Source organism: Gasterosteus aculeatus, chromosome 2 (genome assembly GCF_964276395.1).
Source record: "Gasterosteus aculeatus chromosome 2, fGasAcu3.hap1.1, whole genome shotgun sequence".
In the NCBI taxonomy this organism is placed as follows: domain Eukaryota; kingdom Metazoa; phylum Chordata; class Actinopteri; order Perciformes; family Gasterosteidae; genus Gasterosteus; species Gasterosteus aculeatus.
Window position 1 is genome coordinate 1,682,044 of NC_135689.1, and position 54,045 is coordinate 1,736,088.

At 47.3% G+C, this 54,045-nt stretch overlaps 2 protein-coding genes and 1 long non-coding RNA gene across 5 annotated transcripts; 1 reads left to right on the forward strand and 2 right to left on the reverse strand.

Annotated features, from left to right (window-relative positions):
* Window positions 1-406: 406 nt before the first annotated feature.
* Window positions 407-6,763, forward strand: spata2 (spermatogenesis associated 2). 2 transcript variants are annotated; one of them, XM_078081933.1, is made up of 3 exons: window positions 407-683; window positions 1,480-2,355; window positions 2,764-6,763. In XM_078081933.1, exons 2-3 carry the CDS (start codon window positions 2,002-2,004, stop codon window positions 4,111-4,113), a joined length of 1,704 nt encoding a protein of 567 aa, XP_077938059.1. In that variant the 5' UTR covers window positions 407-683; window positions 1,480-2,001; the 3' UTR covers window positions 4,114-6,763. The 2 variants fall into 2 exon arrangements, with proteins under 2 accessions (XP_077938059.1, XP_077938052.1); XM_078081926.1 differs by having other exon boundaries at window positions 544-683; window positions 1,526-2,355.
* Window positions 6,764-8,766: 2,003 nt separating this feature from the next.
* On the reverse strand, window positions 8,767-12,457 carry LOC120828683 (uncharacterized). 2 transcript variants are annotated; one of them, XR_013452473.1, is made up of 5 exons: window positions 12,227-12,457; window positions 10,941-11,306; window positions 10,785-10,836; window positions 10,161-10,248; window positions 8,767-9,555 (listed from the first exon to the last, which is right to left on the reverse strand). It is a non-coding gene; the product is annotated as an uncharacterized LOC120828683 (long non-coding RNA). The 2 variants fall into 2 exon arrangements; XR_013452472.1 differs by lacking the exon at window positions 8,767-9,555 and adding an exon at window positions 9,653-9,879.
* A 1,498-nt stretch (window positions 12,458-13,955) lies between these two features.
* Window positions 13,956-50,387, reverse strand: opn7b (opsin 7, group member b). The gene is made up of 6 exons (XM_040193995.2): window positions 50,205-50,387; window positions 25,270-25,358; window positions 25,029-25,191; window positions 24,788-24,915; window positions 18,706-19,040; window positions 13,956-18,247 (listed from the first exon to the last, which is right to left on the reverse strand). The coding sequence occupies exons 2-6, from the start codon at window positions 25,355-25,357 to the stop codon at window positions 17,750-17,752; spliced, it is 1,212 nt and encodes a 403-aa protein (XP_040049929.2). The 5' UTR covers window position 25,358; window positions 50,205-50,387; the 3' UTR covers window positions 13,956-17,749.
* Window positions 50,388-54,045: the final 3,658 nt, after the last annotated feature.

Sequence of the window (54,045 nt, forward strand, 5' to 3'; positions counted from 1 at the left end):
TTAGCGTCTCCGGCGGCACGACGCGTTCAGCAAAACGAGCCCCCCCCCTTTCTCTCCCCCCACACCCGGTGGGTTAATTGTCCCACGGAACCATCACATCGCTGCTAGTGAGATGTGGGTCAAAGGAGGCTGGACGGTCGACGTATCAATCCGCGCAAATACTCACGTATGGCTGCATTGCGTCGTCACGGGACTGTCGAAGATTTCGAGACAAACCGGACAAACGAATTCCGACATGTCGCCGGTCCCGTCGGAGACGTTTTTCTTGTGCTGTGCTGCACTAAACCCTCCGAGCGTCGCCATTTCTTTTCTTCACTGAGACGGTGCCCCGCGCCTCCCCTCCTCCTCCTCCTCCCCAATCGTTCCTGCCGTGACGTCATCGGGTCCTGTGCACTTTTTTAAAATTAGTTTATTAAAGGGAATACAGACGACTCACAATCGTATAACTACATACGAGTTCGATAAACCCAATATCGAAATTTTAAATGGATAATTCTCCGTCTCCGGATATTCTGGGACGTAGTCGGTAGTTGGCCTCTGTGGCTCCTCCCCCTCCGACCCAAACAGCACGTGGGCCCGCCGCTGGTGACGAGCTGTCAGAGCGCAGGCGCATGCGCGTTGAAACGATGGGAATTTCCAACAGCTGAGGAGGCGTAGCTAGCCACGGCTAGCACCTGATAAAGGTAAGATGTGCTCGTGATGGCTCAAGTAAACATCGCGGTATCTTAGGCAATAAATACATTTGGTGTCACAAGAGTGGCGCTACAATGACGGTGCATTTTTAAATAAATTACTTTAAAATTGCCAAAGATTTGGATCCAACCGCCCTGCTAGCTACTGCAAATGTTTAGCTAGCCAGCTGCGCTGAAATGGGCGTTCACTGCTTAGCCGATACTCTGTTGTGGGGGGGGGGCAGAAACGGAACCGGGATGCGTGGGTTTGAGATCCGTGAAGAATCAACGTCCTCGGTAGCCCGGGTCGTCGTCTTCATGAGCGGTGCTGGTCGTGACGGAGCGTTTCCGTTGCGGTCGATGCGCAACGGTAATGCATGGTGATGTGTTAGCTCAGGCGCGTAGCCTGCTAGCTCGCTAACTCTTTAACCTGTGTGTGTGTGTGTGTGTGTGTGTGTGTGCGCGCGCGCGCGCCACCATGGTTCACACGCATGTTGTACCGCTGGCTCACACAACAGTGATCCCTGCTGTACAGCGTAGTTCTAGTCGTTTTGTATATTGTGTACATCAGGGTGATAATCCACCAGTGCAACATATTCGATGTACAGACACACAACAACCTCACATCAGTGCACATGCTAGAGTGATGTCTGCACACACACACACACACACACACACACACAGACACACTCCTGTGTGAGCCATCAGAGAACAGATAATGCTCTGGTTGATTGTGCATTTTCATTTTTTTACAAATTCAAGTCAATAAATAGAATATGTGTTGTTTCCTTCTTCACGTGTGTATCAGAAACGAGAGATTTCCCATTTCACGCCGTCCTCCTGTGTTTTTGCAGCTTGGGGGACGGCTCAAGAGGAATCCCGCGGTCACGGCCCAGGGTCGTGATGAACGACCTTGAACTCTGCACACGCTGAAGCCGAGCGGCGGGGGGTGGACGCCGCCCCGCATTAACAGAGCGCTGGGCAAAAGCGCCTCCTCGTCCCGCGCGACGGACGCCTGCGCTTCCAGAAACGAGCCGGCGCCAGAGATGACCGCAGGAAGGCGCCCCGACGGGCTGCAGCCCAGCGCCGCCAACTGAGAGCACCACTCCCGCGGCGTCTCTTGCTCAGAGGATGTGCGGCTGATTGGATGCCAGCGCTCAGTCCTCGTCCCCCTCTCCAAACGTTACTAACGTTGAGCGCGTGCCAAGCGTCCCAGTGAATCATGGCGACCAGGAATGGTGTTTGAATGTGGCGCCCTGGTGCAGTATGCTAAACGGGGGGAGGCTCTCTCAGAAAAGTAGAACGGCCGACTGACGGTCCGCAGCCGACGATGGATGCTAAGCTAAAGGAGGACCTGTTTCGGAGGTATGTGACGCTGCTGGAGAGGCGCCTGGAGGTCGGCGGCGAGTACGCGCCGATTGGATCGGCGCCGGCGGGGGGGGACCGAGGGAGGCAGAAGGACAGCGAGGCCCTGCTCTCCACAGCCACCGCTCTGCTGGGGGCCTACCAGCCGGACCCGGGGCAGCGCTTCAGGATGGTGCGCTTCTACGAAGTGGTGGAGAGTTCCCTCCGCTGTCAGCGGGGGGGCAACATCAAGAGCCTGGAGAGGGCCTTCCACACGCTGGAAACCATATGCACCAACCTCTTGCTCTTCCCCTGGAAGAAGGAGTTCCGATGCATCAAGGTGAGTTGAGTTTATTCTGAGGGTCGTCGCATTATTCTCACGTGAAGCCGGAAAAAACCAAAAGTACCTGCACAGCCGCTGGCAAACGGAACGCGATGTGTTTTGTTGTTGTGGTCTGATTTCATTTAGCAGTTTGGGCTCTTTTACTTCTGAAAAGAACAACTTCACTTCAGACTCCACGCTAGTTTGCAGACAAACATTCTTAAGGAGATCTCCGCTGTAGAAGTTTACTTTGGTATTTAATTGTACACGTAAATATTGATTGAAGTAAATCTTGGACTGGAACCTTCATTCCGTTCCTGTTCAGTTTTTTTTATCCGTGAGGTAATTGTTTGCTGAAGCTTTTAGCGTTAGCGAATGATATCAAAGGAATAGCGCGTTGAGCTAATGGACCCTCTTCTCCTGCAGACCTTCACTGGCCCGTACGTGTACCACCTGCAGTCGGCCATCTCCGACGGAGAACTCCGCACTCTGATGCGCACCATCGGCTACGCCTGCGACCACGACGCGCAGTTCCACTTGCAGGAGCACCCGGGGGGGTCCAATCACCTCCGGCAGCTGGCCTTCGAGCTCTTCCTGGCCCAGGCGGAGTGCCGTCTCCTGGGGGAGGTGGTGGCTCTGGCCCGCGGCTCCGCCTCCGAGCTGGAGGCCCTGGAGCTCCGCAGGGGTTGCAGGGACGACGCTGCCGGCTGCGCCGAGGCGCTGCGCCGCCGCGACAGCCTCGGGGCGGACATGTCCCGGCTGTCCGTGCGGCCGCCGGACATCGAGAGGCCCCACGGCCACCACCTGCGGCGAGGCAGCCGGCCGTCCAAGTCCGTGGACGTGACGGACGGGGCCGGCCACTGGCACGCCGCCATGAGCAAGCCCGTCCTGAAGGCCTCGCTGAGCCTGCGGAAGGAGCCCCTGTTCGTGGACGCGGAGGAGGACGTGAAGGACGAGATCATCCGGCCGTGCACCTCGGCGTCCCTCTTCTCCGTGGTCGCCCCGCCCTCCTACAGCCCCGTCGCCGACTTCTTCCCCATCCAGTCGCCTCCCCCGGCGGACGCGTACACGTCCTACCACCTGTCCTCGTTGGACGAGATAGACCTGTACACGGAGCGGGGCGTGGGGACGGGGGGGAGGCAGACCCCCTCCCGCCCTCCGTCCAGGGAGCCCCGGGACGCCAGGGACGCGTGGCTGCTGAAGGCTCACGGCGGCGTGAAGTGTCAGGGCTGCGGGGTGGGCTGCCCCTCCATGGCCGCCTGCCCGCGGTGCGACACCACCCTCTGCCCCGCCTGTCACGACGTGGACCCCTCCCCCTGCTGCGGCCTGCAGGACTACCACGCCAAGCCCCCGCGGCCCCTCGACGGCTACATCCCCGTCAAGGAGAAGCTCTCCGTCTACTCCAACGCTCACTCCCACCTCCACCCGCACCCCCTCACGCTGACCCACTCCCACTCCCACCCGCACCCCCACCCGCAGATGGCGGAGAAGCCCCTCATGTCCGCCAAGCTGTTCGCCAGCAAGTCCGTCGCCCTGACGACGCCGAAGGGCGGCGGCGGCGGCGAGCGGCTGAGCCTGGGCGGGTCGCGGTGCGGCTTCTGCAACAAGCCGGCGGCGTCGCACACCTGCGTCAACTGCTCCAAGGTGTCATGTGACTCGTGCATGGGCCTCTACGGGAAGGACGTCTGCACGCGGAAGAACCCGCAGCACAGCTTCGTGCCCAACCATCAGCTCAACTTCAAGTCCGGCACCGTGTCCCACATGGTGTACCGATGAGCCCCCACCCCCACCCCGGTGGAGCGATGAGTCCCGCCCCCCCACCCCCCGACCCGCTACACCGTGTCCCACGTGGTGTAGCGATGAGTCCCGCCCCGCTACGTAGACTCGCTTCAGCTCTCGTGCCAATCAAAGCAGCTCATTTGCTCTCCTCCCCCTTTTATCCGAGGGGGAGGGGGGGGGGGGGGTTCTGCTCTCGAACTTTGTACATTTCCTCTCTCTGGGGGCCGCAGAGAGCCCCCCCCCCCCCCCCCCCCGCTGCCTTGTACAAGTCCAGGCCTTTTTACGATCTATTTCTTCTCCCTACCTGCTCTTCAGTAGTCACGTGATGTTGTAGTGCTTCCCCCACTTCCTCCTCCGAAAGGGAAACTGGAGAAAAGAGTTTGATTTCCGTCTCGTTCTGAATGAATTCCGTCTGAATGAATATATCAGTGTGTGTGTGTGTGCGTGTGTGTGTGTGTGTGTAAAGGACCTCCAGCTTACATTGTGACACTGGAGGTCTTTTAAACTTAAACCAATAGGGAAAAAAAAGGAAAACATACACTGGAAGTCAATAGTATATATTTTTAATCTCTATTCTCTCGAACAATGTGAGACTGTTAAATGGGCATGAGGTCTGGCATTGGGCCTTCTTTTTGGGGGGTGGGGGGGGGTTGTAACCTTGTGTCTGTGGGGTGGGGACATATTGCCATATATTCTATTTAAAAATGATTATGCCTTGTAAAATAACCCTGGATGTGTCCTGGTCATGTGACGGAGGTTGTGATGCTGCTGGTGACTTGGGTCTGGTAAACCGCCTGCTGTAGTCGTGTCGGTCCATGCCCCCCCGCCCCCCCCCCACCCACCCATTCATCACTCTCCTTCCATGACGCCGACGTTCTCGGGTGGAGTCACAGGATCAGCTGACTAGGATTCTTTGACTCGGTTGGTTGGTTTCTACCTCAAACGGCTTCAGCTTCTCGGTGAGGCCGCCCCCCCCCACCCTCCCACCCCTAAACGGATTTATTCACCCAGAGGTTCTTCATCTCAGAGACTGTTTGTATCTGAAGTTATTTATTGTGACACACAAACGTGACATCTGTGTGTAATAATGCAAATGTGATAAGAGGCCTTTGGTTAAGGAACCCGCTTCCTCCTTATTGACCCTGGGACAGGAAGTGGAACAAAACCCGTATTGAGCAGTTACCCTGTTGCTGAGGAAACTCAGCAAACCATCGATCACGACTCAGGAAGTGTGAGGAGTTCCTGTTGCTTTATTCCTCTTAGAAAACCAACCAACTTTCCTCTAGTTCCGAAAGTCTCTCCTGTCGACTGATCGATGAGCGGATTGAATCAAACGCACCCCTTTGATCCCGTGTTCACCGACGTGCGCTCATACGCTTCACCAGAAAAGGGCTGTAAAGGAGCTGTAATGTTAAAGGGAAGCTCGCAGATGAGTGGATTGAGAATGGGGGGGGGGGCTTAACAGCTAAAGGTAAAATATGGGAATGACGTTGGATTAGAAACACACTTTGTTGTACAACTTCCAGCCCAAATCTCATCGTCAGAGCTCCACATCCAGCTCCTTCACGGCGGAGACGTCATGTGACGCCATCGGGGATGTGACCCGGAGTACTTGACCCCCCCCCCCCCCCCCACACCCGCTGATCCGCCTTCTCCTCCACCCGCTCGGCTGCACCTTCATGAACCAGAGGAAGAAGGACCTTTTTTTTTTTTCTTCTATGTTTTAATTTTGCTGCCTGCTGCTCGCGGAGAACCGGCCGCCCTGGAGACGTCACGGCTGTAGAGCGACACGACACGTGGTGTTTGTTATTATCAACCCGTCGCCACCGACTCCCCCAGCATTTACCATCGTCATTCGTTCCTCTGGATGATTTAAGGCCTCCCTCGCCGTCGCTCCTTCCGTCGCTCAACATCAATAACGGGATGTGTAGATCAACTGGCACACGAGACGAGGGGGGCGGGGTGGTGGGGGGGGGGCACATTGACGGTGATGTGGTTAAAGTCTCTGGTTTACAGGTACGAGTGGGAAGAAGAGCGTTGATGAGACCTTCGTGTCACGACGCGAAGAGAAGAAACTACCAGCAGCAGAGACGACCCGGCGAGCGCGAGGAGCCGCTGTTTTGCCAAATGAAGAACAAAACCCGTATTGAGCAGTTACCCTGTAGATGGGGGGGGGGGGGGGGGGGTAGAGATGCTGGGAGCGAAGGTCGATACCATAAGGGCTAAACTGTCGTCTGTCGCCTCTGTGTGGGAACTACTGACATGGGGGGGGGGGGCATGAACGCTGTCATCGAACGCATCGAGCCATTTGAACACCCCCCCCCCCCCCCCCCCATCCCTCTCTGTGTGTGGTTTGTTACTTGTGGATAGTGGTGGTGTAGTTAGGGAGCCTGTTTCATGCTTTCCTCGGCATGCCCCCCCCCCCCCCCCCCCCCATTGGCTCATTGCACAATATGAAGGGGTGTGGACCTTAACAAAAAATGTGGGTATATAGGGGGGTGGGAAGGGAAAATAGCCAAACTTATTAATTGGTTAAAAAAAATAATTATATATAGATATATATATAAATCCATATATATATATATTGAAACATAAATGAGATTTTATAAAATAATTTAAAGAATAAAATTCTGGGAAAAAAAAAAAATTGCTTTTGGCGTTTCTGTCTTTTTGAATCACTACAGACCTCTGAACGTCGTATCCGAGCGCTGAGGTGCTTTGTCCCCGGGGACGTCTTCTCACTGCGTCCTGCTGTGCGTCTGTCCTGTGCGCCCAGCAGATGGGGACAAACACCTATGAATAGAGACACGGCAGCAGTTCGCCAAAGGGAAAACACCTCTTCACTACACAACAATCCCAATAGATTTATACAAGCGGATGTATTGGTTTTGCTCGAATTGTTACACACTGATTGACAGGCCTCTAAAAGAGCCACATGTATGGAGTGTAAATTAACACGGTAAGACGTATGACGATGTGATGCATTATGTTTAGTTGTCTAATTTAGACACTTGTTAACAACCACTTTGTGTAAAGTTTTATATCAAACCCAAACTAATCTGTTCAGCGTGTCAATCACAATCAAGACAGAAACACGCTGAGGGAAAACCTCTTGACTGCTCTTTGAGACTTTTGTTTTGTGCTGCTCTTGCCTTTTTGAAGTGGTGACGAAGCGAGTGTGACCGCGTGCTCCACTTGGCCTTGACATCCTTTTGACTGCTTATCCTGCAACGTGATTTCCTCCTTTTTGTTCAAATTGCTAAAATCCCAAGGACGGCATAAGTGCTTTATAGCAGAAACACGACATGCTCAAACGGCCCTGAGCAGAGAACACACACACACACACACACACACACACACACACACTCTCTTATAAAACCCAACTTAACGCATTTATGTGTTTTATTGTATTGTGGACTGTAGTCTTCTCTGCTAACGATATGGGACCAGTTTAGTGTTTTTTCCATGACATTTTTGACATGAAATATTAAAATATATATATAATATATATTTTATATATAATATATTATATATATTTTATATACGTATATATATATTTTATAAATGTGTATATATAATATATATATATATATTTTATATATGTGTATATATATAATATATATATATTATAAATTATATATATATATATATATATATATATATGTGTGTGTTTCGACCTAATACTTTTTCTTTTTACCATGATATTTTTGACCTAACATATTTATACTTTTTTCCAAAACATTTTTCAACCTAATTATTTTTTTTTACTTTGTTTCCCATTGCGTTTTTTGACCTGACCTCAGAGTCGCGAGTCGGTCGCTGGTGGCGAGGGGGTGATGAGCGGCTGAGACGGCGCGTTGGAGGGGAATGGATCCACGTGATGGAAGGCGGGAGGAGGCGACGGCATCGAGGCAGATGGGCTAATGTGAGCCGAGTGATGCACAGAGACGGCGTTGAGCGAGACGAGGGGCGACGGCCACAGGCGGGGGAGGAGGAGGAGGGAGGATGAGGGTCGGGAGGAAATGGAGACGAGCAGAGAGGGACTGTGGATGTCAGTGGAGCATGAAAACACAAGCGTGAGAGCCTGGACGCGTAGAAAGGAGACACATATTGTCCATCCGCCTGTCACTGTGGCACTTTATTAGGTTCAAGGAACTGAACCCGCGTAGTTCCATACAGGAGATGTTTGGAGTTAGTAAGAGAGGTTTAACGTGGACACAAGAGCTGAAAATCACCAACTTCAAAGTGACTCTGCAGCACGTTGAGACATGAGGTCTGCCGAAGGTCCTGTTGGTCTCACCGTCCACCGTCTTCTTTCTTCTGCACGAGACTTTCACCCAGCAAAAGAAACCAAAAGTAATACCCTTTAATACCAAAATACCCTTTAGTACCAAAAGTAATACCCTTTAATAGAGTTATTTAGTTGACCGAGAGTTGCTGAGCTTTTCCATTCATTAAATTCAATATTTTATCCAAAGAACTTACTTATTTACTTACTTTTTCTACCATCTGCAGCAGTTATGCTTTAATTCCAGACTTTTGTGAAACACGAATTATGCAAAAGCCTTTTAAGTAACTGCTGATAAAGCTTCAGATGAATCTCTTACCTCTGATCTGTGCTTTGATGGAAACGCTTTATTTAGTGCAGAAGGGAGCGAGCAGGTGATCACGCTGGTTTGGTTTGGTTTGTAGCAGCTTTACTGATAACACACGTCTCTCCGATGAGAGAGCGTTTGTAGACGTGGACGTCGGCCCGTAGTCTGGGCGGGCGTTTGGAAATCCTTTGACATTTCTTAATTTGTTTTTGTGTTTAGGAAGCATTTGACTTCTTAACTTTTTAAAATGAGCCCTCAAAAACTATTAGTGATTTTTAAACGTTTGTTCTCCTTCTGGGACTTGTTAAAGCCGGTTGTTCACCACACTCCAACACAGCACGCTGAATGCATTTCTTTCCTCATAAGTACACTTAAAAATGAAATTAAACGTCGGCAAGCCTGCAGCTTCGTTCATGATCATCTTCACCTTTTATTCGAGCTTCTTTACGCTTCCTCTAATGTCACAGAAACACGTGAATCAACCTCAATGAAGCTGATTGTGATTATCTGGTCATATTCATGCGTTCATTACGTACAATGAACCATCTAATGTTGAGTTTAGGAGAAACCTGATGGTCGGGCTCCCAATAAGGAGGGAAACTAATGAAATGACGTGGGAATGTCTGGAGGCTTCACAGAAGTCTGCATTAGTTCTATGGAATGTTCTCGCGTGTCCTCCGTGACAAACGGTCCTCACAGGCCGTCTCTGCTCCCATCCAGGTGATGCTGGGGGAGGTGTTGGATCCACCCCGGCACTGAGGAATGAGGACACGTGAAGGTCGCGTGGAGGAATGGAACACGAGGAGCCAATGGGAAGCTTTCCGCCGAAGTATCTTCATCTCCTCTGTGTGATGAATGGAGACAAAGAATGCAACATGTCCACACGAGAGAAATGTGTGTCTCAGCTGGTGGTTGTCAGGCTGAATCCCCCCCCCCCCCAGAAAAACAATTCCATCGCATAAATCCTTCAACAACCTAATCCTCAATTTGAATAAAGAGATCCAGCGCGTTTCATTAAATCAAATCTAACTTCCATCATCGAGGATAACTCCGTGTAGCAGATGAGCGACGACGTCCTGTTGGATTCCTCGTCCTTTGAAAAGCCTTTGAAACATTTCCACACACATCCGATTCTACAGCAAACGCCATGTCAGAGCCGCGTATGACGCTGAAGAACAAGGAGACGAAGCGATAAGCTCTGAACACTCTGACGTGATATATGATGAGACTTATAGTAAGAGTGCGTGATGTGATGTAGTGTAATATGGCATTATGTCACGGTATAGTACAATGCAGCATATCTTTGCTGTGTCTGGTGATCTCTTATAGTGTGATATAGAATCATGTCTCGTAATATCATTGTTTACATAGTCAATACGTTTTTGGATATATTGTTATGACGTTGTGCTTCTATTGATATGCATCCTGTCGTGAGGTGCAAACACTCACACCACCTCATTTGGTTTCATTTGATTCATCTCCAACGTGTTCACTCCGGTTCCCCCGAGATGATCCGTCACCAACTCATCAAAGGCTCCTTGGACACAAATAAACAAGAAACATTTGCAAATCGGTAGCGTATAAATAGTGTAGTTAATTTCAAAATCCTACTGCTCACATATAAATCACTACATGTGATGTCATTTTTATTATTGTCTTTTAATTCCTGCATTTTATTTCACTTGTTATGATGTGAAGCACTTTGAGTCTGCCTTGTGTATAAAAAGCGCTATACAAATAAAATTGCCTTGCCTTTTGTAATCAAACATCAGTCCTGCCACGAGTTTCAAAATGAATAGAAAAGGCCTCGAGGGGCATTTATTACACAGTTCCTCCCCCCCAACACACAACATTAACGGTGTCTCTGCTGTGAATTAATATTTAGTTTGAAATGCAGGTGATGTGAATGTTACGCTTCAGCTGTGTGTAAATCCAACACAATAAAACGCTGCACAAATACACGAAAAGCTCCTGAAGGCAACAGGTGTGTTATTTCATCACTGTAATAACTTCACATCTGGTTCCTTGTTACAGTACAAACACACAGGCACATTGATAATACCACAAACTCACCCTGCTAATTGGGAGGAACTAGACGTCGAATAGGGACACATGACCTAGGGCTCTATTAAACAGACAATGAGCAGGTCAACGGGATCACCAAACAAAAGGGATTCATTGTAATCAGTCATGTGACCGCGGGCTGCTGACCACATTAGGGAATCGAACCTCAAACCCACAGCGAGTGTTACTGCAGGTGACAAACGAAGCAGGGACGTGAGAGCTGGAGGGAGGAGAAGCTTCAGCTTCGGATCCGACTCCCCGAGGCCGGTAGGACGTTCGACCCGAGGAGGAACCTCACAGGAGCCGAGGGGACACCGTTCAGATCAGAGACAAAAGGCGTGAATGAAGGAAACAGAACGTTTTATTGGTCGGACGACGACCGACAGACACCTTCTCAGACACACGCGCACTATAAACATTCAATCCAGTTCAATTTGTACTTTGCAGATGATTGAATCCCACCCGAAGGGGTCACACGGCTGTAACCGGGTCGCTTGCTCTTCTCTGTGTGAGACGTCTGCCACCAGCAGCCTGGAAAACCAGAAGACTTATGAGGCGGTGAATCGGCGCCTGTGCCTCCAGCTTCTCGTTGTGAATGAAAGATCTGTTCACGGAGATTCAGGTCCGTGTTTTCAACGGGTCCAAACCCAAGAGCCCCGAGTCGGGTGAGTAGACACTGCTCTCCACGGGTAGATGTTGTGAGACTAAAAACAACAGTAGGCCACATAAACGTTTGTGGTTTTGTCAAAGATAGACGGAGGCCGTTGGTGAACCATTGAGACACGATATCTGATCGGTTCTGGTCGGGTCGGCGGAGCAGCAAACGTGTTGCTTCACTAAATCTAAATCTTTACTTTGCCCTTTTTAGGACTCCAGAGCAGCTGCACCGAGGCCCAGATGAGGTGCCGCTAATGTTAGCGCGTTAGCATGCTGCTGCTAACGGTTAGCATGCACACGCTAAGCAAACGCGACAGCAGCACAACGCACCGACGTGGTTAATATCTGCCAGCTCATTGCGATAACACAACGCCATGTGAATACCGCACCAGCATGACATCACGGTGCAGTAAAGGAGCTTAAGGAGGTTATTTCTTATAAATCGGAAAAAGTACTCAATTATAAAAAAAAGAAGTATCCTCCTAATTCATGAATCATGAAACTAATGAATCGTCGCTGCGCCCAGAAATGTAATTAGTGGCGCAAATTGACTTTTGTCCCCATTTAAAATAAGAGCATTTCTATGACATTGAGAGGACACATTTTCACTGTATGTGGAATATTATTAGTTTTTAGATACGATGCATGAGCTCAGGGAGAGAAAAACCTGCTGAACCCACCAGGGTATCAACCCAATCATGGTACCCAGAGGATACACCCTCATTACTTTGATAATCCCATAACCTTTACTTAAGATCTGCTCTAAGTCTCAGCGGAGGAATTGATCAACGTACCTTTTCTGTCGACGCGATGAACCTTGACCTGCAGCCCGTTATCACGCCCGTGGCGCTGGATCGCTCGACTTGCACTCTGCACTACGCTGGTGGTTTCTTCGCCAACTTATTACCCAGAAACCCCCACTGACTGCGTGGCCAATGTATGGCATCCTCCTCAGCGGGCCTCGTTAACCCTTGACCTCGTCCCGTCGCTGATAGGCCTCGTGCGTGTCGGTCAGCGGTCCCAATGGACACGTTATCCAATTAGGGAGTGGAATTAGCTTACAGGAGGAAGCACAACGGGGAGATCTCATGAATAGATGCGTGTCGTAGGTCGGCCTCCGTATCAGACAAAGACAGTCTGACCTGCGACACCGAGGACAGTGTCTCCAGCTGTGAAGGACGGTTCGACACTAGAACCAAAAACTTCATTACTTTATTATTTTATCCACGGAAATGCAAAAGCTCCCCTGTGACATCTTATCCGGACGTGAGCTGTTGGCAAAGCTAATTCATTGGTCATTATCTGCATCACTGGAGGACCTTTTTACTCCCCAAACCACATATGTGGACTATTAATGATATCATTAGTGTTCCTCTTCCTACCGACCGACCTTTACCACTTATTAACTCAAGTATATAAAGCAGCAATCATGAATACGTGGTGCTGAATCTGTTATCAGACAGCATTACTTTGATGAATACTGTATTTATGTCATTGCACAAAGCCTCATCTTCCACACAGGAAGTCGCTGAGTTTAGTAACTACACGCCGTTACTCAATGTATCTCAGACATGCAGAGTCCTAATAGCTGGAACAGCAACATTGTTGAATCTATTTATGACTCGTAACAAACTAATAAGTGGAGTCTGAAGGTCGGAGGCTGCAGCGGAATTGGTGGTTGGGGATTAAGATTAAAATGATTCAATGTCATTCAGCGCTAACGCGCATTATGTAATGTTTCATGGTTTATCTTCACATGGGAGAGAATCGATGAAGGGAGCGGCATCACTTCTTCTTTCACGTGCACTGACGTCACCCACCTCAAGCAGCTAGACGCAGTGTGTGTCTGTGTGTGTGTGTGTGCCTGTGTGTGTGTTGGGTGGTTTCCAAATAAGGTTTAAACAAAAGTGATGAATGACAAAATCCTCAGGCTTCATTCTGTGTTATTTTCCAGACTTCATGTGAATCTAATTGGGCCTCAGAAGTCCAGACGAACAGTCCTTAAGTCCCGCTCTCTGTTTTACCATCCCTCCCCACTGGGGGGGTCGGGGGGGTCGGGGGGGGGGGGGGCATTATTCTTGAAAGGCCCGCCTTGCTGCGAACACACTGCTGAAGCCTCATATTTGCTTGAGAATATGTTCTGAATGGCTTTTTGCACATAATGAGGAGTGCTGAGTGGTGGGTTCCATATAAACCACACCGGGGGGGGGGGCGGGGGGGGTCTTCTGATGACTCCATTACAGAAGACCACTGCGCCGAGCTCTGAAGCTTCTCCGCGTGTGTCCCAATGCAAACAGAAGCTGCATCTGCAGTAATACTGTGTACCGCATGTATTCATTCACCTTACTGCAGGTCATTCACCCAGGGGTGGCCTGACCTTTGACCTTGCACCACCATGAGGTCGACGTGTGAGGAGCATTTTAGAATCTCGACAGCTTGAGGAAGGAAGTTATGGGGAGACGCTTGTTGTAGCTTCATGCTCAACACCACAAACACAGTAGAGGAAAGGAAAGAGGAAAGTTGTGGTATTCTCCTGAATTATATTTATTTATCATTCCATCAAACCCCAGAACAAATGACAGGTCCTCGGATGGTTAACACTTTTTATACAATCCTCAATATTGTTATTAAACAAAACAAATGACCAAAGGATGTAAACATTTGTCACAATGATTCTGAAGTTTCACAGACAACAACAGTACAATTTTACTGTTATAATATTTCAAAATCTCTATATATAGATCTCCTTTTATATATATATATATCTATATCAACATAGATCTATGTACAACACTGCCACATTCTGCCTTGTTTGTGTCCCGGGCTGCGTGTGTGTGTGTGTGTGTGTGATAAGTGCAATCTGACATCTCCTGAGGACGGTTCTCTACTCAGACTAAAGAGGAACCGGGATTACTAATCCAGATTCCAGTCGCATCCTCGCCCTGGCGTCGCCGCGTCTACAGCGGGGCTCGCTCAGGCGTATGATCGCAGAGCGCAGACCCGCTGTCGGCCGGGGGGGGAATTCAATAAGTGCATCGTCCCCTTTCTGCTGCTGCAGCCCCGCGTCTCCAAGACCAAGACTCAACACTCTGCTCAACTAAAAATCTGACTACGCGCGGATCATTTCTCCTCACATCTCCCATTCAAGTTTCAGACAACAAAAGGACATTCCATGATCAGCTGGGAGGTAGAAAACGTGACCTTCATAGAAGCTGCATATGCACAACGACACCGTGATTTTCCCCCCAGCGGCGCTTTGGGGACGTTATTTCGTGGCTCTGGGACATGTGGCTGTTGGGAAGTGTCTCGCTGCAGGGACCCTGTTCTGCACTAAAACCCTGTAATAGGAAAACTATCAGGAACCCTCTGAAAGCCACCGAGCTGAAATAACACAGAGAAAAGATCTCACTTTGAAATGAGGAGTCCTAGCTGCTAGATGGATGGATGGACCCCCCCCCCCATCTTAGGAAACCAGGGCTTTCCCCATCCCTATATACACTTTGAGGCTTTTATTCATTCTAATATATGAATCTTATTTGGCATCTTTACATACACATATCATCGACATACATGCAAACCAACGTCTTCGTTAAAATCCCTGAACTCTGACTGAGAAGAGCCAGTGGAGAGGACCCGGGTAGGAATGGCTTGTGACTCAGAATATATGCTCCCAGGTTCCTCCAGTAGAACGGAGTAGAAAAAGAGAGACTTCTGAGTCAGATTTTCACAGTTATGATTTCCTGTTTTGTCTTTTTTGTACGAGAGTTTGGTGCCAAAAAAGCAGAGTGTGTCCAGCTGACGACTGGAGGACGAGTCTTTGATATGTGTGTGTGTGTGTGTTTAATGGCAACCTGCATAGTGGTACAACAAACACCAGGGAACGGAGCGGTTTGTGTGAGACGCTTGGATCCAGCGGGGACATTTGAACGTCACGGACGCTCCAGCTCGTCCTCCCGTCCCGTCCTTCACAGACCAGAGCCGGGGGACAATCACAGGAGCTTCTCCTTGGAGAACCGCGGTACCGTGCAACAGATATATACAGAGATGAAACCGGTTCTGTCTCGACACGTCTTGAAGAGGATCGATGGTCGTGTACGTCAGAAAAAAGGCGCGTCGTTGTTCTCTCTGAATGGGGGACGGCGTCCTGGAGGTCACGTCTCAGTGAGCCTCGGGTCAACCATCCACAGCTCCGCCTCAATGTGGAGAAAAAGGGGCGCCAAATTTGGTCTCCATGGACTTTACATCTCTGTGAGGGATGACCATGTGTGTGTCTGTCCAACGCTAATGTTGCATTCTGCTGCAGCAATCATGCTAATACAAAGGCAGGACAGTTATGTCTTCATGCTGCAGGACCTGTACTGTTTGCAGTGACTCACTTTTGCAAAAATACCTTTCGTCCCCTTAAGGGTGTGTAGAAAACATACGGGACGCGTGAGATGAGTTAACACGAAGCCGCTGTCCTTTTGGGGGCGACTCAGCACCTCGCGACTCATATACAGCGGCATTGCAAGAGGTAGCGTTGATGTTACTAAGACTCCTAAACCACCGTCCTCCCCAAACACCAAGCACTTTTGGCCAGAATGATGTTGAGAGGCGCGGAAACCCGATGTGTCTCACGCAGAAATCCCTCTCCTCTTTCCCAAGAGGGCCGTGTCGATGCATAGGAACAAAGTTCAGTCTTTGTGTTGCTGTTTGTGTGTCACACTGATAAGAGAATGTCCTGGTTGTGGAGATAAAAGCTAAATAAATGGACAATTGAATCTCCACAAACACACTTAAAGTAGTTTAGATAGTCCGGATGGATTGTTCCTCGTCCTCTTGTTGTAAGTGGATGCCAGTCAAGAGGTTTTGTCTTTTTTAAATGGTTAAATAAAGGTTAGAAAAATAAAGAATTTCCTCTTTGTTGAAGTTGACTGTCACAATGTTTCCAGATGCCAGAAAAGATTTTGGTGAGCACATTGTTCACAACAACAAATCTCCACCAAAACTATAAAAATATGTTTTCCATCCATCGTCAAACCTCTTATCCTACACGCAGGGTCTCGGGGGGGCTGGAGTCCATCCCAGCCAACTTTGGGCGATAGACGGGGTTCATCCTGGACTGGTGCAGGACTAACACAAAGACACACAACCATTCACACTCACATACACACACCTACGGGCAATTTAAAGTCCCCAATCAACCTGATCCCCAGAGCAGGTCTCTGGACTGTGGGAGGAAGCCGGAGAACCCGGAGAGAACCCACGCAGACACGGGGAGAACAGAAAGTCGAACCCAGGACCTTCTTGGGGTGAGGCGACAGTGCTGACCACCACGCCACGGTGTCGCCCTAAAAATGTGTTAAATGTTTTAATAAATATAATTAATCTTTAAGTCTTTTGCTCTGGTGCTCATTTTTTACTTGATTGCACAATATCTGTACATCTTGGACCATTGTTTGAATAATCTAGTGTTTCTGCATCGTGGATATGTGTGTACAGGTACTTCAGTAGGACGTATTGCATACGCTGATCTCAGACATCCAACACCCCCCAGAACACACACAAATACACAGGCTTGATATTGAGACATTAGAAAGTTGAGATGTGATGGACTGATCTATTATTACATGTTGGGTGTTTCACTGCTTTTCCAGTATTGGATTACTATGATTACTACGATTACTATGTGGTCCTTTTCTTTGGCAGTAGCACATATTTGAGGCATGAAGCAACGCTGGCCATAGAAGTTCACCATTTCTTTCTTCTTCTAACCCTTCGAACCCCAAAACCCGCCAGCGGGAGCTGATACCTAATCAATCGACCGCGCTCCGCCTGTTATCCGAGCTAGAAGCTGTAAAAAATAAGCGCTTCAAAAAAATCTTGCTCTCAATAGATTCTGTTAAAAAACTTTAACTCATTTGAGACCAACAGTCATTTGAAAAAAGAATCTGAATGTTGCTGAACAGCAGAGAGGTTTTTAAAAAGTGACCCGATCAATGAGTTTATGGAGAGCTTCCAGTTTCTTCTACTTGTTGACACTTTGGAGAAATGATGGATGTATAGTTTCCAGCTTTACGCTGTTTACAATATTATATTGTCAAAGGTCATAATAATGTTATTCTGCCCTAAAGGCGTTTTTCTCTCTGCTTGTAGCCTTGGTTGTGTTGTTTCCATTAGAGGAGCGGGACTTTTATTTAAGGGTGAAAATCCAGGAGCAAAACAGCCCCAGAACTACCCGGCCTTAGAGGGTAATCAATCCTTAGTGTTTTTGATTTTCATTGTGTTTCAGCAACTTCTGTTCCTCATTGGTCTGTTTTCCTCTCACTGCCGCGTCTCTACAGGAAGTCGCTCTGCACCTCGTTGGAGAGCTGGCTGACGGCCACCTCGCTGTGCATGGATCCTTTGAGTATCCTGGCGGTCTGCTTGGGGCTGTACTCCGGGAAGTTCTCCCCCCCGCTGACTCTCTCGGGGCAGGGGCAGTGTCTGCAGGCGCCGTGGTTCTCCTGCAGCCCGTTGGACATCCTGGTGGAGTTGCACTCCTCCATGTGACAGGATTGCCTGCAAGATCCCTTCTGCGGCGAGCCGTGCGGACTCAGACCCCCGCAGACGGTGGTCCGGCAGAGGGCCACGTCCCGGCACAGGGACTTGCGGAAGTTGGGCTTGAAGACCAGGTAGACGATCGGGTTGTACAGGGTGGAGGACTTGGCGAAGATGGCCGCCAGCGCAAAAGCCATGGGCGGCACGGCCGTCGGGTCGCCGAACGCCGCCCACATGGACACGAGCGCGTACGGACTCCACGCCACCAGGAAGCCGATGCAAACCGCCACAGACAGCTGGAAAGGAGGACACAATATAACGTAAAAGCACGGTTCACAAAGTCACAACGAGTTCATGCAATGAGCAACCCGGGACGCTGAGTTGTGATCTACCCAAAAAGCCCCCCGGGGTCAGGGGCCCTCGAAACACACAGAAAGAGAAGCTTGAAACACTTCCTCCTGTGGATGAATTTGGCTCATCTTACAGAACAGGGGTCCCCAACCAGGACCAGGACCGGTCAGTGAGGCAGAAAGGTACCAAATGGCCCACGGTACCAGTCAGCAGCCCCATCATGGGAGTCCTGGGTCGACCTGGTGCATTAGCTCTCTGCTCTACTGGTACTACCAGTACGGTTCTTTTGCACCACAAAGGGGGCGTGAAAGGCCCAACTAGCACAGGACTTTGACCCAAGACACGGACAGTATAAGTCTAACTTCTGTAAAGAGACGGACCACTCGCGAAGCGAACCGCCCACCTTGATGATCAGCGACTGCGCGCTGGTGATCTTGTTCTGCGGGGACATGTGCTGCTGCACGGCCTGCCGGGACCCCCGCACGGTCAGCAGGATGAAGGTGTAGGAGAGGAAGATGACGGTGCACGGCACGACGTAGCAGAAGAAGAAGAGGCAGACGATGTAGCTCATGGCCGCCGCGCCCTTGCTCGGCGCGTCCCAGTTGATGCAGCACGCCGTGCCGTAGGGCTCGGCGCCGTACTCGCCCCAGCCCGACAGCGGGCCCACGGCGAAGACGCCGGCGTAGCACCAGACGCCGGCCACCAGCAGGCAGGCATGGCAGAAGGAGAACCTGTTACCTGGGGGAGGAGGGGGTGGGGGGGGCAGAGAGCGGGAAGGGAGAGTATTTTTTGGGGGGGGAGTGATTAACTGACGGATGAGGACGCAAAGGAGGGACACAGAAACAACGGCGTAGCAACAATATGCTTCTTGAAGCATATTACGACGGTTACCTGCTGCTGATAACAGGCAAGGAGGGGGAGGGGGGGGGGGGGGAGAGATACTGTACAGTAAGTGATAAACAACTTTATTCCCTCCGGTTTATTGTGTAGTAATATTTACCTTTAAATGTTCAATCTATTCTCAACTTCTTTTTGTGATTTCATGTATTTGTGTCGTTCATCTTCTTCTGTGAAAACGTCGTGTGAGAATCCTCATTAAATCCTGACAGCAAACAGAAAAGAATCTGTTGTCTTTGGACCTTAATAAATCGGTCAAATCATTTTATTCGGCCCGGGCGTAACGCGGCCCGGGGGGGGGGGGGGGGGGCAGCAGGTCGTCCTTCAATCAGACGGTTCGATCTCCTCGAGGCAGTGTGGTGTAGGTGGGAGGGGGAGGTGGGGGGGGCAATTACACGTCCATTTAGCGTTTAATGAACCGTCCCTCCACTCATCGCTCATCTGACCGCCGGAACTGACAGGAGCATCATGATGATTTGGGGGGGGGGGGGTTCAGGGGACGAAACCCCAAGACAGTAATGGAGTGAGAGAGGGTGGGGGGGGGGGACAGAGAGATGATGTCGACCTCGCTCAGGGAGAGCGAGCCGCTAGTCGTCGGCTGATGCTGTGGGGGGGGGCAGAAGGCGTTTACTCGGTGAAGCCGATCAGACTCTCGTGGAGGGTCGACGCTGAACTCTGTTACTGCCAAAAGCCTTCCAATGTGAGCCCCCCCATCTTAAAGAGGGCGTGGGTGGGGGGGGGGGGGGTTGGGCTCATATCCTGTAACCAGTTTAGCAGTAAAGTATGATGCAACTAGCTAGCTCGCTAACTAGTCAGCTGTCAGCGGGGCTGTGAATCAAATTACGTGCTGCTGTTAGATCATCCAATAGGAGTGTGGGGGGGGGGGGCAGTTATTTAATAGCAGTAGGTGTGAGGTACTCCGAGGTAAATAAAACCGCATGTCCTTCTCTCTTCTTCTACGGGTTAATCAGGGGTTCTGTTACGTGAGCGTGAGGATCCTGGGCACACGCTTGGTCCTGATGAGGGACACCCGGAGATCGGCTGGTTCTGGTCTCTGGTTCTGCACAAGTCAACACGTGCATCGTGTTTGTGTACCAGTGATTCATCTCACACGCGTCCCCGAGCCATCAACACTTCAGGCCCCTCATCCTGATGTCAGTGAGGTGGATCCAAACATCTCGTCTGCACGCCTGGTTCCTATCGTGTTCCGGTCGTGTTCAGACCACGCGGGACGACTGTTTAATGAGCTCGAGTGTAAATCCTGTGCAGTTCTCTGATCGGTTCTATGAAGAAGTGAGTTTAGACTCAGGAGGATTCTTTTTCTCCCCTTTTCTACAGAAGCTGTTGGATAAAAATGAGAGTTTCTATATCTTCAATCAAGTTAAAACCGTTCGGGTTTGTCTGCCCACGTTGAATTCAATGACCACCTCGTGATTATCGGGTTTTTATTTGACTCTTAGCCCGATCCTGGTATCCCTCCATTACTCCTGTTCATGCAGAACCCTCCACGTTAAAGCTTTTCTTCATCATGAAACCACTCATTCACGTTTTGAAGATTGCTGACGCGAGGAAACATTTTGAGCTCCACTTTGTCCTCCAGGTGGTGTCAGGGTGGGGGGTGGAAGGCAGGACTCAAATGCAGACTTGCAGGAAACAAAAGGCTTTAATCGTTACAAGATCCAAAAGGCCAAGGGGCAAACACACAGTCATGAAACTACAGCTATCCACGACAAGGGACAAGAACATGCGTGACGAAAGACAATGACGCGACAAGTGACAAAAGAGACACACGGCTTAAATACACAAGGGAGGTGCAGGTGATTGGACACAGGTGGAAACTATTGGACGATCACAGGGGATGACGGGACAAGGCAGGAAGTGAAGTTACCCGGGGACACGAGTGGCAGAAAACTACAAAATAAGACAGGAAGTGAACCACACCGTGACAGGTGGAGGCCTTTGGATTCCCCCCGTCTGCACAAGCTGCTGCTCCTCCAGTTGGTGCTTCGATCTTTCTGGTTGTTCTTAATGTGTTTTTTTTAACAGATACAATTCAGCTTTTGCTTTGAGCATTTTGCAATTTAGTCTCCTCAGACGTTTGGATCCGTTCTGTAAACGCTCTCCCGTGTTTTCTAATCGATGCTCTCCGTCCAAACTGAGTAGCTTCCTGTCGACGCTCTGGACACATTGGGATGCTTTGGAGGACCAAGCCGTGGTCACCCTGCGATCGGATATCCTCCACCCTCACGCTGCTCTCCACCCCTCAGGTGACGGAGCTGCAGACTGCGCAGTCCCTTGTTTTGTGTTGTTTCTGCTTAGGAGCAGGTTTTGAACTTAATGAGAGCGGCTGACAAAGTAAAGATGAAATAAGCAAACAGCGAACGTTGTCGCGTCCTGGTTTCACGGCCGCGTGTTCAGAGGCGAGAGGGCGGCGTGTTCTGCAAGGCGAGCACATCGCTACACGGCTCCTCGCTGGGAAAGTCTCCCCCCGAGGGGTAATTATTTATGCTCATTTGCATTTGAAACACTGGGCGTCATGTGTTTCTTTTTCACGCTGCGCGTTGAACCGGCTGCAGCCCGAACAGACTCCGCTGCGTGTTTAACACATTCAGACAAACGCCGCGATGCTTTTTAATGTGATTCTCTATTTCAACAGTGACGTCGTTAACGACGGAAACAGGACCGGTCTTCCAAAAATAAATCTGTGTTTAAATATGATTCAATGTTGACCCAATTCATGCAAATGTGAATAAAACTGCAAACTTTCTTTATCTTAACTGCTAAAGACTTTGTACGGATACCAGGTCGCTCATCTGATCCTTAATATAATCCACCTTCTTTTCCTTATTAAAGCAGGAAGGCTTCGATTGGCTCGTTCCTGTATTCTATATTCTAGAAGGAAGGAATCTGCGTTACAATAATGTTTAATGTTCACAGAATAAGGACTTGAGGACCGTCAAAGACGATCGTGTCCGAGACTCAAATTAAACTATTTAGCAGAAACAGCTGATACCAATTTGTGTGTATTGCATATTTCATGTTTCTTAATCCATTGTAATCTATTCATTATGTGAAGAAGTGCTTTGACGAATCTCATTTTCAAAGAAAGACAAAATGTGGATTTGGTTTAATGATGAAATTAGGAGTGAATTGCGAGTCTTAAAGAAATCCCTTCATGGCAAAGTGGATTTGGCTGATGGGACTTTCTGCATGAAGAAAACGTTTCTATTTCTTTTCTGACAGTGTAAAAAAAAAAAAAAGAAATGTCGCTGCTAATGAAAGAATCTTCAATGGCAAAAAAAAGATTGAGAAGCATCGAGATCATTAATAAGGTTCCGCTTGAAGACTCGTCGGTCGGGCTGATGTGGAGCGAAAGGAGTTCACGTTGATTAATAAAGTTGTAATAAAGAATGTTTGTAAAAACCTGAGTAGACATCTACAGGAGAAGAATTGTTATTGACTTGAGACAGAAGTCAAAATATATTGTACCTTTGATTTTCCTGTTGTTTGTCTTTGTGTGGAGGTTTATCTTAACGTCTGATTTGGATTCTTTGGAGTTGCGACGTCACCGCGCTGGTTGCCAGGTTGTTACAGCTGATTAGCAAACATCTCCAATTTATATTTCATCTCTAGCAAGTGTTTGTTTTTTAATCGTAACAAAAGAGGATTATATTATCAGATTCATTTTTCAGTGGGCATATTTTTAATACAGTTAATTGGGTGCAGTGTTAATCATTAACAATATGCTACTCATTCATTTGAGGGCTGCACTGAAGCTTCAAAGCTCCAAAGCTTCATTCATTGACCTTCAAATTGTTATTGAGTTTTTTTAATCCGAGTATTTCTGTGCAAATGCAGATAAAGAGTAGGCCGTGCTAATAAAATGAGTATTATAGTTGTATGACTCATCAGATTCAAATATTTTACTCCAAAGCAAAGTCACACATTTCAGGTTCAAGATCTGAATCGATTCCAGGTTTCACTAAAACATTTCACCGCAAAAAGAAACAGCTGGTTTCTTCATGGAGGCATCCTATATATATATATATATATATATATATATATATATATATATATATATATATATATATATATATAGTTTGGCGTTCAGCCTTTCGAAACAGAGGAATACTTCTACCATTTAAAGGGAATCGGAGAGGACTTTAATTTATGGCTAAAAAACACATGAAATTGCTGATTACCAGTGTTGGGAGTAACGCGTTATAAAGTAACAAAGTAACGCGTTACAAAGTAACAAAGTAACTGTAATTCCACTACTTTTAGTGGTAACAAGCATGTAACAAAGTATTTTTTAAAATAAATGAATTACAATTACTGAGATTGAAATGAGTTCGTTACTCGCGTTACTCTCTTTTGTGACGCCGGCAAATAGTAAGTAAATAGTTGCCTGTCAGCACAAAATAGTTGTGGCCACCAAACGTTGTGCGTCACAGAATAGTCGGCGTGCGTGCACGTAAACAGCATCGCGCCGCTCACGACGAAGGAGCGCCGGATGCTGCAGGCGCCGCTCCACGCAAACAACCAGGGCTCCACTTCACACGACTGCAGTGCAGCCGATGAACCGGGCAGAGCTGATTGATTGATCGCTCGCTGTGTTGGCGATGAGAAGCATCCTGTCAACTGTCAGTCAGTTGCCTTCAGGCAAACGCCTGAAACAGTTATTCTGTATTAAGTTAAGTATTAAAAAGGACTTTGGTACTACTGCTTGATTTGAAGGCCTGTTGCCCTGTTGATTAAAATAAATAGATCTAAAAAATATGTTTATTGTGTTTGACTGTTCGGTACTATTTATATTCATTACATTTAAAAAGCAGACTTAAAAGTTACTTTCCAGAGTAACTAATTACTTTTGATACACAGTAACTGGTAAGTAATTCAATTACCTTTAAAAGAAGTAACTAGTAACTGTAACTAAATGCTCATTTTCAGTAACTTGCCCAACACTGGTGATTACTGATACCCTAAATGTATTGTCATATCCTGCTGTTCGGAGGTTGAAGCGTGGCTTTGGAAATGAACATTTCGCTCGGTGGCCACTTTGACTTCGGCGTGAGTTCATTGGCTTTCAGCATCAACGGTTCTCTCTCCCCTTTCAAGGCCTTTTGCTTTTTAACGAACGGATCCACGGTAGTGCACTAACAGGGATTCATTAATTGGTTTTACACTGTAAATAATACATCAGCTTGTTCAATTCATAATAATAAGTAACCCGCTGCCTTGAGGGAGGAAACCTTCAACTTAGAAAATACAGTTGAGGAAAATAAGATGTTTGACTTTAATCAACGTGTTTTTAATGAAGGCGTCATTAAAGACATTTCAAGTTGTACAAACATGAAATTATAAGTTTACAGTCTTAATCTTAATCTGAATCTAATTTATACATTATAGTTCTGCAGACATAATAAAATGTGGCTCGACTAAGCGTCTCGTTGAATGATCTTTTTGAGGCAGCGACGTTAAATAGTTCATAGAATATATAATTGAAAAAATTGAACCGGTTAATTTCCCCATAAATCTAGTAATCGACTGCTCTCCAGAGGCCTCCAGCACAGAGGGAGGGGTCTTACCGTAGTGGGGGCAGCAGACCTTGAGCCAGCACACGCAGGAGAGCATGGTGAGGTTGGTCAGGCTGCTGAGGCCGAACAGAACGCCGCAGAAGGCGTAGACCATGCAGGTCGTCCTGTTGAACAGCCACCTGGAGAAGGGGGGGGGGGGGGGGCATCTGTCACTTCCTCTGCTGACCACGGCCCCCCTTATATATGCTCACGCGACACCCTGAGGGGAGGGGGGGTGGGAAGTGTGACTCACATGTGAGCGAAGGCCGAGGGGATGGCCAGAGGGAACAGGGTGAGGGTCATTCCCAGGTCACTGATGGCCAGGTTGACCACAAAGAACTCCGCCGGCTTCAGGGAGGATTTCTTCCTGTAGGCCACGAAGAGCAGGATGCCGTTCCCCAGCATGGAGAGCACACCTGGGGGGGGGGGGGGGGGGGGGGGGGCTTGAGAGAAGAAAAAAAAAAAAACCCACGGAGAAGAAAGAAATGTCTTACCGAAGATGGTGTAGAGGGTCCCCATGAGGAAGTCATTCCCCTTCGATATTCTGGACACCAGCAGAAATGCTTCGGAGGCATTTCCCATCCTGAGTGAACATCGACAAAGAGACGAAAGAGGCGTTAAGTTAAGACTTACGTTCCCCCCCCGACGTCAGACCATTACATGTAGGCAACATGCTCCTCAAGGCCCGGAGAACATCGATAAGAACCTAATGTAGAACCAAACAGAAACGGGACGCAGCGTAAGTGAACAGAATGCGTAGATGGGGGGGTAAGGGGGGGTTGGGGGGGGCTCTACTGAGTGCACCTTTTTAGTTTCATGATTCCTCACTTTAAAGTGAATTTTAATAACAACACAGCCCTCGCTCTGTCGCTCGCACCTTGTGTCCTAAATAACCATGAGGGAGACTCGTGCTTCTGTAGCTCAGCAGCTCGACGCTCCGTCTTATCGCAGAACAAATGAAATTGCGCCGCAGGCCATCTTTATTTAAAGCATACTTTATAGTGGGTGGGAGAGAAGTGGAAAATGTATTCATAGCTTTTCTATTTGCCCTGAGACTTAAGCGAAGAGAAGGGATCACCGGGAGGGGGGGGGGGGGGGGGGGGGCGAGGGGGGGCGAGGGGGGCTGCTCCTGGTTAAATCCCTATTAGCATAAATGCAGGAGATTATTTTCAAACAGAACCACAGGTGAGGGAATATTATTTGAATGTTTCTCAGGATTGAATGTCGGGTGTATGTCGGTGTGTGTTTACAGGCTAGGAATCAGGAATCAGGAATCAGGAATCAGGAATCAGGAAAAAAATGTATTTGCCAAAATATGCCAAACATACAAGGAATTTGTCTTGGCGGTTAGTGCGCGACAGTAGACAGACAAGACAGCAGTGCACAAGTAATAAAATAAAGTGAAATGAAATGCTAATGCAGTGGGTTAGTAGAATAAGGCTATGGGTTAGTATAAAACAAGAGAATAAAGTTAAAAATTTAAATATTAAAAAAGTTAAGAAGAAAAATATTAAGCATAAAGTGCACTAACGAACAAGTAACAAAGTGACGACAAAGTGATGAATTGCAGTTAAAGTGGCATGTACAGTGTGAGGGGGAGTGACCGGTGGAGTGTTATAGTCAGTCAGTGGGGGACCGGCTCTGTTGATGAGCCCGACTGCCGACGGGAAGAAACTGTTGGTGTGGCGGGAGGTCTTAGTCCTGATGGACCTCAGCCTCCTGCCAGATGGAAGGGGCACAAACAGTTTTTGTCCGGGGTGAGAGGGGTTGGCTACCATCTTTTTAGCTCGCTTCAGAGACCTGGAAGCGAACAAGTCCTGCAGGGACGGCAGATTGCAGCCGATCACCCTCTCTGCAGAGCGGATGACACGCTGCAGCCTGCCCTTGTCCTTGGCTGTGGCTGCAGCGTACCAGACGGTGATGGAGGAGCAGAGGATGGACTCCATGATGGCCGTGTAGAAGTGGACCATCATCGTCTTTGGCAGGTTGAATTGTAGGGGGGCGTTGTGTGTGTGTTTGACGAAACGTTTTCTAACTATATCCAATCATTGAAAAGGCATATTTGTGCATGAAGACAACTGGGATTATTGCGACGCCGCTGGAAAGTAATGATGGTAGAAAAGTAAAAAGCTTTGACAAATAAACGTTAAAATCAAAAGTGGAGAAAGAATTGTCAGTAAAATGTGCAGAAAGAATGAACATAAGATGCCAAATGTTTCTCTGTAAAGGCAACGTATTCCTGTATGGTTTCCTCTGAAATGAACCGTGTGGTATTAGACATTATTATTCAAATCGTATTCAAATTTAAATGCGCCACAGCACTCGAGTTGATGAACTTGTTTACTTTGCACCTCTGGTGGGATCACAGCTGGCGTCGGTACAGCGTTTATTATTGATGGGATTTCCTGCCATGAGCTGCCATGAATAAATCCTCCTGATGGCACGAGACGCAGGTAAACAACGATTAAAGTGAGTTACACGTTGCTCCTAAGCGCCGAGCGTAATTGTGATCCAAATATTTTACCCCAAACATTTTAATCAGACTGCACATCACAGTCGGACTATCGACGACTCGACTTCATCGAGATAAAAAGCTCCCATCACAGCTTCAGTCCTGCAGAATGCAAATCCTTTGGGGCACAAATGGATTTATTTTTTTGTGTGTGATTAATGACGGAGGATCGTAATTCATGCTGTGACATCTTTGTTGTTTTCACATCTTTCACTTTCCTTTAAAACATGAACGTTATACTAAATCAAACACTGACATTGATAATAGTGGTAAACTGTGACCATCCCAGATGCTCAGACTCAGGGGTGCGTTTCTCTTTTGCTCCTGACGGACACGTTGTCTTAAATGTATTTTCGTTTGATCACAGAAGGAGCAATTATTTCACGCAATCATTTATTATTTAGCCTCAACTGATGTTGACTTGTGACTGAATCCCTTTGAAACTAGCAACGGTTTTATAAAACTTACTTAAGATTTAATCTTACAAAAAACTGACGTTTGTGAGATTTGTGAAAAGGGATTTCTTGCAAAAAGAAGAAAGTGATTGTGAGGCTGGAGGTGAATAGTGGAATTGGAGGTAATTGCCGTACAGAGTCTCTGTGACAACTTAAGCTTTGTTGTCAAACCGATGGAACTTACAGTCTACACACACACACACACACACACACACACACACACACAGACACACATGCAGTACAAACAGACAGAGAGGGAAAGTGATCAAGGAGAGCAAAGGAGAAGGAGACTGTTGTAAAAAGAATGGAAGGAATTATGGAGGATGAGGGAAAGATGATGGAAATCCTACAGCTTAATGATGGAGATTACCCATAAATCAGATGTCAGTTTTCAGTGATACGGGCGGCAAGTATGCTTTCTTTCTTACCATTTATGGGGAATATAAGTTTTAATTATATACCAGTCAACAGTTTGGACACATTTTCTCATTCAATCCAATGAGAAAGTTTGTGAATATATTCCAACTCAACTTCACAGTGACTTTTGCCGACACTCTTCAGTGATTGCAGAGCAATTCAACTGGAACCCACAATTCACAGGACTCAAGGTTGGGAGTTTGTCTGTTTGGCCAATTACAGTCAATGGACCATATGAGATGAATTATGTTCATCACATTTACTATTGCAAACCGTTTGGGCCACAACAAACAAGGTTACCAATATATTCATAGCACACAAACACAGCATGTGACCGTTTTCACCACAAACTGCATTGACAGTTACTACTAATACCACCTGGGCTGCAATTATAGGCTCCCAAAAAATGCAATGCGGATTGCAGCATGCAGGTTTTGCATACTTTTAGTTTTTGCTTTAAGACAAAGTGCAGCCTGGGAAAGTTGTTCAGGAAACTAAATTAATTGTGGTACAGTTTTGAAAAAAACACATTGTAGAGAGAAAGTTGACATTTACCAACTTATGCACCATATTTGCTCCACGCTGCTAGCTAGTTAGCGAGCTAATGCACCCTAATCAAAGGGTGAGGGTTTCGGGGCGGCATGTCGCATGTGTACAAACTGTAAAGCCCTCTGAGGGACATTTGTAATTTGGGTAATTTAGCTCACTACCTTGCTAGCTGACTAGATAGTTAGTGAGCTAATTAACTAGCCCGCTAACTAGCGAGTGTACTAGCTAGTCTCCCGAGCTCCCGCCTGCTCGTCTCCAGGCAAAGTGGTCTCCTCGTGGTGAGGACTGAGGCGAGGGGACCGTTAGCCAACAAGCCGCTCATGGGTTCTTTTTCCTGTAGCATGAGATCCTGGTAGAATTAGCGGTGCAGCTAACTGACTCGCCCGCCGCCGATCCCCCGGGGTTCATTTTCTGTAACTGGTGTTGCACGAAGCAATGGTGAAGTGTTGTAACAGAAGGCAGCGCTAAACCATGAGCAGCATTTTCTCTGTTACCTCTGAAAGGCTTTGCTGATATTACATCGTGCTACGGCCATCACCTTCATTAAAACACACACACACACGTAAACGTGGAACTTCAAATTCAGGTTCGAGAGAACCGGAGTCTCATTACGCTGGTGCACATTTTGAATCTCAATTATGGATTCAGTCGTGTGTCATTTCTTCGCCACATTAAATGGGAGACGCTGTGTGAACATCCAATTTATTTACCGTCCGGGCCTCACGTATCTGCGCTCAGTGAGGCCTGAACGGTTTGTGGAGGAGCGGCTTCGGTTTCGCAACACGGCCAATTTGGCAGAAATGTTGTTTGTCAGACGTGTCGGTCAGGATGAACCACAGAAGCCGTTCATCAGACCGCCAGCGAGGAACATCGGGACCAGTTAGTTTTGATTGTTTCGTGTTTCCGGTTGGCAGCCTGAGGTTGTGCTGCTGTGCCTGAAGCTCACACAACAAGGAAGAACCACTTTGCGCGTAGTACTCAGTACTCCTCAATCTAAAACACACTTTTCCTATTTTCCTCCCTCACACTGTAGGTAGTCGACACACGGTCTGTAGTATTTTACATGTTGTGTTCCATCGTAACTCGGAATAAAGTGGATCCACCCGCCCGTCTTGTTTATCTCCATATCGTTGATGGGAAACCTCAGGCAGCGTTTCGCCTTATTCAATAGTACTTGGACGGCAGAAAGTCGCTCTCACGGAGGCACATTGAGCTCCGGGTCGTCTCGTAGTTGAGATGTGTACAATCTCGTGGTGACCGGCACAGTCTCAGCATGTTTACCTTCGTTCTATTTATTTCATCACCGACGTTTGAGTAGCCTCGATGTATAACCTGTGCATGTGTTTGATAAATATCCTGTTTGATGATTTTACACCATGCTCAGTTATTATTTTTTTAACAATCATAAACCATAATTTGTATCATCCCAAAGCAAGTTTGGGGCATTTTTTCCCCCTTTTGCATTTCTCTCTCTGTGGCCTTGTGTTTCACTGTAAATCTATAAGTTCTGCATTCAGCGTCCTAGCTGAGAAGCTCGCAATTTAAAAACTGGGACATTTAGAAAACAATGTTTTTAATGAGATATCACAATTTTTAAGCTTGGTTCTGGTTGCTGACGTGAGAGTTAGCTGCACACAAAGACCCCCCGCAGGGACAAAAGCCTGATGACAAACTTCCGGCTTATCGTCGAGAAAAGATGATTTTCAAAACAGTGCAGGTCCTGTGAAAAAAAAAAAAATCTCAAAATCCAATCTCAGCGTCAGGAAAGGATTTGTGTCCCGTGCACGGTGGATTTGGGTAAAGCAGAGCAGCTGCGTATCAAAAGGAACGAGTGCAGGTGTGTCACCCCTCCGAAAGATTCCTCCTTCAAGACTGAATAAATCGAGAGTTACACTCAGGAATAATGAGCCATGGCGACCCTAAACCGCTGGGGGGGGGGGGGGGGGGGCGACCATGTTGCCCTCCCGAGCGTCCCGACCCACATCTTCACGAAAAGGTGCAAATGAATCTGTTTAATAAATAATAGTAACCAGTGAGCAGAGGAATGCTGCTCTTCTCTCCATCGTGGAGGATCGACACAAACAAGCAGAAAGGGGAAGAGTCTTCGGGAGTAATGCACACGATGCAGTTTGAGCCAATTATAATAAATAAGGATGATTATGTAAACAGGACGTGAGTTGTTATTCTGTTTTACGCCGGATATTACTGACGAGACCAAAAATCTGCCTCTCTCTCTTTCTCTGGCACACTTTTTCTTTTATATTTCTCTCCTTCCACCGTCTCTACGGGTCGTAACCTGCCCATGATCAGTAAGCCAGAAATAAATTCTTATTTTCTCACACGCTCTCCAGAGGAAGTTGTCTCGCCGATGAAATGTGAGCTGAGCCCACCGTGTCACAGTGTCTTCCTTCCCTTTCAGCACCAGCGGCAGTTGTACATGCTGGATTTTAGCTTCTACATTTCAGATGTTTCCTCCATTCCTCAACCGCGGCCCCCCCTGCCGCTACCCGGGGTCCACTGCTCGGGAGATAGTGAAAGTGCTTCTAGGTCCATCGCTCCTCTTGTTCCACATCGTCACCATTTATCCTCATGATCTCCCTCCGGCTATTCAAAGCTCACCCCCCCCCCCCCTTATTTTTGTTTTGCAAAACAATGTGGCAAAGAGTTTCCCTCCTAGAATTCGGCGTGAACGTTCATCATGACGCTTTCAAATGACAATCTGGGGCCAGAGTGGCATTAAAAATGCTTCGTACCAAAGATGCCCCCAGGTGCATGCTGGGTATTGCATGCAGGCATCTCACAGCGGGTCAAAACCACCTCCTCTCAGATGGACAGAAACTCTCCTCCTCCTCCGTATTCCACTCATCACTCCCTCCCCCCGAGCAGCCGACGTCCCGTCCGCTTTAAACCCCCCTAAATTATTGCTAATTGGGTCGGCTGCAGGCGTCTGGTGGTGCCGCATGCCGCGACCCCGTCACCCCCGTCACCCGTCACGTCCTCCACCTGCTTCTCTCGCGTCACGGACACTTTGAGTATCCTGGAAAGTTTCTTCTTCAGTTTCATCCTTGGTTTTACCTCATGAAGCCACTGGCGCCCTAGAATAGAACGTTTCAACATATTTAGCAAAGCTAATGCTTTAAATGCACTTTACAATTCCAGAAATGTCAAATCTTGACAAAATCTTTGTTGTTCCTCTTCAGGGATCCCGTATTATATATATAATATGATACGTTCCTAGGTGTCAGTTTGGGCTCCTGGGTAACGTTGCTCTGACAGTTTAATGGAGAAGCGGCGCTGGGCGGGGGGGGGCGAAGGGTTAACCCGTTTTCACAGCTTCACGATTGCTTCTCGTACAAACTCCTGTCTTTGACGGAAGTGGGTCTGCTGGGCTTCACACGCGTGCCCCCCCCCCCCCCCCCCCCCCCCACAACGCAGAGAGACCCTCACCCGATGTGTCAGCTGTTGCACAAACCAACTTCTATTGCGGGAACGAGGAAACGTGTAGAACTGGATCTTCGGCCGGTGTCTCTTTGTGCTCGTCAGGGTGAATATTCCGTGACGCCTCCGTGCTGACGACACCCGCGAGGCCCTCGGGAGGGTTCGATGTGGGAGTCAAAGAGCTCCAGGAGCTCACCCCGGACTCTTAGAACTCCCTACGAGACCCGCCTCTCCGCCGGTTAATCCTTTAAAATGAACAACATCTGTGTGCAATGTAGTTCTTAAGGATTTGAAGCAAAAACCCATTTTTGACATACAGACATCATTCTCAGCAGACTATTTTAGAAGTTAATTAAAACATGTCTTGGGGGCGTTTTAAGTTAGATGGTATTCACATGTCAGGAGAAGTGCAACTCAACAAACCAGAGAAACATTTTCACTGCAGCGTCTCTGATTAAAGGTCTTGGATTCACAACATGGACAAAACACAGACCCGTCTTTCAGAAAAGGGAAAACCTCCGTAAAAGCAGAAGAGACGTGCCGGCATGTGTGCAGAATGTACAGACATCGCAAAATTCAAATACTAAGTGCAGAATGTATAATTAAGTATTGCTGAAGCTCTGCATGTCTCTCTCCACATCGAAGCTAAAGCTAAAGATCTTTGCAAAATAAAAAATCTCCCGCCGCTCGTCCGCCTGTCAGACGTTTCGAGGAGACCAAAGCGCTTCGGATGAAGAGTCCGACCTCGGAACGATTTCGCCATTTTTGCCCCTAAGTCTCTGCTTGACAGCTGCCTCAGCGGCGCCAGCAGCCCGGGCGTGTTTGTTTTAGCTTTTGGTGGGATTTATATTGTGCTAATCTCCCCCTATGCAGAATACACCAGCAAATCACCACAACATACAAACGCACGTATGATGATCAGCAGAGCAGCTGTTGGAGGAGAGATAACTGCCACGACGGGGTGGGCGAGGACTATTAAAACCCTGCAGCTGATGTGGAAACTATGACCGAGATTGGTATTGTTGATCATCTGAGACGGCTGCTGGAGAGAGGGAAAGATATCTGGAGGCCGCGGTCTGTGCTCACGTGACTGGTTGTAGCCCCGACAGCGCTACTATTTTCTCAGCTGCCATGAAAACAAAAACAGCTTTGTGGAACTGGGTTCAGCACTGACGGGGAAGCATCGGCCAGCTCGACACGTTCACATCACGACCTTTCTTAAAAAAACACTACGGAGTCAACCGCTGCGCTGCTGTATTAGCCTTTGTGCTATCGGCTAGCCTTTGTGCTATTAACATACATGCTAGTAGGGTCGGCCTTTGTAATCAAGTTGCCGGGATGATCGTCGTTAACTTCATTCGTACTAACTTCAAAAAGACTTGCACACAGGTTTAGCAAGGCGGCGAATGATGCTGAATAACTGTACTTTGAGAAACTTTGACAACAGTTCTCAGCGAGTGACTCTGCTTCGGTTTGGAGAGGCTTTAAACACCTCACAAAATACAACCCTAAACCTGCGTTCTCTCCCCTCTGCTCTTCTCCCTGTAAACCAACAGCTGCACCTCCAGTCATCAGTCCGTCGAGCTCCTGAAGTTTGCGGATGACACCACCCTCACTGGACTGATCTCCGGTGGGGACGAGTCCGCCTACAGGTGGGAGTCTGACCATCTGGTGTCCTGGTGCAGTCAGAACAACCTGGAGCTCAAAGACGCTCTGAAGACAGTGGAGATGGTTGTGGATTTTAGGAAGAACAGAGCCCCACACTCCCCCGTCACCCCGTGTGACTCCCCCGTCACCACTGTGGACTCCTTCTGTTTCCTGGGCTCCGTCATCAGACAGGACCTCAAGTGGGAGCTGAACATCAGCCATTGGACTCCATCCTGCTGTAGGATGGACCAGGGGCCGGGATGCCGAGCCCGAGAGGAGATGAGGCAATTCCCCATAAGTTGCCCCAATCTCCTGATAGGCCGGGTTCTGCTGTAGATCGGAGGAGTGGATATTTACTGAAACGGATTGGCCCTACCGAAAGAAAAATCCACCAGCCGCCACTAACAGGCAATGTGTAATTGAATTGTAATCATCTTCTATTCATAGTCTGTGATTAATGAACAGTTGGTAACGTGTGAGTGTAAATTCTTATCAGATATTTAAACATGACTCGCCATCGCCTTGTTTATCGCTGTGACACTTTCTTTACACCAACCTTTGACGGCCTTTTTGCTGCTGGATGCAGATTTACCTTCAACTTCCATCAAGGATATTTGCTCTTCGTTGAGTCCCAGTTTAAAATCTGCTTGTCTTTCTTTCTTTCTATGTGCTGCTGTAATATTCGTAATGGCACGGTCCTCTAACATTAACACTTAATATGGATAATTTATTGATAATGGAACGCATAACAGATACTGCGAGCATATTAAATGTCTCCAAGGAACGTCATAAATCTTCTGGTGAGGATTAGCTTGATCCCCATGAGACCACGTCCTTCCCAGAGTGGATTTAACAACTTTAAATGTATGCGTTTTTAAATAATACATCTAAATTAGTGACATGAGAGATATGTTAAATCACCCAGTCACCCCTAAGCAAACGTGCAAAGGGGTGAAAAGGGGTAGTATTATATATTGTAAAAAGCATTATGCTCATTGTGTTGAGGTTGACGAATAAACTTCTACACACACGCACACACACACGCACGTATTTACCAACCTATCCTAGACTTAATGAGTGGAAATATTAAAAAGCAGATATTTTGAGGTGAAACAAGAGTCACATGAGTCAAAACAAGTGTCTCTTTGGAGGAGGACAATGTGTCTCGTCTTTCTAAAGACTTGGCTGTCCTTCAAAGTGGCCATGAAACAATGACAAAGTGTCTCTATGCAAAGCGCTTTCACAGCCGCTCGCTCGCTCTCAACTAATCCATCTAAGTGCTGTTTGCCAGTGGATATGAGCACTTTAGTGAGGTGCCTTGTCCCCATAACAGCCAACAACCATTGCCCTTTTCCTTTGTAATCGAGCGCCGTGTCCTCTTTACTTTTGTCGTGTTTCCATGTGTTTGAAAAGGACGCTGAGACGCTGACGTTGGACGGTAGATTTAAACCCACTTGGATGTACCTCGCGTGACGCTCAGCATACAGGACGGTGCCGTTTGCTTCGTTTTCTGCCAGCGGCTATTTTCAAATGAGACCCAGTGCAGGAACACCGTTCACACTAATTCCAGTTCCAGGTAAACCAATGAATAAATTAAAGCATGTAATCAATCTTGACAATAATTGAAACTGCTTACCGCTGAAAGAAATGTGCCTCAAGGTTTCTTCGCGCGCAAACTGGTGCAATTACACTTTGTTAGCCCCATTTCTCTTCTATGAAAAACATCTCGACGGGCATGGGAAAGGTTTTCGTGGACTTTTGTCTGCGCTTTAAATCTAAAAACGACAAGCTAAAAGATTTTGTGTGTGATGGGGATTCTTTTAGACAGAGAGCGTCTCCCTCTCCACATCACGTGCGGCTATTTGATTGTCAATATTGCAAACGTTGTGTAATTTAGGTTGAAGACAACGTTTGTACCTCCAGGTTTCAGTTTGCCGGGTCAGTGAGAAAGTGCTCCGCCACGGGAGGCCGGGGGGCCGGGGGGGGGCGTCAGCACGGCACTAAGCCTGTCAGCTTTAATTAGTGCAGAGGTACTTATGTCACTGAATAAGCATCATTCGCCATTTACATCTCATCCTGCTTTTTTATTTCCCTTCTATTCTCTTCATCCCTTCTGCTTCACAACGCCTCTTTCCTCTTGTTTTTATTCTCCGTTTGTGTGCGTGTTGTTGTTTACCAAATGCTCTGTACGCATTACAGACCAGTCTGCAATAATGTTGGTGCCTCCATCTCGCACAAACAAATTGAACAAAAACAATTGCGGTGATTCACCCCCATTTTTCTCCATATAGTTCATTATGTCGTCTCTATTTATATTTTGACACCATAATATGTCACCTCCTGAAAGGGGATCAGTCACTGAATGAAACATCAGTTACGTACATGAATAAAACCACACAAAACTCAACAAGATTGAGAATGCACAGCGCGTGAGTTCCCACATGCAAACATGCAAACAGGCAAACACGCTGACGCTAGAACATATTGAGGCATCGAGTTTACCCTCTTTGTTGAGCTCATTACACATTCCGGAGGAGTCTAATGGGGATGCCGTTATTTTATGCGGGTATTTAGTCATTTAGCCAAACTGTTGTTTTGTTGTCGTTTCTTTCTTAGGTCTTAATGACCGAATGTCGTACCAATCCATTAAATAATAGTGAAGAAAAGTCACTGTGAACAACAGATGTTAAGCTCATGAACACACAAGAGGAAAAGCCTGAGGATTGCAAAGATGTCAGTACGGTCTATCCTCTGGGGACCATGACAATCCCTCTGGGAGTTGTGTTATTTAACTTTAGTATGAGATTTGTAGAGCTATTCTCTATTAAAGCTATTTATTTATCTATTATTCTCATTTCTTAATGCAGAATTCCACAGTGCACTTTGTTTTTTTGTAATCTGTATATCATGTATAATTAAAATAGCAGTTTTAGAAGTTATTTAGTAGTCAAGAATATAAGGAGGGACTTACTAATTTAAATAGGCTTCGATAGGACTCTGGCAGACCCCCTTTTAGATGGCAGTTAATCTGCACTCGGATTACGTCTTTAAACTCGCATGGGTGGAAAAACTTTCCCAAACGGCCACATTGCAGCTCTGAACTTTGTGGACGTGAAAGCTGGTGACGGTGATCCAGGAACACGAGGCCTCTGAGTCGAGCTACGGAACTTCACCTTCTTCACTTCACAATCTCAAAGATTGCAGTGGTTGTATAATGTCCTTCATTCCTTCTGTGTGACGTTTGCAGCCTCCTCGTAGTTCAGTCATACCACTAAAACATGGTGAGTAGTGCATTTAATGGCCGTGAGTATTGAAGGTTATGAATCAAGCTTTAACCGATTGTCGCTGTCCACTGACCGGCGGTGCTGAATGAAGCCCGAGGTTACATTTCGTGTAGATTGTATGTATTTCGATAACTCTGCAAGGCTTCAGCAACAAACCCAACAAAGAAAAGAACAAGAGCGGCGCAGCGAGAAGAAGTCAGCGTGTTTTCACTGTGTGCGTGCGTTTGTTGGTGATGGAGGGGGGGGGGCGCTCATGGAGATGAGTCAAGGTTCTCCAGGCAGCACAAACAAAAAGCTGATTCCTGCTTTTGCTGCACTTCTGTCGACCCCTTGAAGACTTTGAAAGGTCATCTGTTTAAAAGCGGCCTCCGGTCATCAGCGATGAAAAGCCGCTATTCATTCCTCCGACCTCATCTGAGTTTCTTCTTCTGCACAACAAACCAACGCGCTTTTGAGGAATACCACATGAGCTGCCCGTAGAAATTAAGTAAGAAATGGTCTCTAAAGTTCACATGAAATGATCCTTCTCCGTCTTTTAACTTTAAATAAGAACATCACAGACAGTTTGAGAAACCTCTGATATGACAACTTACGTTGGAGGCGCTATGAAGTGAAGAAGTGCTCAGTGTGTCCGTGTGAAGAATTACAACACATCTGAGCTTTACACGTCGGTGAAGACTGGGCTCTGTGCTCATCCATCACGGCGAGTCTCGTCTGGGCTCGCCTACGCGCCGCTGGTGCCTCGCTCGGCCGTTCTGAGATTCACGGTTCGGAACCTCGTGTGTCATTGTGGGACGAGAGCGGCTCTCGTGGCGACGCGTTATCCGGAGCAGCGGAACGGAGTGCGTCAACGGACAAAGACGGAGCAAAACAAAACCTCCAAAATATACCAGAGGGGTGTGATTCTAACTATGAGTGATGGTCAGGTTAACCGCGGCGTGCGTGCGTGTGCGTGTGTGTGCGTGTGTGTGTGTGTGTGTCACCTGCTGCCAGCACGCACAACTGATTATGTCAGATTCTCTCGCGGTCACCATCACTTTTCATGACGCTGGAGGAATCAAACGGGATAAAGCCTGGAGACGAGTTCTGACGGCTCCGGAGAAACACACAGACGTGAGCTGCCCCCCCCCCTCCTTCATGAATACATTGCGTCGCCACGGGAAGATTCAATCAGCTGTGGCTAATCGTCGATAAGGCCTAAACCTTGAGGTGCAGCTGGTCTCTGTTGACGAGCAGGAGAAACAAAGACGTGTTGTTGCAGTAACACGGCAGCCATTCTTCTCCACATCGTTTATAACCCACCAGTTAAACTGATTCATATCAAGATTTTACAGTAATGTGATTAACTTAATCTGTATTATTTTGCATCACAGTCGCCTGTTGTATTAGATGTTAATAGACCACTGAAGAGTGTTTAACAGTTATTTTACTTGCGTGTTGAAAAGTGAACATAATCAGAGACTCAAAGGTTCGGTTTTTAAGTGGATTCCACACAGAAGTTTCATTTTTTTATCAAACCACAATGCCGCTGACCTTCAGGCCATCAAGGTCCCGCTGCACCAAACGCCACGTTTTACTTCACGTCTCTAACACAAAAAAACTCACAACGCAAAAAATTGTGAGAGGACTTTTGCGTTGGAGCGAGCTGTCAGTCACCACAAAGGAGACGAGTCCCCGGAGGCCGGATCAGAGGACCATTACTCACTCCCCGCCGAGGCCACCGGCCCATTCAATCACGCGCTCCCCTCAAGGCCCTCTGGTAATCGCTCCCTCCCGTTGGTCAAGGTCTCACCTACAAAGATGCTACGAGGATGGCCTCCATGCAGTCGTACCGGTAAAGTAAAAACTCTTCAGACAGAAAGCATGAAGCCATTTTCAAACTGCAAGAAAAAGTGAACATTTACATTTGGGTTGTGATATTTCCGGAGCCGGGTCTCGCTCCTGAGTTTCTGAGGGGGAGCGCGGGAGGGTTTAAGGATCAGGTGGTATTGAGGAATTAGAGCTGCACGTAGGCGTCATGGACAAAGTGTACAGTTAAAGCGTGACTTCTTAAAATGTTACGGTAAAAACCAACTGATCTCATGGATGCTACAAACAAAGAGAACAAAGAGCTGTTGGTTTCCGTTGGTCTAGAAAGGAAAGAAAATCTTCAGTGAAGCAATAAGGTACTTGGGACAGTTATTTATCGCTTTATTGTCAATTTTGTTACGGTTCAAGGGTGTTGTTACAAACCCTTGAACTGTAACATTATTGCCGATAACGTATTGCCTCGAGCACCGTATTGTTACCAGCCTCATTATACAGTAAGTGAATAGCTGCCTTTACGCACAAAACAGTGAGCCACCGAACGTTGTGTATCGCATTTCAAACAAAGAGCAACGTCACGTTCGTTGGCACCAAAGCGTTACTGATGATTAGCTACGAGATCAACATTCATTTGGGCCTGAATACATCCGAGGTCGCACGCCTTCCCTTCGGCTAAAAGGTGCCCTGATTCCATTAGGAATTCAAGGCGTTTGCGATCTTTTTTTTGCGGACGGTCGCGCAAAATCTAACTAATCTAAATGCAATTTTGAGTCTGCACTGATGGAATGTCAGTAATACTTCATGGCTCAATACAGAGCACTCTGTGACTCACTCCCAACCAATAGGGAGGCTTGATTTCATCTACCCGTATTATAATCTAACATAAGCTCTAGTATTTAAGATGTTAACAATGTAGTAAACGGTTCATTGCTTCTCCATTGGACTCGTCGTTGGAGAGTCAGTGGGATGAAGCAGTGAATCCTTCCTCTTTGTCCCGGGGGTTTCATTTTCCCAGCATTGATATTCCACTGTGGGTGTGGAGTGAAATAAAATGGGACATCCGTGTCCTTCCTGGCTCCTTAGTGCCTCCTTCCTGCCTCCTTCTCGCTCTGAATAATCGGAGTCTAACGTTGGTTGTTCCCCCGTGTGCAGCCACAGCGGTGAAGGACCTACAGTGGGATTCCGTCTCCACCTGGACGCGCCACAGTGCCGGGAAGCAGAGAAAACAAGCGACCCCTAAAAAAAAAGCCTTTCGGGAGAGATTCCATAACCGCAAAAAACTCGCTCATAAAGCTCCGACCGCTAATTTAATCCACATGCAACCGAGGTGAAGGTCGTGATACTCTAGAGAGGTTCATCCTCTCCTCCAGCAGCGGCGTGACTGAGTGAGTGAATGAAAGAGTGAGTGCATGAGTGAGAGAGTGATTGAGAGAGTGAGAGAGTGAGTCAGTAATTTAGCGAGTGAGTGGGTGAGTGATATCTAATCCACTAGACTTTGCTTTCCCCCTCGTGTCAGCGTGTTTCTCTCCTCCTGGGGGGCCGTGGCTTCCTCCCGCACTCGGCTCGGGTTAATTGATGACTCTAAATAGCCCGTGGGTTTGCCCCCCCCTCCCTCCTATTAGAACAACTCAAAGCGTTTGTCCTCCTCTTCACAATGCGAGTGAGGACGCTCTCAAGCCCACTCGTCCCCCACTGGACTCTGAGAACATCTGTTCTCATCTGTTGAAGATTGAAACTGTCGCTTTTTCTTATTTTTCTCATCTGTTGTGTGACACCGACTGCCATGGAGGCTCTTCACTGGGGGCAATCCCCTAAAGGTCTGTGTGAAGTGCCCCTTTAATCAAGCCGCTCTCGTTCATCTCCTTCATCTAATGAAGGGATGAGGGACACTTTCAGCTGCTCCCTCCACCCACTTTCTCTTCTTGTCTCGATGTCTTTAAGTCCATTCATTGTTACTCTGATGAGGAAATACATGGTTTGCTTCATGGCCGTTAAAAGAAATGTACTCAAACGTCAGCCTGGTGGTGACGCTAGAGGTTAGAAAGGTTCCTCCCCTTGGGGACGATCAATGTCTCTTAAGAACGGAAACGAAAGGGCCCTGCACATCCGCTGGGGGAGGCCTCCGGCCCCCGATACCCCCCCCCAAATATTAACACGTGGAGTCTGGAGGTAGCGAGGCTGCGTAAACACTCACCGCCCCTCATGAAATTGTGTTTATTTGAACGTGGCCTCTTCTGCTTCAGCACTTTGAACCAACATCGACAGGTTGGTGGAACCTTTTACAGTTATGATATTTGCCGCATGTTCCTGAACGATGCGACGCCCCTTCAAACCCTTCTTTTCCAAAGTCCTTATTTTGATGATCTCTCTCATGGAGTAACGAGAGGGGAGGAGGAGATGAGGGGAGGCGATGAGGGGAGGAGACGGCGAGGGATGTGGCCTTTCCCGCCGCCTTCACACCCGAATCCACGGAGATGTTGGAATCAGTCCTTTGGTGGTTAGTCACAGAGCTTGTGTACACTGATTATGTGTGTTACATCGTTCCACTGAAGGTGGTCTTCTGCGATGTTGGACGCAGAAGCAAAACGCACAGCGAAGGGACCACTTTGTTGCCATGGAAACGTCTTGAGAGTAAATCCGTCCCCCGTAATTACTGCAAATTGATTTTCGACGTGCCGTCGATTTACTTTAATGCCGGCGAAGCATCTGCTGCCCTGCTGACAGGGAAGTGTGACTTAAGTTGTATTTCTATGATATACCGTGAATAGCATTTTACACAGAAAACCTTTAGGAGGTTTAGCTGAGAGAGAAACTCAGAGAGAAAACAACAAGTGCAAAAACACAACAAAGTTCAAGAGAATTTACCAAGAGACGAGTCCTCTCTGCTGTGTGATGAGTGCATTTATTGGTGTGTTGTTTGTGTGAGTGTTGCTCTTACAGCCTCATATATACAGTATATATATACACTCACCTAAAGGATTATTAGGAACACCATACTAATACTGTGTTTGACCCCCTTTCGCCTTTAGAACTGCCTTAATTCTACGTGGCATTGATTCTACAAGGTGCTGAACGCATTCTTTAGAAATGTTGGCCCATATTGATAGGATAGCATCTTGCAGTTCATAGAGATTTGTGGGATTCACATCCAGGGATGTGGTGGAACAAGAGCTTCAGGCTCTTGTTCCACCACATCCCAAAGATGCTCTATTGGGTTGAGATCTGGTGACTGTGGGGGCCATGTTAGTACAGTGAACTCATTGTCATGTTCAAGAAACTAATTTGAAATGATTCGAGCTTTGTGACACGGTGCATTATCCTGCTGGAAGCAGCCATCAGAGGATGGGTACATGGTGCCATAAAGGGATGGACATGGTCAGAAACAATGCTCAGGTAGTGCCGTGGCATTTAAACGATGCCCAATTGGCACTAAGGGGCCTAAAGTGTGCCAAGAAAACATCCCCCACACCATTACACCACCACCAGAAGCCTGCGCAGCGGTAGCAAGGCATGATGGATCCATGTTCTCATTCTGTTTATGCCAAATTCTGAATGTCTCAACAGAAATCAAGACTCATCAGACCAGGCAACATTTTTCCAGTCTTCAACTGTCCAATTTTGGTGAGTTCTTGCAAATTGTAGCCTCTTTTTCCTCTTTGTAGCGGAGATGAGTGGTACCCGGTGGGGTTTTCTGCTGTTGTAGCCCATCCGCCTCAAGGTTGTGCGTGTTGTGGCTTCACAAATGCTTTGCTGCGCACCTCGGTTATAACGAGTGGTTATTTCAGTCAAAGTTGCTCTTCTATCAGCTCGAATCAGTCGGCCCATTCTCCTCTGACCTCTAGCATCAACAAGGCATTTTCGCCCACAGGACTGCCGCATACTGGATGTTTTTCCCTTTTCACACCATTCTTTGTAAAACCTGGAAATGGTTGTGCGTGAAAATCCCAGTAACTGAGCAGATTGTGCCACGCTCAAAATTGCTTAAATCACCTTTCTTTCCCATTCTGACATTCAGTTTGGAGTTCAGGAGATTGTCTTGACCAGGACCACACCACTAAATGCATTGAAGCAACTGCCATGAATCATCGGTTATCATATATATATATATATATATATATATATATATATATATATATATTGACGGGATCTCCGATCCCCCCGAGTCGGTTGATGAGAAGGATCCAGCACGTTGATCAATTAAAGTCAAAAGTTAACATTTATTTAGAAGAGAAAAAGATTACATGAGCAATTCTCCGCAGATATCTGGCTCTAACGATTGCTTGCAAGCAGGAGGTCCAACACATCAGCACGTATTCCAGCGTTCTGTGTAATGGCGTCGCCGAGCAGTAAAAACGCTGAGTTTTTATACACTTGAAGACCGTCCTTAATGCCAGTTACGGGAAGCCACACATCAAGTTGAGATAAGAACTCAGGTGAAGCTGAGGGTGAAGCTGAACACCCAATGCTCCTCTGATCGAGGGTCTGTGAGAGCAAGTTAACCACCTTCCCCAAACACAGCTGCAAACCCTAAATCTTTCTATCTCTCCAGCTCCGGTTCAACCACTGAGACCTGGCTTTTAGCACAAGACAATTGTTTACAGAATGTTTTTACCACTACATGCATCTCACAATTCCCCCTTTTGATCTCTTCAGAGATCACCCCAATCTCTGGAGGACGTCTGCTGGATCAGCCTCCTCATCTGAATTCTCACCTCCTTTCCAGGCCAACAACGGCATCATGGAGTTTTGATCGTCCCTAGACTGAACCGCCGAGGTGATAATACGGATGCAGAGTGCCCTGGCACATGGAATACAACAACATCCGCAAGTGACGAGTGTGGCTGGGAAGGTTGCTAGAGACAGCAGAATCGACCTGATGAGAGATTTCCATTTCCCGAACATCCTAGTCATCCACTCCTCCATGGGGTTGCTTACCCCCGAGTGCTCATGCATTTCTGCTGAAAGGGTTTTTAGTTCACTTAAGGCGCGGCACAAAGTCCCATCCGGAGCTGTGTTATTGGGAATGAACGTGCAGCATACTTCCCCGAACACGGCGCAAACCCTAAATCTTTCCCTTTCCCTAAATCTCTCCATCTCAGGGTCAACCACTGAGACCTGGCTTTTAGCACAAGACAACTGTTTACAGAATGGTTTTACCACTACATGCATCTCACAATATATATATATATATATATGCATGTCATCCACATATAAATATATATGTACAAGGTCAAAGTAGTTCAGTCCATCGGCTCACTCACATTGCTACGCACACAATCAGCCCGCTGTAACTCACACACAGACACACAAAAATGACCCGCAGAGTCATTTAGAAAGCAGCTGCTCGGCGGTTGGAATCCCACTTTTATTTTTAAACCGGCTTGTGGGACATACTGAGCCAAATGAGGACACAACAGAGCATCTGGAGGACTGTTTGTATCGATCGCTTGTAGATTATTTGAAAACATTATTTCATGTAAATTCATCAGAACCGTGACGTCAATTGTGTAACGCCGCTGGAGAAGTCACAGAAAAACCCGTCAGAACATGGAATAGCATGTAGGAGGTTAATTCATGACTCAAAGGAAAGGAATGCATTTCTGTGTTGGTGGATTCTTGTTTTGGGGTTATGGTTAAATATGTATATAGCTGAGAGAAGAAACCTTAAAGTGTTTCCGATGGAGCTCCCTGGGTAAGCTGTTCAAAGACGGGATCAAACTTGCCAACTGCACATTTTCCCATTCAGCTCGATCTCTCTAAGCGTTCCACTTTTAATCATTTAGTAATCAGCCCTTGATTAAATTAGCAAACTCACCCTCTCAGACTTCTCACTGCATCGGCAGCACCGAGTTCAGCGCAGTTTCAACAAGCTCTATATCAGAAAATGTCAGAAAAGATGTTCGTCTCAGTGAGGTCGTCTGAAAAGTGAAATCCTCCACACAAAGTCATAATCTCGGATGTCACCAAAGTCTTATGGAAATGTACACAATGAAGTCATCGCATAAAAAGAATCTGTCTCATGTTTTGATGCCTCTTCCAACGTCATGTTTCAGTAAACATCCACATCTTTCACAAGTCATTTCTTCCACAAAATTGTCTTGATTGGTGAATTGATTTCTTTCGTCGCGGTAAAATTGGTAAAAAATTCAGTTCAGGTGAATCCCAGAAGTGGATGTTTGTGCCAGAAACTCGCTCAAGGCGGTCGTGAGATGTTGAGATGATGAGAATGAAGTTGCCGACCGCCAGGTTCCGTCCAAAACACCGTAAGAAGTGTGTCCCGCATCCTCTGCGTCTCGTTTTGGGCCGCCAGCGGATACTTCAAGCAAACTGAAGAGAACTGAGTTCCGTTCTTTTGGGGTTGGCGACATCAAGAGCTTGTTATTCGTCACCAGTAACACAAGGTCCACTGTCTGCAAATGCTCGTGTTACAGTTATTTGTGTGAGTCTTGTGAGGCACAAGGTCAAAGAACTAGGTTGTTTCAAACAAGCAAGAATTGGAATCATCTTGTCCACAAAGTGCTGAATTACAGAGGAAAAAACGCTCCGACCCTCCTGTAGTTGGTGAATGTTGTGTCACAAACTGGTTTTCCATCGGAGCGATACGTGCATTGTCGAGTGCCGTGTGTCGCACACCAAAGGGAAGCGATTGGGGGGGGGGGGTTCGGTTGTTGGAAGAGAGAGGCAGAAGGAACACATGAGACGGCCCGGGTGAACTAGATCAGCTAACGTCGGATGTCAGCCGATGGGGGAAGGAACAGCTCCGACGGGAAGGAGCGATGTCGCACACGTGATCTTCAGCATAACCAAACCGCACAACAACACAAGCAGAAACAGTGTCAGTCTCACAGCACGCAATTCAATCCTTCAATAATCAGCCGTTAGGCGTTTAGGTCCATTACAAGGTTAACACACAAACCATTTTTACATACTTTTTTAGTGTGTATCTGTAGCCTTTTTTAAACAGTAATTAATCAAAAAGATTAAAAAAAAAAAAAAGAATCAGATAAAAACATCTTAACAAATGTGCCCTTAAGCTTTTCTGTGCTCTATAAAAAATAAATAAATTCTAAAAACAGAGAGAGTAGAGAGCAGATCCCCGGGACGTGTGCAACAACCACGGCTGTGTCGGTGAATCATCGGTTAACCTCCCCGTCTAGACGCCGATGGACTCTAAATCCTCGTAAAACACGTCTTGTTCAATCTCAACAGCAGCTAATCGGTAAGTAAATCACACATTATTTATATGATGCACTGTGAGTGACTGTGGCTCGGTGGCAGAGCGGAGTGGCCCTTCTATCTTCTCCCAGCGGTTCCATCACCGTGTCCAGGTCCGCCTGTCCTCAGCTAAGTCACTCAACCCGAGTGGCTCCCGCGGGTCGTCCCTGCGCTGCATAAATGGGTATAAATGATTGGATGTCCCCGTTGGGCCATCGGGGTATGAACGGGCGTAAGTGGTTAAATGATGATTTGAGAGGTTGGAGGAGCAGAAGAGCGCGACACAAGCACAGTCCATCTAGCGTGACGGGATGGCGGTCGGCTATAGCAACGTGCAGGCTGCCCCCCCCAGCCTGGCTGGTTGCCGTGAGTTGCCGTGTAAAACTGAGATTTACAGGTACTTCCAGAAAGTTTGGGTCATTGCAACCAACGAAAAAATGCTGAATTTTAAAATAGCTTCCAGAAAGGAAGGTTAACGCTCGCCGTCTTACTCCCACACACACCGATAATGAGGGAGGAAAGCGCTATGATAACTGGTGCTTCGGCCTGAAGATGTTCACGCAACAGCCGAGCACTGATTGAGCTTGAAAGGCTCAAATTGCCCTTTAACACTCGATGGGACCTACAGCAGCAACGGCAGCGTCCAGTGTGCACCTCCACCCCGAGGCGTTAATCCAGACAATGCATCTTAATTCTAATTCATTAAAGAAGAAGACAGATCTGTCCGTTGTCCGAAGGAAAAGAGACCAATGGAAGCCACTGGATGTAATCAGAACAGACCACAAATCCACAGGTTCAGATTCACCCATCATCACCTCCTGCAAGAAAACCAGCTTTCAGATTTTAATTTTGGGAGTTTTCAAACGTGTCCTCCATATTTGACATGTAATCAAAAGATGGATGTAACTGCAACACGTGCCTTGTTGTGTGGTTGTGTAGTTTGATAGATAAGGCTGTCTTTAGAGATCTTCATTAGCGGCATTATGTTAAAGCGCACATTTTTAATCACATTTTCTATTGTTCCAAGTATTTGGTAACATGCACCGTAGCTGAAGGCAGACTCTCACAAAGATCGCTCTCCCTCCGTGAAGAGGTAATTACCGAAAAAAACCCATTGCCTCTCAACAGAGCGGCTCCTCCCAGCTAACGGCGCTAACGGCGCTAACATCGAGTTAGTCCATCATTAGGGCGAGTTATTCAGAACCAGACCAACTTCATAGGGAATGGTTTGTGTTGTAAGTCGCTGGAATGTGTGCGTGTGTGTGTGTGTGTGTGTGTGTGTGTGTGTGTGTGTGAGACCATCAAGGAGGCGTGTAGACATGCGCATGTGACTGTTTTCTGACTGGAATCGTTCCATTTTTCACAACTCCACAGGTCATTAGGAACTTATAAAATCCCATAATATTTTAAGCCCTTTTCATGACAACTGACATCGACCAGGAGCCGAGGAGGGAGGAGCAAGAACACACACACACTCACACACACACACACACACACTCACACAGTCAGTGGGCAGTCTTCTTGTAAATCAACACCCCCCCAAAGTCAAAGCTCGGGAGGTGTCCTCAATGTCTCATTGCTCCGCAAATGTGATTAATCGTGGATTCACCCGCACTGCCAAAGCGCAGATGGACGTCCTGACCCCCCCCCACACACACCCAGGAGAAGACCTCCGCTCTGCGGCCCGGGGGGGGGGTAACTGGTCACATCACTCAGCACGGAGCCATCGTGCGGCAAATAAGGTCGACACACGTTTTGTCACACCTGTGCAAAAGACACACAGGCTACGTATTGAATCCAATTATTGCCGTTATAGATGAATCATTTGCTCCATTAAATGTAATATTAATTAACCTGTTACTTTTTAGTAATTTAGTCTACTTACTACCATAAAATAGAGAAAATTACCTAAATCTAAAAATAATGCCCTAAAAAAAGTTGTGTTCCGTTCATCACCAACACATTAGAGAATCCACAGAATTATTTGCGTTTTTGTTTCGTGCAGACCGACTACTTGTTTCTGTGTCTTGTTCATATCGCTTGTTTTGTCAGAGCAGCGATTTAAAACCAACAATCCCAACGTCAGAGAGGCTGGAAACCAGCAAATGGTTTGTGAGTTCTTGTATAATTCAGTTTGTGCAGTAGAAATATCGGCTTCAAACCCGCTGAGATCTGAAACATCACTCAACTCAGCGAGGTGTCGCGTGCTGCTTTCTGTGCTGCAAACAAACACTGGAATGCAACGCACAACAAAAATCATCTTGCGCACACCGGACGCACAGCGGACGCACACCGGACGCACACCGGACGCACACCTCACCACGGGCTTCTTTTGTGGATCAGGACCTAATAGTCAGGCATGCGGGGCACCGGGACAAATCACAGATGTCTTATGTAACGCCGGCACGCCTGCCGTCTCTTTCCTGATATTGGATTTGTGATTATTACTCGAGGGCCGGAGGAGAGCGCCGGCAGCGGAGGACTGTCGGGACGTCACGTGGCCTCGTGCGACGTGGAGAGACTCCGCGCTGCCGCAACTCGTTGTGTTAAACAACCAGTACCTTGCACGAGGCTTTACTTCTGATCAGGCCAAATTAAATTAGAGAACTAATGTCCTCGAAGGCGCCGTCATGTGACTTTGAGCACCAGGAGCCACGCGGCTCAGTTTCAGCAAAGGAGAATTCAGTTGGTGGATCAAATTGTCATTTCTCCAGTTAAGGCAGAAATTGAGTTGGCTAATCAATGAGAGTTTAAATTATTATCTTCTAATGTAATTACTGCACAATAAATACCAATGTATTGAGAGAAAGTCCCTGAACTTCTCAGAGAGACGCTTCACTCAGCGTGGTTACATGGATTCAAATAACTGGCTCAGTCGGACTGAAATCCAATGATCCGTTTCATGTAAACACCTTTTGTCCGACTACGATCCGACTAACACGCCTGGATAACTCCATCCGATCCGGTTGGTAGTTCGACTATCGCGGCATGTGACGGTGAATCGGATGAGGAACTGGACTTTGCGTCTTTGCGGATGCTCGAGATCCCGACGGCGTCTTCTCTCCGTTATCAAATCAGCCGATAGCGTCATTCGCATTCGCTGTGCTCCTGTTAGCATCACGCACAGACAGTAGAGGGACGTAGCTTCACCTCGCTCTCCGCTCGCCATCTTTCTCCTAATGTTGATGTTGTTGTTGTTGTTGTTGTTGTTGTTGGTAGTGGTAAAGAGGTCAAGCGGAAATGGCTGCATCACAACTAGTTGTAATGAAAACAGCGCCACCTATCGTATCGGATATGACGATATGCTTTCGGCCAATGATTCGATTCATTCACTGCCGTGTATATTGGGATAATAGCACCTCCCCCCGAAAGAGAGCATAGTCCCACTAAGCAAAGATTCCATTTATACCATCATGCAAACACTCTCATTGTGTTGCTTCATAGCTTAGTGATGAACTACGTCGACGGCCATCAGGAGGCTCTCTGCTGGTGTGATGTAATTATCATTGATAGTAAGAAGTGCATCCAGGGAGAAGAGACATCGCCGTGATGCAGAGGAGCCTTTGGATTGTTACACGCTCAAAAGAAAGTCAATGTCCCGAGATGCATTTCCTCATCATTAACGGCCTCAGCCCCCCCACATGTCCTCCTAGTGAGTCCCAGCCGGCAGACTCACACTTGACACCTACGTATCAGGGGGGGGGGGGGGGGGGGCGCTACGTCGGGGGCCCACACAGTAAACACCACTCACAGTGAAGTTCACTCCGTCGACATCTCCGGGTTGACCTTCCCCACGTGGCGCTTCATAGAGGCCGAAGCTCGCAGGCTTTCACCGACTCATCGCCGCGGTCTGGTCCAGTCACATGACGCCGGTCCAGTCACATGACGCCGGTCAGGCACGGACAGACGTCTAATTCTATCCGACTGGATGTTTGCACACAGAAAGCAGGTCGGACCACATTCACCAAACAGTGGAACGAGAGCCGGGACAACGCCATCTAATCATCTACTCAGCCTCAGACATCGTTTGATGAGTTGATCCATAAATAACGACTGGCCGGACCGTCCAGGAGGTCGCACAGCGTGCAGGGAAAAAGGACCCCTACCTTAATGAAGGGTACGCCAGAGCGGGCTGGGGCTCATCGGGGTCCGGTCCAGAGAGGTCCAACGGCAACCTGGGAGAGGGGGTGGGGGGCGGGGGAATGGGGGGGGGGGGGAGGCAACACTGGTGTGCGCCGTATACGCAATGAAGCGCTCCCTCTCACACGCACAGCCAGGACAGCTGTGTGAGGGGAGATCGGAGAGAGGCGACGGATAGAGGCAGACTGCTCCCCCTCTCCCTCCCTCTCTCCCTCCCCTCTCCCTCCCCTCTCTCTCTCTCTCTCTCTCTAAACCTCTGTTGCTCTGCTCCCTCCCATTCTCCACACTGCATCTCTGTATCTGACACAAGCACACACACAAACGGACACACTTCTGTCAGTCTCCCCCGCAGCATGCTCTAAATTGTAGATCCCTGCATGCAGAATAGCTTTCAAAGGAGATATATATCTTTTTTCTTCTCAAATTGCCTGTTTAAGAAGCTAGAGTGCTTTTATTCTCGCATAATACACTCTTTTAACAGTGTTTGCACTCGCTGCATAATCCTGAATGGACACTTGCATTAAATTTCAATGCCCAGTGTGCACGCTTTACAGGGAAAGGGGAGAGGAAGGAGTGAAGAGGGGAAAGACCTCGAGCGGAAAGATAACGGCAAAGAGGCAAAGGGAAAAGGACATGATACAAATGTGAGGGTTCTGCAGGGTGGGGCGTTGAGACTGGGACACAGGTCTGGCTTTGAAGTGCAAATGAAAGCAAAATGTCATGGTTAATCTCTGCAAAGCGAGCACGGGTTTCTTCTCTTTGTGCGCGTGGCACCAGCGGGCGCCCAACGTCGCTCTCCAGTCCGTTCAGAATTCCACAGCGCTCTGCAGGATCGGCCAGCAGCATTGCTCATAAAGGAAATTAAAACCAAAGGCTTCAAATCATCATTCGCCGCGGGGTTGCACACGGAGGAAATCGATGGAGCCTGAAACAACGCAGTTAATTTATGCTGTATAATGCCCGGGGTAGCACCAGCACATCCATTGTACATATTTGTATGTTGAGAAATGTCTTCATTTAGCGGCGCGAGTGGAATAATTGAGAAAAGAGATGGAGAAAAAAAAGCGGGAGAAAGCAGCAACCAATCAGCATTCACACAACCGTCGATGATTACATTGTGATGGCTTCAATATCTTTAAATGTTGAATGTTTAAACAGGAAACGTGACGGATTCTGATTTCCTTTGTGATTCAGAAGGACTTCTGACATCGTCGTGTGAAGGTCAACTTCTCCTCCCCCCCCGGTGTCTGCTGTTCCGTTGTGTCCAGCATGACCATTAAAATCATTCAGATTGAAGTGATCATTTTTGTAAGCAGCATGTGAAGACCCGCTCGCACTCACAGAGACGCACACGCTCGCACACTTGCGTGTATTGAGTCTCCTCAACGCGCCTCGGGTACTGAGCATTAATCACGAGTTGCAAGCTCATCAGGAGTTCACACCGTGACATCATGGGAAGGTTTCCTCGTGCAGGAGAACAGTGACACAGTTATTGTTCGTCTGCTTCCTACGTGTATAGTTACATTCTGCGTGAATAAAAAAAGACATCTTGTTGAGACCAATCTGCAGAAGTGGGTTTTATGCAGTGATTTCAAAGAGATTACGGATTCTACATCATCTCCTTTGACCTCGAGTCGCCCTCATTGGGGAGTCTCGGCTTTGGACGGACGAGAAGGACGCCGACAGTTTGAAGCCTAAATCGGACTCAAGCAGAACGACTGGATTTCTGTACTTGGCGATCCCGGATAAAAGACCAGAGGCTCTTTCAATGGGACCGTTCAGCATCTGGACGACTGAACAAAAGCAATATCTGGCTGAGCAGATTTCCAATTGAGCAGTAAAACTGTCCAAAGCCACAGCTGGAAGGCTTCTTGGGGCATTTGAGCTCAACTATGGTGTAAGAAAGACACAGGGACGTTAGATTATTTGCAAGCGCAAATAGGAGCATGTATAAAGAAAACTGAACTGGACCTAAAATGGACAAAGTAATGAGTCCCACTTTGTCTCGTCTGTCCACTGTTGGGTAGCAGTGCATCATAATCTGTAAAGTCATCGCAGGTTAGAACCACGTATTTAAACTTTCACAATACCAGCCTTGTTTCTGGGGAAGAACATTTTCCAGCCAATCTGATTATCGGAGGCGGCTGGTGGTTTTTTCTTTTGGTAGAGTCAGTAAACATCCCAGTATGATTCAAATGCAAAAGAAAACGGTATCAAACACGCATTATTACTTTGCAGGTAAATATTTAACATTTATTCCAACATAATAAGGACATCTTATTCAACCAATTCAGTATATAAATCAATATATATATATATATAAAACAATATTCAGAATATGATATAACTGCCATATTGTTACTGTTATAAATATTACAATATAATATATATTTATATAAAATCTATTAGAACATGTATGTATACTTTATATTGAGATGTACCTCTGAACCGTTCAGTGTGTTGAGGAAAGACCAACTATTTTCCTTCCAACTATTTTGGATAAAATGTCCCTGTTTTCATCCACGTGCCGGTTGTGCGTCCTCACCGCGGTCCTGTGTGCGTCGCGTCCGGGTAGCGATGTGAACTTTTAACACGCCGACGTGCGTTTATCGGCGCGGTCAACCAGCCTCCACGTCCAAACACGTTAGCATGTAGCTAACCAGCTAGCTAAACATCCCGGTGTAGCACCGCTACAGAAGCGGCTTCCCTTTCACGCTGGTCCCTTGTCTGATCGTGAGGTCGGGCCGAAGAATGAAATGGAATCAGAAAAGATGATTTGATGCAAACAAATGCACCGTTACCTTCAACAAAAATAACACATTTCTGTAAAACATTGTTGGAGGCATTTGAGGAAATGTGAGCCAAATGAACCAAATATGGAACAGATGTTACATATAAAACCTTTCAATAACATTTCCAACTCTTAATATCTACTCTCAGACTGCTGTTTATTTTATTCCCACAAAAAGCGTAGGAACAGAATAAGAAGGTTTGAGAACGTTCCACTACCCTGAAGATCATTTTGTCCAGAGTGATTGTGTTAACGTCACTGTTTATTTTTTAAATTAAATGTAATGTTTGCCTTAGTTGTACAATGCAGTGAATAAAACATTAAATTTAACCAAAAATGTTGGAGGCAGACCAGTAGGGACACCCTTCCAAAATGGATTTGGGCCGTTGTCATGCGCTACGTCGCTCTTTTTCACCGCCACGGAGAATTAGTGCGTTTGTGATTCCGGCCCGTCGGCGTTTGAAGTCCACAGCTGAAGCAAAACGGCAAATTCTTGTGTCGGTGCTTTTCCTCCCAGCATCACTCAGATTCTCCCTGTTGACCATTATGTATCATTATTAAAAGCAAACCTGTTGATTTCTGCTGAGAACCAGTAATGAAGGACTCATAGGAGCTGCTTGTTGGCAGGAAACGAGAGGAGGCTCTCGTGTACACGAGTGTGACTTAATCGATCACCACAGTTGCTCAGGTGAACTTCCTCTTTCGTTGTCATGAAGATATTGATTTAAAAAGGTTGTCACGCTGATCATACTTGAGAACAGAAAATATAATTAGTATCTTAAGAAGCCTCATCAAAGGTTGTCTAAACTACTATCCATTTCTTTTCCAAGGGGACTGCGTCAATTATTTTTCCGTGTTATATGAGAAATACATTCAGCAGTGAAGTAAAACAACTTCAAAGGGAAGAAGAAGTGCCTCAGAATGACAGACATGCAGCACAAACTTTATTCCATCTTCATTTATGGACCGCAGCTGCTGGGCGTCTAAGGTGCTGCTTCCTTTTGAAGCTCCTCTAC

Excerpts from the sequence above, each read along its gene's own strand:
- spata2 (XM_078081933.1), top strand. The coding sequence starts at position 2,002 with ATGGATGCTAAGCTAAAGGAGGACCTGTTTCGGAGGTATGTGACGCTG. Across the intron at positions 2,356-2,763 it reads AGGAGTTCCGATGCATCAAG|ACCTTCACTGGCCCGTACGT; the intron begins GTGAGTTGAGTT and ends CTTCTCCTGCAG.
- opn7b (XM_040193995.2), bottom strand. The coding sequence starts at position 25,357 with ATGGGAAATGCCTCCGAAGCATTTCTGCTGGTGTCCAGAATATCGAAG. Across the intron at positions 24,916-25,028 it reads CCCTCGGCCTTCGCTCACAT|GTGGCTGTTCAACAGGACGA; the intron begins GTGAGTCACACT and ends CCCCTTCTCCAG. Across the intron at positions 19,041-24,787 it reads GGTCTGCTGCCCCCACTACG|GTAACAGGTTCTCCTTCTGC; the intron begins GTAAGACCCCTC and ends CTCCTCCCCCAG.